The following is a 72,089-nucleotide window of genomic DNA, read 5'->3' on the forward strand; positions in this document are numbered from 1 at the left end:
GGCAGAGGAACCAGAGATCAAATTGCCAACATCCGCTGGATCATGGAAAAAGCATGAGAGTTTCAGAAAAACATCTATTTCTGCTTTATTGACTATGCCAAAGCCTTTGACTGTGTGGGTCACAATAAACTCTGGAAAATTCTGAAAGAGATGGGAATACCAGACCACCTGATCTGCCTCTTGAGAAATCTGTATGCAGGTCAGGAAGCAACAGTTAGAACTGGACATGGAACAACAGATTGGTTCCAAATAGGAAAAGGAGTACGTCAAGGCTATATATTGTCACCCTGCTTATTTAACTTCTATGCAGAGTACATCATGAGAAATGCTGGACTGGAAGAAACACAAGCTGGAATCAAGATTGTCGGGAGAAATATCAATAACCTCAGATATGCAGATGACACCACCCTTATGGCAGAAAGTGAAGAGGAACTCAAAAGCCTCTTGATGAAAGTGAAAGTGGAGAGTGAAAAAGTTGGAAAAAGTTTTCTTCAGAAAATGAAGATCATGGCATCTGGTCCCATCACTTCATGGGAAATAGATGGGGAAACAATGAAAACAGTGTCAGACTTTATTTTTCTGGGCTCCAAAATCACTGTAGTTGGTCACTGCAGCCATGAAATTAAAATACGCTTACTCCTTGGAAGGAAAGTTATGATCAACCTAGATAGCATATTCAAAAGCAGAGACATTACTTTGCCAACAAAGGTCCATCTAGTTAAGGCTATGGTTTTTCCAGTGGTCATGTATGGATGTGAGAGTTGGACTGTGAAGAAAGCTGAGCGCCGAAGAATTGATGCTTTTGAACTGTGGTGTTGGAGAAGACTCTTGAGAGTCCCTTGGACTGCAAGGAGATCCAACCAGTCCATTCTGAAGGAGATCAGCCCTGGGATTTCTTTGCAGGGAATGATGCTGAAGCTGAAACTCCAGTACTTTGGCCACCTCATGTCAAGAGTTGACTCATTGGAAAAGACTCTGATGCTGGGAGGGATGGCGGACAGGAGGAGAAGGGGACGCCAAAGGATGAGATGGTTGGATGGCATCACTGACTCGATGGACTTGAGTCTGAGTGAACTCCAGGAGTTGGTGATGGACAGGGAGGCCTGGCGTGCTGCGATTCACGGGTTCTCAAAGAGTCGGACACGACTGAGTGACTGAACTGAACTGAACCAACTAATCCAGCAGTTGATTTTACAAGCATTTGTCCTCTCAAGTCTGCCATATAGCTGAGCTCACTGCATCAGTTCCAGGCAAAACAATCAAAAGTTTTACAATAATAAAATGGAAGGGTGGCTACTGTTCTTTTTTAAAAATAATTTTGATGTAAAACATTCATATATCAGTTTTACTTTATGCCTGATAGTGCTCAAATAAAACTACTAGCTATTTAATTTAAAAGAATAAAGACAGAGGTAGTTAGAGATAGGGAGAAGAAGGAGGACAGTGGGAAAGAGAGAGAGAGTGAGAAGGAATGAAAGAGGGAGGGGGAGGGAAAGGAAGAGAGAGAGAAAGACAGACAGAAGGGAAGAGAAGGAGGGAGGAAAGGAGAAAGTTTCCTTATTTTCTTAACTTTCAACATGAACTAAAAAGGTATTGAACAGTGTTCTGAAATTTTCTAAATAATCTAAACCAAATCAATACAATGTTTCTTCAGAGAAGCTGAAAACCTTTGGGTTGTATTTTTTTTTAACCAAATAAAGCTTAGTTATAATAAATTGCATAAGTAAAATGGTATGACAGGGACACTAAAAAGAGGTCCTTCCTGTTCAAAGTCATTTCCCTTACTGATATCTGAATGTTTATTAACAATCCTCTCTTTAGTAAGCTTTTCAACATTCTGTCTCTCTCTTTTTTAATGAAAAACTGTCCTAGAAGGGATACTAAAGTTCATAAAATTTTAGTAAGAAAGACTCTACTGGTCAAGTTAGCTACATGACAACATTGTTAGAAATGAACCTGCTTTGGGGTTATGTTTCCTAGGTAATGTATCTCAAGAGTGTCACCACTATAGATCACTGGGTTGCTGCTGCTGCTAAGTCACTTCAGTTGTGTCCGACTCGTGTGACCCCATAGATGGCAGCCCACCAGGCTCCCCAGTCCCTGGGATTCTCCAGGCAAGAACACTGGAGTGGGTTGCCAGTTCCTTCTCCAATGCATAAAAGTGAAAAGTGAAAGTGAAGTCACTCAGTCATGTCTGACTCTTAGCGACCCCATGGACTGCAGCCTACCAGGCTCCTCCATCCATGGGATTTTCCAGGAAAGAGTACTAGAGTGGGGTGCCATTGCCTTCTCCGATCACTGGGTTGGGCCTTCTAAATTTATAACTGAGAAAACATATATATAAAGAGGCTTGTTTAAAGTCACATCAGTTCAGTTCAGTTCAGGCACTCAGTTGTGTCCAACTCTTTGTGACCCCATGGACTGCAGCAGGCCAGACTTCCCTATTCATCAACAACTCCCAGAGCTTGTTCAAACTCAAACTCCTGTGCATCAAGTCAGTGATGCCATCCAACCATCTCATCCTCTGTCATCCCCTGCTCCTTCTGCCTTCACTCTTTCCCAGAATTAGGGTCTTTTCCAATGAGTCAGTTCTTTGCATTAGGTGGCCAAAATATTGGAGTTTCAGTTCAGCATCAGTCCTTCCAATGAATATTCAGGACTGATTTCCTTTAGGATTGACTGGTTAGATCTCCTTGCAACCAAGGGACTCTCAAGGGTCTTTTGCAACACCGCAGTTCAAAAGCATCAATTTGGCACTTAACTTTCTTTATGGTCTGACTCATAGCTTTGACTAGATGGATCTTTGTTGGCGAAGTAATGACTCTGCTTTTTATTTATTTTTTTATTTAAAATATCTTGTTTTATTATCTATTAAGGAAAATTTCTTTTTTCTTTTTTTTGGACTGGTAGCTTGTTTTTTTTTTTTTTTTTTTAACTTTACAATATTGTATTGGTTTTGCCATATATCAACATGAATCCGCCACAGGTATACACGTGTTCTCCATCCAGAGGATGGGGGTGGGAGGGTGTTGGGAGGGTGGTGGGCATGTGGTGGCGGGAGGTGGGTGTGTGGTGGGCGGGAGGTGGGAGGGTGGTGGGAGGGTGGTGGGCGTGTGCTGGGAGGGTGGTGGGAGGGAGGTGAGAGGGTAGTGGGAGGGTGGTGGGCATGCGGTGGGCGGGAGGTGGGAGGGTGTTGGGCGTGTGCTGGGGAGGGTGGTGGGCGTGTGGTGGCGGGAGGTGGGTGTGTGGTGGGTGGGAGGTGGGAGGGTGGTGGGAGGGTGGTGGGCGTGTGCTGGGAGGGTGGTGGGAGGGAAGTGGGAGGGTAGTGGGAGGGTGGTGGGCGGAAGGTGGGAGGGTGGTGGGCGTGTGCTGGGAGGGTGGTGGGCGGGTGGTGGGGGGATGCTGAGAGGGTGGTGGGAGGGTGGTGGGAGGATGGTGGGAAGATGAATGTGAGGGTGGATCAGAGGGTCGTGGGAGAGGTGGTGGTTGCCGTGGGGTTCCTCTCAAGTTGCAATGGGGATCTCAGGGACTGGCTTGTATTGCCTCAGAGAAGTCACGTCTCTTTTCGAGTTTCGAGGGCCCGTCGGGATTCCTCTCGAGTCACTGCCGGTGAATAGGGCCGTGTCTAGAGTTCAGAACCCTCCTCCATCCTCCCTCCCCGTACCATCCCTCTGGGTCGTCCCAGTGCACCAGCCCCAAGCATCCTGTATCCTGCATTGAACCTGGACTGGCAATTTGTTTCTTTTATGATATTATACATGTTTCAATGCCATTCTCCCAAATCATCCCACCCTCTCCCTCTCCCACAGAGTCCAAAAGACTGTTCTATACATCTGTGTCTCTTTTGCTGTCTCACATACAGGGTTATCATTACCATCTTTCTAAATTCCATATATATGCGTTAGTATACTGTATTGGTGTTTTTCTTTCTGGCTTACTTCAGTCTGTATAATAGGCTCCAGTTTCATCCACCTCATTAGAACTGATTCAAATGTATTCTTTTTAATGGCTGAGTAATACTCCATTGTGTATATGTGCCACAGCTTTCTTATCCATTCATCTGCTGATGGACATCTAGGTTGCTTCCATGTCCTGGCTATTATAAACAGTGCTGCGATGAACATTGGGGTACATGTGTCTCTTTCCCTTCTGGTTTCCTCAGTGTGGATGCCCAGCAGTGGGATTGCTGGGTCATAAGGCAGTTCTATTTCCAGTTTTTTAAGGAATCTTCACACTGTTCTCCATAGTGGCTGTACTAGTTTGCATTCCCACCAACAGTGTAAGAGGGTTCCCTTTTCTCCACACCCTCTCCAGCATTTATTGCTTGTAGACTTTTGGATCGCAGCCATTCTGACTGGCGTGAAATGGTACCTCACTGTGGTTTTGATTTGCATTTCTCTGATAATGAGTGATGTTGAGCATCTTTTCATGTGTTTGTTAGCCATCTGTATGTCTTCTTTGGAGAAATGTCTATTTAGTTCTTTGGCCCATTTTTTGATTGGGTGGTTTATTTTTCTGGAATTGAGCTGAAGGAGTTGCTTGTATATTTTTGAGATTAGTTGTTTGTCAGTTGCTTCATTTGCTATTATTTTCTCCCATTCTGAAGGCTGTCTTTTCACCTTGCTTATAGTTTCCTTTGTTGTGCAGAAGCTTTTAAGTTTAATTAGGTCCCATTTGTTTATTTTTGCTTTTATTTCCAATATTCTGTGAGGTGGGTCATAGAGGATCCTGCTGTGATGTATGTCGGAGAGTGTTTTGCCTATGTTCTCCTCTAGGAGTTTTATAGTTTCTGGTCTTACATTTAGATCTTTAACCCATTTTGAGTTTATTTTTGTGTGTGGTGTTAGAAGGTGTACTAGTTTCATTCTTTTACAAGTGGTTGACCAGTTTTCCCAGCACCACTTGTTAAAGAGATTGTCTTTAATCCATTGTATATTCTTGCCTCCTTTGTCAAGGATAAGGTGTCCATAGATGGGTGGATTTATCCTTGCATTCCTATACACTAATAATGAGAAAATAGAAAGATAAATTAAGGAAATAATTCCATTCACCATTGCAATGAAAAGAATAAAATACTTAGGAATATATCTACCTAAAGAAACTAAAGACCTATATAGAGAAAACTATAAAACACTGCTGAAAGAAATCAAAGAGGACACTAATAGATGGAGAAATATACCATGTTCATGGATTGGAAGAATCAATATAGTGAAAGTGAGTATACCACCCAAAGCAATTTATAGATTCAATGCAATCCCTATCAAGCTACCAACGGTATTCTTCACAGAGCTGGAACAAATAATTTTACAATTTGTATAAATACAAAAAAACCTCGAATAGCCAACACAATCTTGAGAAAGAATGGAACTGGAGAAATCAACCTGCCTGACTTCAGGCTCTACTACAAAGCCACAGTCATCAAGACAGAATGGTACTGTTACAAAGACAGAAATATAGATCAATGGAACAAAATAGAAAACCCAGAGATAAATCCATGCACATATGGACTCTGCTTTTTAATATGCTATCTAGGTTGGTCATAGGTTTTCTTCCAAGGAACAAGTGTTTATTGATTTCATGGCTGCAGGCACCATCTGCAGAGATTTTGGAACCCAAGAAAAGAAAGTCTGTCACTGTTTCCATTGTTTCCCCATCTATTTCCCATGAAGTGATGGGACCGGATGCCATGATCTCTGTTTTTTGAATGTTAAGTTTTAAGCCAACTTTTTCACTCTCTTCTTTGCCTTTCATCAAGAGACTCTTTAGCCCTTCTTCACTTTCTGCCGTAAGGGTGGTGTCATCTGCATGGTGGTGGTGGTGGTTTAGTCACTAAGTCATGTCTCATTCTTGTGACCCCAGGGACTGTAGCCCTCCAGGCTCCTCTGTCCATAGGATTCTCCAGGCAAGAATAATGGAGTGGGTTGCCACTTCCTTCTCCAGTCATCTGCATGCTGCTGCTGCTAAGTCACTTCAGTCGTGTCCGACTCTGTGCGACCCCATAGACGGCAGCCCACCAGGCTCCCCCTTCCCTGGGATTCTCCAGGCAAGAACACTGGAGTGGGTTGCCATTTCCTTCTCCAATGCATGAAAGGGAAAAGTGAACGTAAAGTCACTCAGTCATGTCTGACTCTTAGCGACTCCATGAACTACAGCCCACCAGGCTCCTCCATCCATGGGATTTTCCAGGAAAGAGTACTGGAGTGGGGTGCCATTGCCTTCTCCAAGTCATCTGCATATCTGAGGTTATTGACATTCCTCCTGGAAATCTTGATTCCAGCTTGTGCTTCATCCAGCCCAACATTTCACATGATGTACTCTGCATGTAAGTTAAGTAACCAGAGTGACAATATACAGCCTTGACATACTCCTTTCCCTATTTGGAACCAGTCTGTTGTTCCATGTCCAGTACTGTTGCTTCCTGTCCTGCATACAGATTTTTCAGGAGACAGGTAAGGTGGTCTAGTATTCCCATCTCTTGAAGAATTTTCCAACAGTTTGCTGTGATTCACACAGTCAAAGGCTTTGGCATAATTAATAAAGCAGAAGTAGATGTTTTTCTGGAACTTTTTCCATGATCCAACAGATGTTGACAATTTGATCTCTGGATCCTCTGCCTTTTCTAAATCCAGCTTGAACATCTGGAAGTTCACGGTTCATGTACTTTTGAAGCCTGGCTTGGAGAATTTTGAGCATTACTTTACTAGTGTGTGAGATGAGTGCAATTGTGCTGTAGTTTGAGCATTCTTTGGCATTACCTTTCTTTGGAATTGGAATTAAAACTGACCTTTTCCAGTTCTGTGGTCACTGCTGAGTTTTCCAAATTTGCTGGCATATTTATTGCAGTACTTTTACAGCATCATCTTTTAGGATTTGAAATAGCTCAACTGGAATTCCATCACCTCCAGTAGCTTTTTTCATAGTGATGCTTCCTAAGTCCCACTTGACTTCACACTCCAGGATGTCTGGCTCTAGGTGAGTGATCATACCATCGTGATTATCTGGGTCGCAAAGATCTTTTTTGTACAGTTCTTGTGTGTATTCTTGCCATCTCTTCTTAATATCTTTTGCTTCTGTTAGGTCCATACCATTTCTGTCTTTTACTGAGCCCATCTTTGCATGAAATGTTCCCTTGGTATCTCTATTTTTTTCAAAGAGATCTCTAGTCTTTACCATTCTATTGGTTTCCTCTGTTTCTTTGCACTGATCACTGAGGAAGGCTTTCATATCTCTCCTTGAAACTCTTTGGAACTCTGCAATCAGATGGGTATATCTTTCCTTTTCTCCTTTGCCTTTTGCTTCTCTTCTTTTCTCAGCTATTTGTAAGGCCTCCTCAGACAACCATTTTGCCCTTTCACATTTCTTTTTCTTAAGGATGGTCTTGCTCACTATCTCCTGTACAATGTTAAGAACCCCCATCCATAATTCTACAGGCAGTCTACCTATCAGATCTAATCCCTTGAATCTATTTGTCACTTCCACTGTATAACTGTAAGGGATTTGATTTAGCTCATACCTGAATCGTCCAGTGGTTTTCCCTACTTTCTTCAATGTAAGTCTGAATTTGGCAATAAGGAGTTCATGATCTGAGCCACAGTCTGCACCCAGGCTAGATTTTCTGACTATATAGAGCTTCTTCATCTTTGGCTGCAAAAAATATAAACAATCTGATTTTGGTATTGACCATCTGGTGATGTCCATGTGTAGAGTGTTCTCCTGTGTTGTTGGAAGAGGGAGTTTACTATGACCAGTGTGTTCTCTTAGCAAAACTCTGCTAGCCTTTGCCCTGCTTCATTTTGTACTCCAAGGCCGAATTGCCTGTTACTCCAGGTATCTCTTGACTTCCTACTTTTGCATGCCAGTCCCCTATGATGAAAAGGACATTGTTTTGGGGTGTTAGTTCTATAAGGTCTTGTAGGTCTTCATAGAACCATTCAACTTAGTTTCTTTGGCATCCGTGGTTGGGGCATAGGCTTGGATTACTGTGATATTGAATGGCTTGCCTTGGAAACGAACAGAGATCATCCTGTCATTTTTGAGATTGCATCCTAGTACTGCATTTCAGGCTCTTTTGTTGACTATGATGGCTACTCCATTTCTTCTAAGGGATTTTGCCCACAGTAGTAGATATAATAATCATCTGAATTAAATTCTCCCATTCTAGTCCATTTTAGTTCACTGATTCTTAAAATGTCAATGTTCACTCTTACCATCTCCTGTTTGACCACTTCCCATTTACCTTGATTAAAAGTTATGACCAACCTAGATAGCATATTGAAAAGCAGAGACATTACTTTGCCAACAAAGGTCCATCTAGTCAAGGCTATGGTTTTTCCTGTGGCCATGTATGGATGTGAGAGTTGGACTGTGAAGAAAGCTGACCGCCGAAGAATTGATGCTTTTGAACTGTGGTCTTGGAGAAGACTCTTGAGAGTCCCTTGGACTGCAAGGAGATCCAACCAGTCCATTCTGAAGATCAGCCCTGGGTGTTCTTTGGAAGGAATGATGCTAAAGCTGAAACTCCAGTACTTTGGCCACCTCATGTGAAGAGTTGACTCATTGGAAAAAACTCTGATGCTGGGAGGGACTAGGGGCAGGAGGAGAAGGGGACGACAGAGGATGAGATGGCTGGATGGCATCGCTGACTCGATGGACATGAGTCTGAGTGAACTCCAGGAGTTGGTGATGGACAGGGAGGCCTGGCATGCTGCAATTCATGGGGTCGCAAAGAGTCAGACACAACTGAGTGACTGAACTGAACTGAACTAAACTGATGGGCCTAACATTCCTGGTTCCTATGCAATATTGCAATATTGTTCTTTACAGCATCAGACTTTACTTCCATCACCAGTCACATCCACAACTGGGCACTGTTTTTTGCTTTGGCTCTGTCTCTTTGTTCTTTCTGAGTTATTTCTCTGCTCTTCCCCAGTAACTATTGGGCACTTATCAACCTGGGGAGTTCATCTTTTAGTGTAATATCTTTGTCTTTTAATACTGTTCATTGGATTCTCAAGGCAAGAATATTGAAGTGATTTGCCATTCCCTCCAGTGGACCACCTTTTGTCAGAACTCTATACCATGACCTGCCTATCTTGGGTGGCCCTACACAGCATGGCTTATAGTTTTATTGAGTTGAAGAAGGCTGTGGTCCATGTGATCAGTTTGATTTAGTTATTAGGATGGAGTAGAACAAGATGGTGGAATAGAAAGACACGCAGTCATCTTCTCCTGTGAGAACTCCAAAATTGCAACTTGCTGCTGAACAACCATCAGCAGGAGAATGTTGAATCCCACCAGAAATTGATACCCGATGTCCAAGGTCAAGGAAATGCCCTAGAAAGACAATAGGAGGGGCAAAATCGCCTTTAGAATCAAAGCCCACACCTGCCAGAGGCTCTTAGAGGGCTCAAACAAAACCTTGTTCACAGAGGGACCCAGAGTCCACACACAGACAGAGTCAGACCTGCCTTTGAGTGTTTGAGTATCTCCTGTGAGGCATGGGTCAGCGGTGGCCTGCCACATGGACAGGGGCTCTGGGTTCAGCAGATGTGGGTCACATATCATGTGGCACAAGTCTGCTTGGAGGAAGTCGCTATTACCCCCACCATAGAGCCACCAAGCAGACGGCCCACAAACTGAAAAATAATTATACCAAATAAATTCTCACACTGTTAAGAAAGTTCTAGGACCCACAATAGATTTCCCAACCTGGGGATCTGGCAAAGGGACTGAGAACGCCCAGGGAATTTTACTTTGGAGGCCAGTGGGATTTGATTACAGAACTTACACAGGACTGGGGAAATAGACTCTTGGCGGGCACAAACACAACCTTGTGTGCACCAGGACCCAGGAGAAAGGAGCAGTGTCCCCACAAGAGACTGACCCAGACTTGCCTAGTGTCTGTAACGAACTTAGCACTCAGTAAATGCCAATACCCTATCCCTGATGTTTTACTTCAAAACACTGAATACCCAATATGTTCCATCCAGTAAGATAGTGGTTAAGACATGAGAAAATAGACAATAGATACACTATGAACCTTTAAGGAAGACAATCTCAAAACTTTTGTCAGTTTCTTATAGGCCTTCTAAGGCTTGACCTTGGTGGCTGTTCTTATCCTGTTTTGCTCCTGATAGCAAGAACTTTGCCAAGTCAGCTCAGAGAAAATCCCCCATGCTCCATATCTGATCAAACTGCTCATCCCCCACCCATGATACCTGATCATCCTGACTGCCTTCAGTAAGAATTCTATTCAATTGATTGGGCTAGAATTCCCACTTATTCCTGATGTTTCCTCCTAGTAATTTTCGATCCAACTCCCACCCTACACCTTGACTATAAATCCTCATTCAACCATGCTCAATTAAGAATGGAAATCAGTTCTATTCTGAGGTCTCTTTTCCCATGTTGCAATAGTTCCTGGATAAAAATCTGTCCTTATTGCTTTAACTACTATTCAGCAGCTTTTTTTTTTCTTTCTAACACAAGTAACAGGTAAACATAGAAATTAGCCATAATAATATAAAAATATAACCCTTATGGCAGAAAGTGAAGAGGAACTAAAAAGCCTCTTGAGGAAAGTGAAAGTGGAGAGTGAAAAAGTTGGCTTAAAGCTCAACATTCAGAAAACGAAGATCATGGCATCTGGTCCCACCACTTCATGGGAAATAGATGGGGAAACAGTGGAAACAGTGTCAGACTTTATTTTTCTGGGCTCCAAAATCACTGCAGATGGTGACTGCAGCCATGAAATTAAAAGACGCTTACTCCTTGGAAGGAAAGTTATGACCAACCTAGATAGCATATTCAAAAGCAGAGACATTACTTTGCCAACAAAGGTCCGTCTAGTCAAGGCTATGGTTTTTCCTGTGGTCATATATGGATGTGAGAGTTGGACTGTGAAGAAGGCTGAGCGCCGAAGAATTGATGCTTTTGAACTGTGGTGTTGGAGAAGACTCTTGAGAGCCCCTTGGACTGCAAGGAGATCCAACCAGTCCATTCTGAAGGAGATCAGCCCTGGGATTTCTTTGGAAGGAATGATGCTAAAGCTGAAACTCCAGTACTTTGGCCACCTCATGTGACGAGTTGACTCCTTGGAAAAGACTCTGATGCTGGGAGGGATTGGGTGCAGGAGGAGAAGAGGACGACAGAGGATGAGATGACTGGATGGCATCACTGACTCGATGGACGTGAGTCTGAGTGAACTCCGGGAGTTGGTGCTGGATAGGGAGGCCTGGCGTGCTGCGATTCATGGGGTCGCAAAGAGTCGGACATGACTGAGAGACTGATCTGATCTGATAAGTGCTGAGAGGAAAGAATGACACTTTTAACACACTGTAATACATGAGGGAGTGAGATGTTAAGGAGACTACAGTCCAGACTGGAAAAATGGAGAGACTGCCCTTCCTTAACACGCTTGCATTATACAGGAAAGCAGTTGTGCAAACATAGATAATAAACTCATATTCCCATGATTTTCAGGCCAAATTCTTTGAAACCTCACTTTGGGTATTAAAAAGGCTTAGAAACAATATTGGCTACATTGGCACACAACAAGAAAGACTTTAAAATCTAAAATTAAGGGTCTCAAGTGTAATTCAGGATCCCTTCTTTAAGTGAATTTAAAACAAATCCCCACCTCCCAATCCAAATTGTTTCCACATTAACACTTGTGGTTGCCAGTTTAGAGACTCTCATAATAGATATAAATAACAAATTAAGTTACAGAAAATTTGGCTTTCATTTTCAAACTCAGAATTGTCATCACTTGTATGTTTTTCCTCCAATTTGAATGTGAACAGCAATCTTGCATTTTGTTTATTGAAAACACAACAATTAACCACAAGAATAAGATTTATTTTTTCAAAAACAAATAATTAAAGTTCAACCACTAAAGAATAAAGCTCTCCTTTAAAAAAAATTATTGGAAGAAAGGACACATTGGCATTGAGAGGATATTAATTTTAGGCACCTACCAGTAGTTAATGCTTACAATTAGTGTTTTGGTCTGAGGAGATAATCATCCTAAAGTTCCAATATTTTAAAGGAATTAGTGAGAAGCATAAAGGTAGAGGGGCTTCACCAGTAGCTCAGCTGGTAAAGAACCCACCTGCCAATGCAAAAAATGCAAGGTTCTGCATGAAACATAGGTTCAATCCCTGGATGGGAAGATCCCCTGGAGAAGGAAATGGCAACCCACTCCAGTATTCTTGCCTGGAGAATTCCATGGACAGAGCAGCCTGGTAGGCTACAGTTCATGGAGACGCAAAGAGTCAGACACAACTGAGCATGCACACACATGGGCGTGGGCGAGCACGCGCGCACGCACACACACACACACACACATAAAGTTCGGGAGAAACAGAAACTGCATAATGACCTGAGTAATCTGATCTCATACTTTGGTTGTTATATGATTTGAATTGGCTTACAACATAGCCAACTCACTAACTTGCTCTTGAAATCCCACAAGATAAATTTAATTCCTCAAAAAAAGAAAGTTGGAAACAGACAAGATGTTTTAAACACACCATACCTTATTTGACCCAGTTGGTATGTTCCTCAGAAATTACTTTAATTTTCATTAGTTTTCTTCTTGATAATTCAATTCACAAACTACTATGTGAATTCTGAGTTTAAAAATTTTTTTTAAATTGTAAATAATTGCTCAGCCTTGCTTTAAATACTGAAATGTGATTAGTATTTTCTAATTCTTATTTTTCAGTTCAACTTTTAAGATAAACCATACTCACAAATCATTAGCAACCTTTTAACCTTTACTTTTACCATCCTGGAGTTTATTGATTCTATATCATTGTGTTTTACATTGCTACTAATCACCTAAAATGCAGACATTATAGCAAAGTTTCTTATGTAAGGATTAGAAATCTGGGTGGAAAACGACGTTACAAAGAAGATAAGGAACCCATTGATACTGGATCAGTCAGAGAAATCAGAATATAAAGACTTTGAAGGTGAGATATGACGTAAGTAAATAACAATAAAAATGATTTTGAAATAAATGACAAAAATCATGGTACAGAAAATGTTATAGAAATTTGGATATAATGGAGATTACCATGTGATAGAATAATCAGAGAAAATATCTCAGAGAAGGTAGTCACACTGGTCAATGAAGAAATCTCAGGAGAGTATTCACACAAATAAGGAGACCATATCATTTGTCATCTCCTGCCTATATCAAACGGAGAAGGCAGTGGCACCCCACTCCAGTTCTCTTTCCTGGAAAATCCCATGGATGGAGGAGCCTGGTGGGCTACAGTCCATGGGGTCGCTAAGAGTCGGGCACAACTGAACGACTTCACTTTCACTTTTCACTTTCATGCATTGGAGAAGGAAATGGCAACCCATTCCTGTGTTCTTGCCTGGAGAATCCCAGGGACGGGGGAGCCTGGTGGGCTGCCGTCTATGGGGTCGCACAGAGTCGGACACAACTGACGTGACTTAGCAGCAGCAGCCTATATCAAAAAAGGGCCTCATTCAGCTTGGAAGTTAAGTGAGGACAGGAGGAAGAGGTGTGGTAGTTTGAGGACACAGAAGATATGAAGTATTTTTTGACAAAAGAGATAAATCAGACTAGGGATATATAGTATGATTACACAGAACCATTAAGCACATTCTTGAGGATCATGACCATGAGTTTAAAGTGTTATCAGTTAGGGTATCAAGCCACATTTAGCTGCACATATGCAAGTGGAAAGGTGGGGAGGGTTAGGTTTAAACAGGAATATAGTTTTGCCAGGATGGGAAATACACTACCAGGTGATGGTGTAGGTGACCAGTTCAGTTCAGTCGCTCAGTCGTGTCCGACTCTTTGTGACCCCTTGGGCTGCAGCATGCCAGGCCTCCCTGTCCATTGCCAACTCCCAGAGTTTACTCAAACTCATGTCCATTGAGTCAGTGATGCCATCCAACCATCTCATCCTCTGTCACCCCCTTCTCCTCCCGCCTTCAATCTTTTCCAGCATCAGGGTCTTTTCCAATGAGTCTGTTCTTTGCATCAGGTGGCCAGACTATTCAAGTTTCAGCTTCGGCACCATTCTAATGAATATTCAGGACTGATTTCCTTTAGGATGGACTGGTTGGCTCTCCTTGCAGTCCAAGGGACTCTCAAGAATCTTCTCCAACAACACAGTTCAAAAGCATCAATTCTTTGGCACTTCTCTCTCTTTATAGTCCAACTCTAACATCCATGCATGACTACTGGAAAAAACATCGCCTTGACGAGTCAGACCTTTGTTTGCAAAGTAATGTCTCTGCTTTTTAATATGCTATCTAGGTTTGTCATAACTTTTCTTCCAAGGAGCAAGTGTCTTTTAATTTCATGGCTGCAATCACTATCTGCAGTGATTTTGGAGCCCAGAAAAATAAAGTCAGCCACTGACTAGACAGACTTTTGTCAGCAAAGTAATAACTCTGCTTTTTAATATGCTGTCTAGGTTGGTCATAACTTTTCTTCCAAGGAGCAAGCATCTTTTCATTTCATGGCTGCACTCACCACCTTCAGTGATTTTGGAGCCCAAGAAAACAAAGTCTGTCAGTGTTTCCATTGTTTCCCCATCTATTTACCATGGGACCAAATGCCATGATCTTAGTTTTCTGAATGTTGAGTTTGAAGCCAACTTTTTCACTCTTCTCTTTCACTTTCATCAAGAGGTTCTTCAGTTCCTCTTCACTTTCTGACATAAGGGTGGTTTCATCTGTGTATTTGAGGTTATTGATATTTCTCCTGGCAATCTTGATTCCAGCTTCATCCAGCCCGGCATTTTGCATGATATACTCTGCATATACATTAAATAAGCAGGGTGACAATATACAGCCTTAACATATTTCATTCTCAATTTAGAACTAGTATGTTGTTCCCTGTCTGGTTCTAATTGTTGCTTCTTGACCTGCATATAGATTCAGGAGGCAGGTGAGGTGGTCTGGTATTCTCATCTCTTGAAGAATTTTCCACAGTTTGTTGTGATCTACACAGTCAAAGGCTTTGGCGTAATCAGTAAAGCAGAAGTAGATATTTTTCTGGAATTCTCTTGCTTTTTAAATGATCCAACAGATGTTGACAATTTGATGTCAAGTTCCTCTACAATTTCTAAATCTAGCTTGAACATCTGGAAGTTCATGGTTCACTTACTGTTGAAACCTAACTTGAAGAATTTTTGAGCATTACTTTGCTAGCATGTGAGATGAGTGCAATTGTGCAGTAGTTTGAGCATTCTTTGGCATTGCCCTTCTTTGGGATTGGAATGAAAACTGACTTTTCAGTCCTGTGGCCACAGGCTAGTTTTCCAAATTTGCTGACATATTGAGTGCAGCACTTTCATAGCATCATCTTTTAGGATTTGTTTATTTATTTTTATTTTTAAACTTTACATAATTGTATTAGTTTTGCCAAATATCAAAATGAATCTGCCACAGGTATACATGTGTTCCCCATCCTGAACCCTCCTCCCTCCTCCCTCCCCATACCATCCCTCTGGGTCGTCCCAGTGCACTAGCCCCAAGCATCCAGTATCGTGTATCGAACCTGGACTGGCAACTCGTTTCCTTACATGATATTTTACATGTTTCAATGTCATTCTCCCAAATCTTCCCACCCTCTCCCTCTCCCACAGAGTCCATAAGACTGTTCTATACATCAGTGTCTCTTTTGCTGTCTCGTACAGCGGGTTATTGTTACCATCTTTCTAAATTCCATATATATGCGTTAGTATACTGTATTTATGTTTTTCCTTCTGGCTTACTTCACTCTGTATAATAGGCTCCAGTTTCATCCACCTCATTAGAACTGATTCAAATGTATTCTTTTTAATGGCTGAGTAGTACTCCATTGTGTATATGTACCACAGCTTTCTTATCCATTCATCTGCTGATGGACATCTAGGTTGCTTCCATGTCCTGGCTATTATAAACAGTGCTGCGATGAACATTGGGGTACATGTGTCTCTTTCCCTTCTGGTTTCCTCAGTGTGGATGCCCAGCAGTGGGATTGCTGGATCATAAGGCAGTTCTATTTCCAGTTTTTTAAGGAATCTTCACACTGTTCTCCATAGTGGCTGTACTAGTTTGCATTCCCACCAACAGTGTAAGAGGGTTCCCTTTTCTCCACACCCTCTCCAGCATTTATTGCTTGTAGACTTTTGGATCGCAGCCATTCTGACTGGTGTGAAATGGTACCTCATAGTGGTTTTGATTTGCATTTCTCTGATAATGAGTGATGTTGAGCATCTTTTCATGTGTTTGTTAGCCATCTGTATGTCTTCTTTGGAGAAATGTCTATTTAGTTCTTTGGCCCATTTTTTGATTGGGTGGTTTATTTTTCTGGAGTTGAGCTGAAGGAGTTGCTTGTGTATTTTTGAGATTAGTTGTTTGTCAGTTGCTTCATTTGCTATTATTTTCTCCCATTCTGAAGTCTGTCTTTTCACCTTGCTAATAGTTTCCTTTGATGTGCAGAAGCTTTTAAGGTTAATTAGGTCCCATTTGTTTATTTTTGCTTTTATTTCCAATATTCTGGGAGGTGGGTCATAGAGGATCCTGCTATGATGTATGTCAGAGAGTGTTTTGCCTATGTTCTCCTCTAGGAGTTTTATAGTTTCTGGTCTTACGTTGAGATCTTTAATCCATTTTGAGTTTATTTTTGTGTATGGTGTTAGAAAGTGGTCTAGTTTCATTCTTTTACAAGTGGTTGACCAGTTTTCCCAGCACCACTTGTTAAAGAGATTGTCTTTAATCCATTGTATATTCTTGCCTCCTTTGTCAAAGATAAGGTGTCCATATGTGGGTGGACTTATCTCTGGGCTTTCTATTTTATTCCATTGATCTATATTTCTGTCTTTGTAACAGTACCATACTGTCTTGATAACTGTGGCTTTGTAGTAGAGCCTGAAGTCAGGTAGGTTGATTCCTCCAGTTCCATTCTTCTTTCTCAAGATCGCTTTGGCTATTCGAGGTTTTTTGTATTTCCATACAAATTGTGAAATTATTTGTTCTAGCTCTGTGAAGAATACTGTTGGTAGCTTGATAGGGATTGCGTTGAATCTATAAATTGCTTTGGGTAGTATACTCATTTTCACTATATTGATTCTTCCAATCCATGAACATGGTATATTTCTCCATCTATTAGTGTCCTCTTTGATTTCTTTCACCAGTGTTTTATAGTTTTCTATATATAGGTCTTTAGTTTCTTTAGGTAGATATATTCCTAAGTATTTTATTCTTTCCGTTGCAATGGTGAATGGAATTGTTTCCTTAATTTCTCTTTCTGTTTTCTCATTATTAGTGTATAGGAATGCAAGGGATTTCTGTGTGTTGATTTTATATCCTGCAACTTTACTATAGTCATTGATTATTTATAGTAATTTTCTGGTGGAATCTTTAGGGTTTTCTATGTAGAGGATCATGTCATCTGCAAACAGTGAGAGTTTTACTTCTTCTTTTCCAATTTGGATTCCTTTTATTTCTTTTTCTGCTCTGATTGCTGTGGCCAAAACTTCCAAAACTATGTTGAATAGCAATGGTGAAAGTGGGCACCCTTGTCTTGTTCCTGACTTTAGAGGAAATGCTTTCAATTTTTCACCATTGAGGATAATGTTTGCTGTGGGTTTGTCATATATAGCTTTTATTATGTTGAGGTATGTTCCTTCTATTCCTGCTTTCTGGAGAGTTTTTATCATAAATGGATGTTGAATTTTGTCAAAGGCTTTCTCTGCATCTATTGAGATAATCATATGGTTTTTATTTTCCAATTTGTTAATGTGGTGTATTACATTGATTGATTTGTGGATATTGAAGAATCCTTGCATCCCTGGGATAAAGCCCACTTGATCATGGTGTATGATCTTTTTAATGTGTTGTTGGATTCTGATTGCTAGAATTTTGTTAAGGATTTTTGCATCTATGTTCATCAGTGATATTGGCCTGTAGTTTTCTTTTTTTGTGGGATCTTTGTCAGGTTTTGGTATTAGGGTGATGGTGGCCTCATAGAATGAGTTTGGAAGTTTACCTTCCTCTGCAATTTTGTGGAAGAGTTTGAGCAGGATAGGTGTCATCTCTTCTCTAAATTTTTGGTAGAATTCAGCTGTGAAGCCATCTGGACCGGGGCTTTTGTTTGCTGGAAGATTTTTGATTACAGTTTCAATTTCCATGCTTGTGATGGGTCTGTTAAGATTTTCTATTTCTTCCTGGTCGAGTTTTGGAAAGTTGTACTTTTCTAAGAATTTGTCCATTTCTTCCACGTTGTCCATTTTATTGGCATATAATTGTTGATAGTAGTCTCTTATGATCCTTTGTATTTCTGTGTTGTCTGTTGTGATCTCTCCATTTTCATTTCTAATTTTGTTGATTTGATTTTTCTCCCTTTGTTTCTTGATGAGTCTGGCTAATGGTTTGTCAATTTTATTTATCCTTTCAAAGAATCAGCTTTTGGTTTTGTTGATTTTTGCTATGGTCTCTTTTGTTTCTTTTGCATTTATTTCTGCTCTAATTTTTAAGATTTCTTTCCTTCTACTAACCCTGGGGTTCTTCATTTCTTCCTTTTCTAGTTGCTTTAGGTGTAGAGTTAGGTTATTTATTTGACTTTTTTCTTGTTTCTTGAGGTGTGCCTGTATTGCTATGAACTTTCCCCTTAGGACTGCTTTTACCGTGTCCCACGGGTTTTGGGTAGTTGTGTTTTCATTTTCATTCGTTTCTATGCAAATTTTGATTTCTTCTTTGATTTCTTCTGTGATTTGTTGGTTATTCAGCAGCGTGTTGTTCAGCCTCCATATGTTGGAATTTTTAATAGTTTTTCTCCTGTAATTGAGATCTAATCTTACTGCATTGTGGTCAGAAAAAATGCTTGGAATGATTTATATTTTTTTGAATTTACCAAAGCTAGCTTTATGGCCCAGGATGTGATCTATCCTGGAGAAGGTTCCATGTGCGCTTGAGAAAAAGGTGAAATTCATTGTTTTGGGATGAAATGTCCTATAGATATCTATTAGGTCTAACTGGTCTATTGTATCGTTTAAAGTTTGTGTTTCCTTGTTAATTTTCTGTTTAGTTGATCTATCCATAGGTGTAAGTGGGGTATTAAAGTCTCCCACTATTATTGTGTTATTGTTAATTTCTCCTTTCATACTTGTTAGCATTTGTCTTATGTACTGTGGTGCTCCCGTGTTGGGTGCATATATATTTATAATTGTTATATCTTCTTCTTGGATTGATCCTTTGATCATTATGTAGTGACCTTCTTTGTCTCTTTGCACAGCCTTTGTTTTAAAGTCTATTTTATCTGATATGAGTATTGCTACTCCTGCTTTCTTTTGGTCCCTATTTGCATGGAAAATCTTTTTCCAGCCCTTAACTTTCAGTCTGTATGTGTCCCCTGTTTTGAGGTGGGTCTCTTGTAGACAACATATGTAGGGGTCTTGTTTTTGTATCCATTCAGCCAGTCTTTGTCTTTTGGTTGGGGCATTCAACCCATTTACGTTTAAGGTAATTACTGATGAGTATGATCCCATTGCCATTTACTTTATTGTTTTGGGTTCGAATTTATACACTGTTTTTGTGTTTCCTGTCTAGAGAATATCCTTTAGTATTTGTTGGAGAGCTGGTTTGGTGGTGCAGAATTCTCTCAGCTTTTGCTTGTCTGAAAAGCTTTTGATTTCTCCTTCATACTTGAATGAGATCCTTGCTGGGTACAATCATCTGGGCTGTAGGTTATTTTCTTTCATCATTTTAAGTATGTCTTGCCATTCCCTCCTGGCTTGAAGAGTTTCTATTGAAAGATCAGCTGTTATCCTTATGGGAATTCCCTTGTGTGTTATTTGTTGTTTTTCCCTTGCTGCTTTTAATATTTGTTCTTTGTGTTTGATCTTTGTTAATTTGATTAATATGTGTCTTGGGGTGTTTCGCCTTGGGTTTATCCTGTTTGGGACTCTCTGGGTTTCTTGGACTTGGGTGATTATTTCCTTCCCCATTTTAGGGAAGTTTTCCACTATTATCTCCTCAAGTATTTTCTCATGGTCTTTCTTTTTGTCTTCTTCTTCTGGAACCCCTATGATTCGAATGTTGTAGCGTTTAATATTGTCCTGGAGGTCTCTGAGATTGTCCTCATTTCTTTTAATTCGTTTTTCTTTTATCCTCTCTGATTCATTTATTTCTACCATTCTATCTTCTAATTCACTAATCCTATCTTCTGCCTCTGTTATTCTACTATTTGTTGCCTCCAGAGTGTTTTTAATTTCATTTATTGCATTATTCATTATATATTGACTCTTTTTTATTTCTTCTAGGTCCTTGTTAAACCTTTCTTGCATCTTCTCAATCCTTGTCTCCAGGCTATTTATCTGTGATTCCATTTTAGTTTCAAGATTTTGGATCAATTTCACTATCATTATTCGGAATTCTTTATCAGGTAGATTCCCTATCTCTTCCTCTTTTGTTTGGTTTGGTGGGCATTTATCCTCTTCCTTTATCTGCTGAGTATTCCTCTGTCTCTTCATCTTGTTTAAATTGCTGAGTTTGGGGTGTCCTTTCTATATTCTGGCAGTTTGTGGAGTTCTCTTTATTGTGGCATTTCCTCGCTGTGTGTGGGTTTGTACAGGTGGCTTGTCAAGGTTTCCTGGTTAGGGAAGCTTGTGTCGGTGTTCTGGTGGGTGGAGCTGTATTTCTTCTCTCTGGAGTGCAATGAAATGTCCAGTAATGAGTTATGAGATGTCTATAGTTTTGGGGTGACTTTGGGCAGCCTGTATTTTGAAGCTCAGGGCTGTGTTCCTTTGTTGCTGGAGAATTTGCTTGGTATGTCTTGCCCTGGAACTTATTGGCCCTTGTGTGGTGCTTGGTTTCAGTGTTGGTATGGAGGCATTTGATGAGCTCCTGTCAATTAATGTTCCTTGGAGTCAGGAGTTCCCTGGAGTCAGGGTTTGGACTTAAGTCTCCTGCTTCCGGTTATCGGTCTTATTTTTACAGTAGTTTCAAAACTTCTCCTTCTATACAGCACCATTGATAAAACATCTACATTAAAGATGAAAAGTTTCTCTACGGTGAGGGTCACTCAGAGAGGTTCACAGGGTTACATGGAGAAGAGAAGAGGGAGGAGGGAGTTAGAGGTGACCCAAATGAGATGAGGTGAATCAATAGTGGAGAGAGTGGGCTAGCCAGTAGTCACTTCCTTATGTGCACTCCACAACTGGACCACTCAGAGATGTTCACGGAGTTATACAGAGAAGAGAAGGAGGAGGAAGGTGACAGAGGTGGCCAGAAGGATAAAAGGGGGGAATGAAAAGGAGGGAGACAGATCCAGCCAGTAATCAGTTCCCTAAGTGTTCTCCACCGTCTGGAACACACAGAAATTCACAGAGTTGGGTAGAGTAGAGAGGGGTTAGGGAGGAGACACAGGCGACCTGGGGGAGAAAAAGCAGAGTCCAAAGGGAGAGAGAGCAGTCAAACCAGTAATCTCACTCCCTAATGAAAAATGGGTCCTGAAGATTGGGTTCTTAAAGGTACAAAGTTGGTAACAAATACATAAAAGCAAAAATTAAAAATCTAGAGTAGAGTTTGGAATTTCAAAAATACGATGTTAAAGAAAAGAAGAAGGAAAAGAAAGAGAGAAAAAACGAACAAACAAAAACAAACAAGGTCGCGAAAATTATAAAGAAAGTACAGGTACAAAATTGATAACTAATACCAAAAAGCAAAAATTAAAAATCTAGAGTAGAGTTTGGAATTTCAAAAATACAATGTTAAAAAAAAAAAAGAAGAAGAAGAAAAATAAAGAGAGAAAACAAACAAAAACAAACAATGTCACAAAAATTATAAAGAAAATACAGGTACAAAATTGATGTCATTCAGATATACAATGTTATGTAAAAGAAGAAGAGAAAGAAACAGAGAAGAAGAAAAAAAGAAGTCACAGAAATTATATTAAAAAAAACTATAGGTATAAAATTGATAACAAATACCAAAAAGTGAAAATAAAAAATCTAGAGTAGAGTTTGGAATTTCAAAAATACAATGTTAAAGAAAAGAAGGAAAAAAAAAAAAAAACAAGATCAAAAAATTATAAAATATATATATATATGAAGTTTGCTGAAGAAGAAAAAAATAGGGTCTTTTTTTTTTTTTGCAAAGTAATAGGTTATAAAAGTGAAAATTAAAGGAACAATAGAGGACTTAAAAATTTTTTTTAATTAAAAAAAAAAGAAAGAAAGAATGATCGTAAAAATAATAAAAATATATCTAGGACTTTCTTGGTTTTGTTGTGGGTGTTGTGGGTTCAGTTCATTTTTGGCTAGTTCCTTGGTCAGACTTATATTTCTCAAGATCTATAGGCCCCTTCCTATGTAGCCCGTAGTAACCACAGGGTTTTGATCTATTGCCTGTAGCTTCCAAGGCGTTTCCCTCTGTTATATCTTCTTCTGTTTGCTAGTCTCTTCAGTATCTGGTTTCCGCCCTGACACAAAGGGGACAGTGGAGGACACTTTTTTTTTTTTTTTTAGGCTTACTTGTTCAGTCGCGCTCTGGGGAGGGAGGGAGGGATGCTGCAAACAAATAACACTGGCCTGGGCTCGCAGTGCCTCAGCCACCCTGGGTCTGCCCCCGCTCACGGCGCATGTAGCCACCCTGCCCACACTGCTCGGGCTCTAGGTTGTTCCGCTGGGAACAATCCGAGGCCGGCCCTGGGTTGCATGCACCTCCCAGGTCCAAGCCGCTCAGGTTCAGGCACTCGGGTAGTCCTCAGAGGCGCAGACTCAGTTGGGCCTGCGTTTTGTGCTCTTCCCAGGTCCGAGCAGCTCAGGTGATGAGGTGTTTGGCGAGCGCCAATGCTGCGACTTATCACCTCCCTGCCACTCGGTTATCTGGGTGTAAAACCGGCGCACCTTCTCAGGCAGATGTTGACTGTCCAGACCCCCAAGAAGTTTTAGTTAGCAAAGAAGCCTGCTTACAGTTTTATAGATAATGTCTCTCTGGGGCTGCGATTGCCCCCTTCCAGCTCTGGCTGCCTGTCACCGGAGGGGGAAGGTCTACAGCCGGCTATCTCTGTTCAGTCCTTTGTTCCGTGCGCGGGCCTGGCGGTCTTAGGTTAGGGCTGGCTTTTCGCGTGGTAGATATCCCACAGTCTGGTTTGCTAGCCCAAATTATTTCGCTCAGATAGCGCTCAGGGTATTCAGGCCAGATTCTTACTCTCAGCGATGCAGCCCGCGCCGCGCCTCCCTGCCCAGCCCCCGCTTGCTAATGGCGGATGCAGGCGTCTGCGCTGCTTCTCCTCTGGGGGAGTTACCGTAGGGCTCGCAATCTGCGAGTTTTAATTGTTTACTTATTTTTTATCCCTGTTATGTTACCCTCTGTGCTTCCAAAGCTCGGCACAGATTCGGCAGTGAGAAGGTTTCCTGGTGTTTGGAAACTTCTCTCTTTTTAAGATTCCCTTCCCGGGACGGAACTCCGTCCCTCCCTCTTTTGTCTCTTTTTTTTGTCTTTAATATTTTTTCCTACCTCCTTTCGAAGAGTTGGGTTGCTTTTCTGGGTGCCTGATGTCCTCTGCCGGCATTCGGAAGTTGTTTTGTGGATTTTACTCGACGTTTAAATGCTCTTTTGATGAATTTGTGGGGGAGAAAGTGTTCTCCCCGTCCTACTCCTGCGCCATCTTGGCTCCTCCCCTCTCATCTTTTAGGATTTGAAGTAACTCAACTGGAATTCCATCACCTCCACTAGCTTTGTTCATAGTGATGCTTCCTAAGGCCTACTTGACTTCTCATTTCAGGATGTCTGGCTCTAGGTGAGTGATCACACCATTGTGGTTATTTGGGTCATGAAGATCTTTTTTGTATAGTTCTTCTGTGTATTCTTGCCACCTCTTAATATCTTCTGCTTCTGTTAGGTCCATATTACTTCTGTCCTTTATCATGCTCATCTTTGCATGAAATGTCCCCTTGGTATCTCTAATTTTCTTGAAGAGATCTCTAATCTTTCCCATTCTGTTGTTTTCCTCTATTTCTTTGCATTGATCACTGAGGAAGGCTTTTTCCTCTCTCCTTGCTATTCTTTGGAACTCTGCATTCAGATGGGTATATCTCTCCTTTTCTCCTTTGCCTTTTGCTTCTCTCCTTTTCTCAGCTATTTGTAAGGCCTCCTTAGGTAACCACTTTGCCCTTTTGCATTTCTTTTTCTTGGGGATGGTCTTGATTCCTGCCTCCTATACAATGTCATGAACCTCTGTCCATAGTTCTTCAGGCACTCTATCTAACAGATCTAATCCCTTGACTCAATTTGTCACTTCCACTGTATAATCGTAAGGGATTCGATTTAGGTCATACCTGAATGGTCTAGTGGTTTTTCCTACTTTCTTCAATTTCAGTCTGAATTTGGCAATAAGGAGTTCATGATCTGAGCCACAGTCAGCTCCTGGTCTTGTTTTTGCTGCTTTTCCATCTTTGGCTGCAAAGAATATAATGAATCTGATTTCAGTATTGACCATCTGGTGATGTCCATGTATAGTCTTCTCTTGTGTTGTTGGAAGAGGGTGTTTGCTATGTCTTGTTCAAAACTTGGGGAAGGTGGTAAGATCAGTTAATTTCATGGGCATGAGCCCATCAGTGTACTTCCTCTGCTGTGAGATGTGTTCATTTCACAATGGTATGGAGAATGTCATGACAGATGATATAGCCTTCTCTGAGTGCACAAATGGTGTTACTGGCAGAAACATTACAGAAAGGGAAGGTAGATCCATATCCAGAATATGTCTCTGTTCCAGTGAGGACAAATATCTGCCAACTTTATAAGGAAAAGTTTCAACATAGCCTCCTAACAGGTGGTTAACTGCCCAACCCTCTCTGTCAAGAATGGTATAGTGGTTGAGATCCAAGGTTGAACATCTCAAGGGACAGGAAATGGAATCTGTCAGATTCTAAAAGACTAACCACCCACCCACTAGAGATCCCACCAGTTGATGGGAAGAGCATCCAAGAATTTGAGGGCTTTGTTTTAAAATCTTTACATTAGCTTATTACTTAACAAAATAACATGAACATCTTTCTGAAATATATATATATCCAGTCCTTCCCTGGACACTCAAGTTGAGATTTTATATATATATATATATATATATATATATATATATATATATATATATTTGGAAACCCTAATATAGTGAACATTTTTACATATGCATATTCGTACACTTCTGGTCACCTGACATGAACAGCTGACTCATTGGATAGGTCCTTGGTGCTGGGAAAGATTGAGAGCAGAAGGAGAAGAAGGTGTCAGAGGTGTCAGAGATGACAGGATGGCATCACTGATGCAGTGGACATGAACTTGGGAAAACTTCGGGAGATGGTGAGGGACAGGGAGGCCTGGTGTGCTGCAGTCCATGGGGTTGCAAAGAGAGAGACACAACTGGGAGACTGAACAATATTCGTATGCTTATTTTTTATCCCACAAGGAGGATAAGAGGTCGAAACTGCATATTCAAAAATTTAATATTAACAAGTTATTTGCAAAAAAAAAAAACTGTAGTAATTCATAGTCCTAACAGTATAGACTGTGCTTTTAACAATAGCCTCCTCAATACTAAATGCCACCTTTTAAAAAAAAATTATAATTGATGAGAAAGCAAAATGGTACCTCCTTTAATGGTATCTCCTTTTAATTCATGGTTTCTAGACTGTAATAATAATAACATAATCAATAAATCATGTCTGACTCTTGCAGCCCTATAGACTGTAGCCTGTCAGGCTCTGCTGTCCATGGAATTCTCCAGGCAAGAAAACTGGAGTGGGTTTCCACTTCCTTCTCCAGGGGATCTTTCCCACCCAGGGATCAAACCCAGTTCTCCTGTATTGCAGACTAATTCTTTACCACCATGCCCCTGGAGAAGCTCTTTATATACTATAAATGGTACTAAACATATTTTATATGTTCCTTGGTAATATGTCTTCCCTCTTTTATTCCTTGTCAATCTTGCTAGAAGTTTACCAATTTTATTGATCCTTTCAAATTACATATTTGGCTTTATTGTTTTGCTATATTGCTTTTTGTGTTTATTTTTTGATTTCTGTTCTTATTTTCTTTTCTTATTTCTGTTTGTTTTTGGTTTATTTTACTCTTCTTACTCTAGTTTCCTAACATGAAAGCTTGGATTATTGATATGAGGCCTTACCTCTTTTTTAATGAAAGCATTCAATGCTATAAAATTTCCTCTAAGCATTATTTAGCTGTTTTCAAAGTTTTGTATGTTGCATTTTCATGTTCATTTCCTCAAAATATTGTAACCTATGCCCTTTTCATTGAGAGTGCAGAATCTTAACCCCTGGAACAACAGGGAAGCCCCTGTAATATACCTTTAGATTTCTTCTTTGACCTGTGATTATTTCAAAGTGTTATTTATTTATAAGTTTTATTATAATTTTTATAATAATTTATATTATTATAATTTATAATAATAACAAATTATAATATTTATTTATTTATAAGACTTTCCTATAATCTTTCCACTAGTGATTGCTACTTTAATTCCACTATAATGTGAGGGCATATTTTGTGCACTGTAATTTTTTTTTTAATTTATTAAGATTGTATGATCCAGAATATAGGGTGTCTTGGTGAATGTTCTACGTGTACCTGAAAAAAAAAAGTGTATTGTGATGTTGTTGGACAGAGTATCTTAAAATATCAATTAGATCCAACTGGATGCTGGTATTGTTTAGTTTTTCTACATCCTTGTTGATTTTGTATTTCTATCAATTATTCAGAGGAACATTGAAGTCTCCAACTATAATTGTGGATTTGTGTATTTTTCCTTTCGGTTTTGCCCATTTTTGCTCTGTTTTAGGCTATATACACATTTAGAATCATTATGCTTTCTTCATTGGAAGGACTCGTGCTGAAACTGAAGCTCCAGTATTTTGGCCAACTGATGCAAAGAGCCAACTCATTGGAAATTACCCTGATACTAGGAATGATTGAAGGCAGGAGGAAAAGTCGATGACGGAGGATGAGATGGTTGTATGGCATCATCAACTCAATGGATATGAGTTTGTGCAAACTCCAGGAGATAGGGAAGGACAGGGAAGCCTGGCATGCTGCAGTCCATGGGGTTGCAAAGTATCAGACATGACTGAACAACTGAATGATGACAACAATGCTTTCTTCATATATTAAAATTTTATCATTCTGTAATATTCCTTTTTATCCTTGGTAATTTTCTTGTCCCTGAAGTCTGCTTCTCTGTTATCAATAACAACATGTGAGCTTTCTCATATCACTACTGGTGTGGAAGTCAGCTTCTGAAGTACTTCCCAGTGACCCTACAATATGATATTTATTCCCTTGTGTAATTTCCTCCATTTGTGTGTGGGTGGGGCATAGAACTTTCTTTAAAAAATAGAATATGGCAAAGGAGATGGAATGTCATGAGATTAGGTTATAAAAGACTGACTTTTCTGTCTGTTGTTCTTTCTTCACTCCTACTCTTCCAAGTTTCATTCCAGATTATTTCCCCTCTGAAGAATTTATTTTCACACTTCTTTTTTTTTCTCCTTTATTTTTACACTTCTTTTAAGGCTGGTGGCTCTTGTCTTAGTTTTCCCTCATCTGAGAATATTTTTATTTTACCTTCATTTCTGAAGTAATTTTTTGCTGTGTATAGAATTCTGGATTGAGGGTTATTTTCTTTTAGCACATTTCAAATGGCCCACTTCTTTGTGGCCTCGTAGGCTTCTGATAAGAAATTCACAAACATTCACATCATTATTTCTCTATAGGTAATACATCATTTTTTTCCTCTGGCTGTTTCCAATAACTTTTTCCTCATCTTTCATCAGCTCAGTTATGTTTTGGGGCATGGATTTCTTTGGACTTATGCTTGAGGTTAACTAAAATACTTGAATCTATAGGTTTATGCCATTTGCCAAACTTGAGAATTTTTCCTTTGTTTGCAAACTTTTTTCAACACTGCACTCTTCCTCTTTTGGGGACTCACATGATGTGAATGTTCAACATTTTATCATTGTTCTATAGGTCCCTGAGACTCTATTCCTTTTAAAAAATATTTTTCCTCTCTGTTCTTCTGATTACATAATTGCTATTGACCTATCTTCAATTTCACTGACTCTTTCTTCTGTTGCTAATAAGAGCTCTTCTTGTTTTTGATGACTCTCTTTTTCTTTTCTAGTATTTCCAATTGGTTTTTTCCTACATATTTTGTATTTCTTCACTTAAACTTTCTACTTTGTCTTTCATTGTAAAAGTGTTTACAGTTTGTTTGCAGCATTTTTATAATAGGATGCTTAAAGTATTTGTCAGACCATTCCAACACGTTTGTTATCTGTTTTGATATCTATTGATTGTCTTTATTTATGCAAATTGAAATGTGGATGGTGGTCTGTTGATAAATTTGCTTCTCAAAATCTGTAGTATAGTCTTTAGGTTCAGATTCATATAAGGACAGTTCCAGGGTGAGCCCAGGAATCAGCTTATGGATTCGTTTTCCAAAGCACCTCCTTTTCCAGGGTTTTGTCACTACTTATCAAATTTCCTGAGTTTCCCTGTTCACACTTCTCACTAGAAAGGTGGAATTTTAGTTATTCAACCCTTTCACACACTTCTGCGATGGTACTGACATCTAGTGAAGTGGAAAAAAGATGGAGAGAGGGCAAAAAATGATGGTGGTGGAGGGATGGTTAGTGGAAAGGGAGTTGTTTCCACCTTCTTGGATTAGAGATCTTTAGTCTTTCCCATTCTATTGTTTTCCTCTATTTCTTTGCATTGATCACTGAGGAAGGCTTTCTTATCTCCCCTTGCTATTCTTTGGAACTCAGCATTCAGATGGGTATATCTTTCCTTTTCTCCATTACCTTTTGCTTCTCTCCTTTTCTCAGCTATTTCTTAAGGCCTCCTCAGACAACCATTTTCCCTTTCTCATTTCTTTCTCTTGGGGATGATCTTGATCACTGCCTCCTGTACAATGTCTCCATAGTTCTTCAGGTACTCTATCTATCAGATCTAGTCCCTTGAATGATTTGTCACTTCAACTGTATAATCATAAGGGATTTCACTTAGGTCATACCTGAATGGTTTAGTGGTTTTCCTTACTTTCTTCAATTTAAGTCTGAATTTTGCAATAAGGAGTTCATTATCTCAGCCACAGTCAGCTCCCAGTCTTGTTTATTCTGACTATATAGAGTTTCTCCATCTTTGACTGCAAAGAATATAATCAGTCTGATTTTGATATTGACCATCTGGTGATGTCCATGTGTAGAGTCTTCTCTTGTATTGTCGGAAGAGGTTATTTGTTAAGACCAGTGTGTTCTCTTGGCAAAGCTCTGCTAGCCTTTGCCCTGCTTCATTTTGTACTCTAGGCCAAACTTGCCTGTTACTCCAGGTATCTCTTGACTTCTTACTTTTGCATCTCAGCCCCTTATGATGACAGGACATCTTTTTTTGTGTGTTAGTTCTAGAAGGTCTTGTAGGTCTTCATCAGTTCAGTTCAGTTCAGTTCAGTCACTCAGTCATGTCCGACTCTTTGCGACCCCATGAATCGCAGCACGCCAGGCCTCCCTGTCCATCACCAACTCCCAGAGTTCACTCAGACTCAGTTCCATCAAGTCGGTGATGCCATCCAGCCATCTCATCCTCTGTCGTCCCCTTCTCCTCCTGCCCCCAATCCCTCTCAGCATCAGAGTCTTTTCCAATGAGTCAACTCTTCGCATGAGATGGCCAAAGTACTGGAGTTTCAGCTTTAGCATCATTCCTTCCAAAGAAATCCCAGGGCTGATCTCTTTTAGAATGGACTGGTTGGATCGCCTTGCAGTCCAAAGGACTCAAGATATTCTCCTCACCGCTGCCCCTCCTGACCTGACCTTGGCATCAGGACATATCAAATACTTGTCTTTAGACTTCAGTTACCTTGTCCATAGAAAAAAAGGTGTCAGATTTGGAACAACAAGACTCATCCTGAATACATAGTCAAAAGCTTACTTCAGAGGTTTTACCCTAAGATTTTGATTCAATAAGTGATGCCTGCATAATTGCATTTTAACAAATACTCAAAGTGATGTAATGTGTGTTCTTTACCAACTACAATTTAGAAAATGTAGTCAAATATTCCAATTTCCTTTTGGTTTTATCCTAAGCCTGTTTATTAGAAAACAAACAAAAGCAGGGCTAAACTTTAAAAAATAATACACAGAGCCTCTAACCACCATTGTCCTTGGAACTTGGTTCACAAAGCTAATGAACCTCCTGAACTCAATTCTTGGGGTTGATAGAAATCATCTTGTATTTTAAAGACTTTTTACGACCATTAGGCATTGTGAGGATATCAAACATAGTATGCCTGGGAATTGCAAAAAAAATTATTAGGTTGAACCATAGGAATTTGTTAATATTCAATAATTTTTTACCTATAAAAATAATAATTTCCCATAATTCAACTTAGAACATTTTCCTTTAGTTTGCCACTTCCCATAATTTAGTAGGTATAATCTCATTCAGTATTTCTTTCCTTTTTCCTAGACTGGTGAGTAAGACTGTTTATCAGAGGGCTTGATGGATAGGAAATTATTTTGCTGTTTTAAGGTCATTATTTGTCAAAGTTGAGAAGGGTATGTTTGTAGTGGGGTTAAGATCAATTTTAGTTATTTTCTTTGTGAAGTTGTTTGCTAGTTTCACCTAATCCATGGGCTCTTCTGACAGAGCAGAAAAAAATAAATAAATCTATGGGGTTTAGTTGGTCCCTGCTATATCAGTCAAGTAGTTCCTTAAGGGTTTGAACACTGAGTCATTTTACTGGTTAGCCAGAAGTTTGGTTAGCAATACACTAAAGCAGACAGGATGAACAAAGTCACAGTATTTGGAAGGAGTGGGGAAATGATCCATTTTTTCATTTTGTAAATATTTATTGAGGTTTTGCACGGCACCACTAGGCACTATGAAGACTTCAAATATAAATAAGATCCCATCTTTGTTCTCTAGAGGCTAACAATTTAGTGGAAAAACAGACATATGTACAAGTATACATTACAAGGTATGTGTGATAAGGGCTAAAATTTTGGTAGCATTTCTAATGAAAAAAATGTGTCTACTCATTCAAGCAGCATCCATGGAGTTGGAATATATTTGTTCTTATTTTTCTTTTTAATAAAACCCAATAAAAGTTGTGATATCTTTAAAAGAGATCAAAGGAGATTTGTTTCTTACACAGATTATGAGGCAAATATTTTCAATTTAAATCTCTAAAGATAACATTGCATTAGTTTGACTCATTATTCAGAAATTGTAGTTTATGCTTGGGAATTTATACTGATGACAAATAAAACATCACAGACTTTCTCAGCTGAGCTTTTGGTTACCAGAAAGATAGTTTTAATTGAATATTCAGCTTGAATAGTCTATTTGAATGAATAATAAAAGAATATATATGGATACTCTTATTGCCTCTATTATGTTACTTTTGGGGAAAAGGAATGGGTGTAGACTTAGTGTTGTTTTACTTCTATTATTTGGCTTATTTGTTTTTGTCTTAGCACCTGTTTTGAGAGTTAAGCCATCATTTGTAAGGAGCTATATAACTGTCATGCTAAAATCTGTTACAGTACCAGTGACAGCAAAGCCCACAATATATGGATACTTTGGGGGCGGCACCCAGAGCAGCAGGCTTCCTTGGTGGCTCAGATGGTGAGGAGTCTCCCTGAAATGCAGAAGACCCAGGTTCTCTACCCTGGAGAAGGAAATGGCTACACACTCCTATATTCTTGTCTGGAGAATTCCATAAACAGAGAAGCCTGGTGGGCTACAGTCTATGAGGTCACAAAGAGTGGGACACAACTGAGTGACTAACACTTTTTCACCCCATGCAGCTCGTGGAACTTCCCCGACCAAAGACTGAACCATAGCCCCTGCAGTGGAAGCATGGAGTCTTAGCAACTGGACCATCCAAAAAGTCCCTACAGATGCTTCGGGGACTTTGGGATTTAACCAGAGGATCTCAACAGGTTTTAATAGGCATGAAGTGGTCAATCCTCACATTAGCTCTGAAACATGAATATTACACAGGGTTGGTGTTATGAACCAGAGAGGCATGAGGAGATATATGTTTAAACAGTCATTTGGGGAACATCAAGCTGAGACTGAACATGAAGCTGAGGACTGCCCCTCTCCTGTGAGCAGAGCAGGTGTTAGTGCCAACGCCCTCCACCTTTGTTTTGCCTAAAAACCACTGATGCAATTTGTCTAAAAGCACAGTTATCAGGCCAGAATTTCTTAAGTGCTCAGGGGTCAGTTGTGCTGGACTCTTTTGCTACCCCATGGACTGTAGCCCACCAAGCTCCTCTGTTTATGGAATTTTCCAAGCAAGAATACTAAAGTGGGTTGCCATTTCCTATTCCAGGGGATCTTTCCAACCCAGGGATCGAGCCCATATCCCTTGCATCTGCTGCACAGGTGCACTGGCGGGCAGATTCTTTACACTGTGCCACCTGGGAAGCCCCAGAACTTCTAAAACCTGGGTATTTTTTAAGTACAGATTCTGTTTCAGTAGGCCTGGAATCAGATTATATTTTAAGAATGAAACATCAGCACTAGCAACACTCAAGTTGAGTAAGTCATAGAAGGGCATTCCTTGTTAAAACACAGATTGCTGGGCTTCCCTACAGAGAGCCTGGTTCAGTAGATGTGGAATAGAATCCAGCAATTTATATTCCTAACAAGTTCCCAGGCTGTTGCTGATGCTCTTTATTTGAGGCCCACACTTTGAATAACAATGATCTTGATTGCTCTCCAGAACTACTGGGATCTAAGCGTTCTTGTTTTTAACGTGCTTCCCAAATGCTTACAGTGAAGATAAAATTTTGAGAACCATAAAGCCAACAGAGACTGACTTGGCTAAAGAGACTGACCCTGGATCAGGCAGCAGATATGCATAGCCCCCAAAATCAGGTGTTACTTCAGTCAATTTCAGAAGGAACAGTACAAGAAGTGGAACAGTGAATGATGATAGGTGAGCACGAACACAAAGGAGCCAGGCTGACCTTGACTCCACTTCCAAAGTTCTAGCACTTCAAAGCGTACATGACCTGGCTCAGTAGTGGTGGGCAGTGGGATGGGAAGCCAAAGGACAAAGCCAGATCTGAGGACTTAGCAGAAAAATGAGTTGTAGGGTGACAAGCTAAGGAATCTGGAACACAAGAGTATAAAGTAGTTCAGAGCAAGCTGCTTGGGACAGACATTCAATTTTAAGTTATACTGGCTGGCCTTACACCTTACCTGGAAGAGCTGAGACAGGTCGATGTAGACTTTCAAAACTTGGTATCCATTTCTTTTGGAGATGGAAATGGCAACCCACTCTAGTATTCTTGCCTGGAAAATCCCATGGATAGGGGAGAGAGTCCATGGGGTCACAAAAGAGTTGAACACTACTGAGTGACTAAACAGTAAATCTATTTCGCTAGACACTAATGCCTGCACACCCTTCCTTCTGCTTTAACTTGAAAATCCTTAGAGTTTACTAAACATTCTTCCATTCTCTATTTAATCAGTCTTCCTTCTTCACCCATCAAGCTACCTATCATTTTCATAACTTTCGTTTCTATTTGTCCCAACATTTTTTCTGATGTTTAGAACACAATTGCTAATGATATTTTTCAAAAAATAATTCTATCCTGGACATTAAAGTTCCCAAATTGCTCTTAGATATTTTACGTGGCTAAAATTAGAATTATTTCCCAAACTAAAGTCTAAAGACAACCTATAGCATCACACTGTTAAAATGCAGATTCTTAGGCATCACCTATCAGATTGCATCTCCTGGGGCAGATTCCCTTGAACATGCATTTTTAAGGGGTTTTCCTTGAAATATCTATGCACACAAAAGGTTGAGAATTACTGTAATGATTGCTTTTTCTGCTCTTTCTCCCCTCTGGGTGGGCCTCAGCTGTTATAAATTTAGTAACTTCAGTTATTCCTTTTAGATGAATGATTGAAAATAGATTCTTAGAGACACAAAATCTATATCATTCCTGGGTATCTTGAAACTACTTAAAAATAGGGGGAAGTAACATTAAAAAACCCAATTGATTTTTCTATGTAAAATATACAATGTAAAGATTGTTTCAGACCAGATCTTCATAATATCTGCCCAAATAGAATTATATTACTGGGACATAACATTGAGCAGAGTTCCCTGTGCTATACAGTAGGGCCTTGTTGGTTATCCATTTTAAATACAGCAATGTGGACTTGTCCATCCCAAACTCCTTATCTCTTTCCCCACACCCCACCCCTGGAACCATAAGTTCATTCTCTCTGAGTCTCTTTCTGTTTTGTAAGTTTATTTGCATCATTTCTTTGTAGATTTCACATATAAGTGATGCCATACAATATTTCTCCTTCTCTGTCTGACTTGCCTTCTCAGTATGACAATCTCTAGGTCCATCAATTTGGCTGGCAATGGCCTTATTTCATTCATTCTTAATGGCTAAGTAATATTCCATTGTATGTATGTAACACATCTTTCTTATCCATCTTTCTCTGTCCATAGGCATTTGTCTTGCTCCCGTGTCTTGGCTGTTGTAAACAGTGCTGCAATGAATGTTGGGAAGCATGTATTTCTTTGGATCATGTTGTTCTCCAGCTATATGCCCAGGAGTGGGATTGTAGGGTCATATGATAGCTCTATTTTTAGTTTTTTAAGGAATATTCATACTATTCTCCATAGTGGCTGTACCAATTCACATTTTCACCAGTAGTGTAGGGCAGTTCCCTTCTCTCCACACCCTCTCCAGCATTTACTGTTTGTGCATTTTTTGATGATAGCAATTCTGGCTGGTGTGAGAGACATTTCATGTAGTTTGGATTTACATTTCCCGAATAATTAGCAATGTTGAGCATCTTTTCATGTGCCTCTTGGCCAGCCATATGTCTTCTTTGGAGAAATGTCTCTTTAGATCTTCTACCCATTTGTTGATTGGGTTGTTTGTTGAATGCTGCTAAGTGTCATGAGCTGTTTGTAACTTTTGGAAACTAATCCCTGTCAGTCACAAATATTTGCAAATATTTTCTCCTAATCTGTGGGTTGTCTTTTCATTTTGTTTATTGTTTCCTTTGCTGTGCAAAAGCTCTGTAGTTTAAGTAGGTCCCATTTGTTTATTTTTATTTCCATTATTCTGGGACATGGATCGAAAAAGATATTGATGTAGTTTGTGCCAGAGAGTGTTCTGCCTAGGTTTTCCTCTAGGAGTTTTATAGTCTTTGGGCTCACATTTAGGTCTTTAGTTATGTCACAGCCTGAATGGGAGGAGAGTTTGGGGGAGAATAGATACCTGTATCTATCTGTATGGCTGAGTCCCTTTGCTGCCTACCTGAAATTATCACAACATTGTTAACTGGCTTTATCCCAATACAAAATAAAAAGCTTTTTATAAAAAGAAAAAAAAACAAATTATATTATTAGGTATATCAAGTGAAAAACTACCTCCGTTAATTTGAGGTAACTATCAACACTGATACCTAAGAACACAAAACAATGAATAAAAGTATCCACAAGGCTAACACTGTCCTCTCCTTTGTGACCCAGAACACCACATTCAGTCATTTATTTATTTATTTTTCCTTAGGTTGGAAGGATAAGCCCATCACAGTAGCTTCTGGGCACATTTACAGCATTTTAGAAGAGACATTCTACAGTTTCTGTATAAATTCTGAGCAGCTTAAAATGAATACTAGCTCTGTTATTTAAAAGGATTTCTGGTTTGTTTCAAGTTGAAAGTGATTTAATAGGAGGCCCACAGAGAAAATGTCTCAGTAATCAAATTATAACAAGTAAGGATTAAAAGTATTAAGAAGTTTAAGCAAACTCTTCAGTGGCCTTGTTTTTTCCCCTGGTAGGGGGTGGGGCTGGGGTGAGGGTCACTTGAAGTTGGCTGTGGGAATAAGCACAACAAAATTATGAGAAGGAAAAACACAAAAACTGCAAAAATTTTTGGGTTCATTATGCATATCCAGCAACAATGTTTTTCAAACACTTGGGTTTGGCCAAACTTAGCTGCCTTTTTCCCAAGGACATTTTGTCTCAGTCTACTATTTTCTTTCTGAATATATCAAGTCAACTATATTTTACAGGTAAATTTTATTTACATTTTAGGATTTATTTGTACTTAATTCATCAAAGTATTTTGCTGTGTGAGCCACTGGATTTTAGGAAAGCCTTGTGATCTTTCTAATAGAGTTTTAGACCATTTTTTTTTTTTCCTTTCTTAGAAACAGGAAGTCACTTTAGCCAAAAGCAAACAAGGTTAAACTCCAGAGTGTTCAATTTGGGCTTGACATTTTAGAAACCACAGATCCAAATGGGTCTTGAGTTAGGCAAAACATTCTTTCTCATCTTTATTAGGTGAGAAGAAAACATTTAGAGTAAAAGCAAAACTGATTAAAGTGGGACTGCATTGCTTTAGTCTTCTATAAGCAAAAATAAATCCACACATTCTTTTTCTAATAAAAAAACACATTTATTTTTAAAAAGTTATATCTAGTAATTTTTGATATGCTTTTTAGTATATACTACATAAACATATATTACATACAGTAAATGTATGGATATATATCAACATATATAGTTATAAATTTATAAATATATTAATAAAGTTTTTATTAGTTAAGAATTTATCTACTACTCTTGTAAAGTGACTAAATTGTATTCTGTAAGATATAACAAAGGAAAAGAGCATTATGGTTGAAATCATAGACTCCTAGCAGATGAGTGTCCCAAATATATCAATACAAAGATTGCTAATTAGCTTGCTTTTAAACCTCTTCAGGAAAAGAGTTCAAATCCTCTTGCAGTCATGCGATAAGATGGAGAGTAAACTGATTACTGTTTTCTAGAAAGACAAGATAGGCAATCTTGGCCTAGTTTTTAATCTTTCCAAACCTCTAATAACAACAGAGAAGCTAGAATAACAAAATAAAATTTTATGACCAACACCCACTGCAAAAGTTGATGAAAGAGCATCTCTGCAGCTCCCAGACTTGGATCTGCCATCAGGCCCTTGTGGTATTAGCAACTGCATGCAAGAGAGTGGAGGGAAGAAAAATAGGACTTCTGATGAATATGAAATCCAGGAACAAATTCCTAAGAGGGGTTCACCCCAAAAAAGAGTCCTCATTTTTGTGTAAAAAGCTCAGTGAGCCATTTCAAAAATAGCAGACATGCCTAGGATGTTCCTTCAGAGGCTGTGATTCACGGGGGAGTTCAAGGGATCACAGAGTGGGCTGATTGTACAGAGGTGTCTCCATACTAAGAACTTTCCTAATTGACCAACCTGAGGCCCCCTTTCAAACAACTGCCTGACCTAAGGAAAGCTGGGTAGACACACTGATGCACAAAAAAAAGAAGTTCCAGAACAAAAGTATGGAGGAGAAGGCCCAAGGCATGAGGCTAAGAAATCTTGCTGGACTATTCCATTTTTTTGAGTAATAGGAAACACTTATCACTTAAAACCAGCAAGAGGAATGAACTGTGGACAGAACCCATGTAAAGCTTTTCTAAGGAAAAGGAATAATGAGCAAAATAATACTCATGTTGACAAAAAAAGGCATGCCAGAAAACATTCCACAAAATTGATAAAATATTCCCTAACATTTCAAAACAAGCTAAAAGAATTTCAGAAAATAATAGAAACTATGAAAGAATACCAGAAGAATTAGAAACACTCAGAAATGAGCTGATGAGGAGAAAAAGAATATTTGAAAAGAGGAAAAGAACTCAAGAAAGATTTAGAAACAAAAGTAAAGATCATTTCAGAAATGATGACTAAATTAGAAGGAATGTAGGAAAAAATAAATGGATTTGGATAATGGATAATGCCTTTGGATATATTTGAAAAATAGGAAAGAAGAAAGTAAAAGAAGATATAAAATTTAAAAATAAAGCAATGAAACAAATTAAAAGAAATTTACATAGGGAAAAATGCAAGCAAAATTCACCACCTATGTAACAGAAGTCCTCAGTGAAGACAGATAAAGCAAGAGAATAGAATCAATACTGAAATGTATAATTCAGGAAAAGTTTTCCGAAATAAATACCATCTTTATATACATATTGAAAAGGCAAACCCATACCCAGAAAAGTTTAACCAAAAGAGACTACATATTATTATAGTAAAACTAATTTTTTTTAAAGTCTTTTGAGTATCTAGAGAAAAAAGACAGTTCTTTATAAGGATGAGAAAACCTGATTGTTCTCATGCTTTTTAACAGGAGCACTTAATGACAGAAGACAATGAAATATCTTAACATATTTGAGATACTCAAGGAAAGAATGTGTGAACTAATTTTTTATATGCAAGATGACCTTCAGAATGAAAATGCTGAACTTTCTAAGAACATACAAGGATTCTGGAAATATTATCCCACGGCACCCTTCCTGAGTAATCTACTAGAGAAGAAACTTCATATAGTGAAAATGACTAGACAGGCCTGGCATGAAGACCGGCGGTGAGAATCCAATACATATTTACCTGTGACACTAAAATTAAATAACAAATACAAGAAAAAACATTGTACCTCAGAAACTAAAACTAAAGAACAGATACAAGGAAAACGTTGTAGTACATAATGGCTACATGTTCCTATGATGTGTACAAAGCACAATTATTAAGAAGTACAGGGAGACAGAAAAGATTACAGAAAATAAAATAAACTTGCTAATTACCTTACATAGCTTCTATAAACAGAGGTATCACAGAGTTAGAGTATCACTAAACCTTCATGAAATAATGCATATAGACAACAAACATTAATGGCAGTTAACACCATAAAAAGAAAAATAACCAGACAACATGTGCTTCCTGATAAAAGTACACATGACCATCAATGACATATGTTTGTGTCTGATAAAAAAGAAAAATCAAACCTGAATTTGAAAGTCTTAAATCCCTTTATTTGATAAAAATAAAGAAGATGGGGTCAGGCGGGGGCAGGAACAACATGTTAAATAACCACACAAGCATACATTGAGCAAAATCCAGACTGTGGAAAATTCTCCAAGGCAAATTCAAGTGGGTGCACAGATCAAAAGGGACTTAAGATACAAGTCAAACAACTGCAGTGTAGAAACTCTGCTGAATCTTGATTTGAACAATCTTCAAAAATAATTATGAAGCAACTGAGGAAATCTGAACACTCTTTGGACATATAATGGTATTTTTAAATTAATGGGGGATTTTAAATATGTTGTAGTTCTGTTTCTTAGAAAATAATAAACAACTGACTATGAAAATTTCTTCCTTATCTATCACATAATCACATTATTTAACCTACCAATATGCTAACATAAAATTATAACATAGCACCATGGGACCATTGACATATTACAATTAAGTAGTAATTTAGAAGTCTTGTGGTTAAAATAACAAACTGAAATAGAAAGTTTGTCAGATGAGATCTGGTCTAATAAATGATTGCTTAACCCAATATCTAGTCACTTTAAGGATGTTCCATGATGCACCTTTTGAGTTCACTAATTAATCTATTATGGAACAACAGAGGATGAGATCATTAGATGGCATCACCAACTCGATGGGCATGAGTTTGAGCAGGCTCTGGCATTTGGTGATGGACAGGGAAGCCTGGCATGCTACAGTCCATGGGATCACAAAGAGTTGGTCATGACTGAGCTACTGAACTGAACTGAACTGAACTGAATTAATCTATTCCATAGACATAATTGGTCCTCTATTAAATTATTTTTGTGCACGTGTCTAAAATGAGCCCTCTTTGGCTTACCTTTGAATCCATTTCCTTTACTTGGCTTCCTTAAAAATGGTCATATCAAGACAGACATGGATTTGACTACTTTTTGTCAGTGATCACTAGATGGATTTGAGAAAGGGCTTCAAAGAGTATATGTAAAGTTTAAGTGAGATGGTACTTAAAATGTTGGCATTGGAGAATTCCCTGGTGGCCCAGTGCTCAGGTCTTGGTGCTTTCACTGCCGGGGCCCACATTCAATCTCTGGTGGGGCAACTAGGATGCTGCAAGCTGCATGGTGCAAAAAAAAAAAAAAAAAAGTATTGATAGCTGTATCTGCAGGATCCTTACTCTCAGAAAAAGAAATTCATGGTAGCTAGTTTTAGATGAAGAAGGTTATTGAAAAAATCAAGTTAGGCAGTTTACAAATCTCAGGGAGAATCAAAGAATGGAGTTTGAATATTACAGAGCCAGGAAGAGCATCAAAGAAAAATGCACAAACCTCCATCAGCTATTCTCGTGTACCCACGACAGCTAGCCAGATATCATCTTGTTTCTTAACACCTAAGACACCAGGGGTCTGTTGCCAGAAACTCCAGAAACTGACTCTAGTTTGCCTTTAGAGCCAAGTGCTCCCATTATCAGGATTGTCAACTGATCTGATCTTTTCAACAAAAGCATTACTGCTCACTTCTGTACTAGCTGAGAGTATCTGCTTAGTACAACAGTTCTACACAAGTAGAACCTTTGCTGCAAAGGATTTTGAGAAATATATCTTTAGCCTTCTAGATTCTGCTGTACAAAAGTTATGCTAAAAGGGAGTCGATGTTTACTATTAATAAGCAAACTAAAATAAATGTCCTCCAGTTTTCTAAAATACCTAAGTTCAATCAATGTGTTCCTTCTTTAATTTAAGGTCTGCTGACTCCTCTGACCCTCCCCAAAGGGGCTATTCTTTCTGAATATCTTTATCTTTACTAGGCTTCTTCAGTCTTTCTAAATCCTCTCTTTAAATGTTATTAAGTTTGTCCCTATATCCTGTATCTCAGTCGTGTCTGACTCTTTGCAACTCCATGGACTGTAACATGCCAGGCTCTTCTGTCCATGGAATTTTCCAGGCAAGAATACTGGAGTGGGTTGCCATGCCCTCTTCCAAGGGATCTTTCAACCCAGGAATTGAACTCACATTTCCTTCATTGCAGGTGGATTCTTTACCACCAAGTCACTGGAGAAACCCATAAAAGAGCATATGTATTACCAGATTATTTTTTCAAAAATAATAACCCCCAAATGACTGTTTTGCTAAAACTCAAGGCCAAGTTTCAAAATTCATATTCTTTAAAGTGAAAGGTCCACTGTCCTCATCTCAGCTCAGTGTTCACTGCTCATGGCTATTTTTGCAGCTTAAGAAACAAAACATATTTATTCATGTCCTCACCCTTTATTGAAGGTCTCCTTAATTTTTTCCAACACCTTATATACACATAAGTATAACTCATCTCAATGAAAGGTGAAGGACTTTTGGTCTACTAAGGAAAGTGAGTTAATAAATGCATCATTCGTCTACGTTTGCCTACCTGACTTGGAAATTACATATTTCTCTTTGCAATCAAAATGGGAAAGGAAACAGTAGAAAAATAAAATCTATTGAGGACCATGAATTATAGGATAGAAAAGTGTGGAAGGAGATGATGGCAGGAGTGAAGGAACTGCTTGAAAGCAAGGATGAGTGGTTTGAATAGGACACAGAAGATAATGAAGAGCAAATGGTTTAATAATGCCAGGAGAACAAAATGATCTTGGCTATAAAATTCTGAAACATCCTGCATTATAAGAAGTGGTTAGAAAACTTTTGGCTCCATTGCCCTAAAACAGGTATGTCTCAAAATTTTCCAGTTTTGATAACTATAGGCTGCTTTAAGTGGACAAATAACCACTTTTGTACAAATATTCATGAAAAGTATTAATAAATATTAATATTTGCTCAGAACAGTAGCAATTAGTTGATGGACTGAAACTAGCCAACATCATAAAGAAATAATCATTAAAATCAAGGGAGGGAAGGAAACTACAAAATTATGAGGTACAGTCATTGGCCCTGAGAACTCCCAGAGCCACCCTCATCGATGGTAACCACTTTTGATAGGCTAGAAAAAGACTGGCCATTTTCAGGCTTCCTTCATGCTCTAAGATTATTGGGCCAATGTTGTAAACAATGACAAGTCTCTTTCAAATTGACCCAGAGGGGTCTGGAAACCAAAGTTCAAATCTCTGGAGACTATTTCCATCCTTATGATGAACTACAGGCTCTGTTTGTGTTTACCATATGGGTTTAGTCTTCAGTCAATGAAAAGATAAGCAGCCTCAGAAAACATATGGTATATATTCCACGATAATTCAGAGAAGTTATGCAATGTATCTTCCATAGAATCTACACTGTAACAGAGAATAAAAATCTGAATTATAGTTGCATGAAACCTGCCAGCATCAGATTGTTTTACTTTGCCATTCTTAACAGGCAAAAAATTGCAAACCATTGAGTAGAATTAGTATATTGTACATTTTTCTCCTTTAAGACTAGAGAAATACATTCTTTTTTTCAGTTCAGTTCAATTGCTCAGTCATGTCTGACTCTTTGTGACCCCATGGACTGTAGCACAACAGGCTTCCTTGTCCATCTCCAACTCCAGGAGCTTACTCAAACTCATGTCCATCGAGTCGGCGATGCCATCCAACCATCTCATCCTCTATCATCCCCTTCTCCTGCCTTCAATTTTTCCCAACATCAGGGTCTTTGCCAAGGAGTCAGTTCTTCACATCAGGTGGCCAAATTATTGGAGTTTCAGCTTTAGCATCAGTCCTTCCAATGAATATTCAGGACTGATTTGCTTTAGGATGGACTGATTGGATCTCCTTGCAGTCCAAGGGACTCCCAAGAGTCTTCTCCAACACCACAGTTCAAAAGCATCAATTTTTCAGCACTCAGTTTTCATTATAGTCCAACTCTCACACCCATACATGACTACTGGAAAAACCCTTGCTTTGACTAGATGGACCTTTGTTGGCACAGGAATGTCTCTACTTTATAATATGCTGTCTATGTTGGTCATAGCTTTTCTTCCAAGGAGAAGCATCTTTTAATTTCATGGCTGCAGTCACCATCTGCACTGATTTTGGAGCCCCCTCCCCCCAAATTAACTATTCTTCTGTTAGTAATAATATAAAACCAATGTACACTCTTTTGTATACTGCAGATGGTGACTGCAGCCACAAAATTAAAAGAAGCTTGCTCCTTAGAAGAAATGCTATGACAAGCCTAAACAGCATAGTAAAAAAACAGAGACATCACTTGGCTGACAAAGGTCCGTAGAATTGATGCTTTCAGATGTGGTGCTGGAGAAGACTCTTGAGAGTCCCTTGGGCAGCAAGATCAAACCAGTCAATCCTAAAGGAAATCAATCCTGAATATTCAGTGGAAGAACTGATGCTAAAGCTGAAGCTCCAATAGTTTGGCCACCTGACGTGAAGAGTTGACTCTTTGGAAAACACCCTGACCCTGGGAAAGAGTGAAGGCAGGAGGAGAAGGGGACGACAGAGGATGAGACGGTTGGATGGCACCACTGACTCAATGGACATGAGTTTAAGCCACTGCTACATAGTGAAGGACAGGAAGCCTGGCATGCTGCAGTTCATGGGGTCACAGAGTGGGACATGACTTAACGACTAAACAAAAACACTCTTTTGTACTTATATAAGCTACCTTCTTCATAGCATGAAATAAAGTTTAAACAATTTTTGTTCCTTATGTCCTGAAGTAACGTATGCGATAATGATTCTATCAACTGATGTTGATGTATTCTTTTTATTTAAAATCCATCAGTATACAAATACCTTTAATAATATTTTCAATTATCCTTTAAGTCCTAAATCACAAGCATAATTTTAAATCATAATATTTTCCTCTGAATATAAAAAAGAAAATGTCAGTTTACAAGGCATGTCTAGGTAGTAGACTGATGAAAGTATGTTTGGCACCCAAAGAGGGTGAAATGATTGCTTTAATTTACAGTGTAGGGGAACCACACTATTTTGCAGCAAGCATTTTTTTTAACTTTTCTCCTTGTCTTTATTTTTAGTCCCTATGATGTTTTGTTCCCAGATGGAAGAATGTAGCTGAACAAGGGCTGCTGCTAATTATTGAGAAAACATCCACATGAAGTCCAGATGTTAATGTGTCATTTTTTTTCTTTTTATCAGCAAATAGATTTCTTTCTGTGTTATGCTGAGATTAGATTAGACCCTTTCTACACTTTACCTTAGTCATTTGTAGCCCTTACTTTATTTAGTTTTCCAATCAGTCATTTATCATTCAACTACACTCTGTAAAAAGCTTATATCCAAATGAAATGACTTTATTTATGTTTCTTGTTTTGTTAAGAACAATCTAATCTAGGTTTCCATAAAAAAGGGCCTTTTAAATAAGACGTTTTATTTGAAATTTATAAAATAAAATGTTGAAACTAAGCACAAAGTGAATGTCTGGAGAAAAAACAATAAAGACTACATTTTGCTAGATGTTAACACCACATAATTTCTTTCATAATGGTTATTGATAATAGAAGAGCAAGACTAACCCTAAATGAATTATGAGGATTTTTAAAGTCACTCTGCTGAAAGAAAACATGAAACAAAAACAGTCAATCTCTCATGGTTTGCTAATTGATCAATACATGATCACTTTATAAAAATGTGTGTTTAGCTTAATTTAAAATTTATTTACTGACTCTATACTCCAGAGCAATATAGTTGTATAAATAGAGGCAATTACCACAATGTTTTCTAAGGCTAATCCCCTATTGTATTCTGAATCTTCTAGAAATATTAGCATTATAAGCTACATACTCAACACCAGAAAATTTACATTTCAGTCTACAACTCTCTTGGGCTTCCCTCAAAGCTCAGTCGATAAAGAAATCCATCTGCAATGCAGGAGACCCCAGTTCGATTCCTGGGTCCGGGAGATCCGCTGGAGAAGGAATAGGCTACCCACTCCAGTATTCTTGGGCTTCCTTGGTGGCTCAAATTGTAAAGGATCTGCCTGCAATGCAGGAGACCTGGGTTTGATCCCTGGGTTGGGAAGATGCCCTGGAGAAGGGAAAGGCTACCCACTCTAGTATTCTGGCCTGGAGAATTCCATGGACTCTATAGACTATGGGCTCTCAAAGAGTCGGACACAACTGAGTGACTTTCACTCACTTCACTACAACTCTCATACAGGAAAAAAAAATGAGATTACAACAAAACCAAACTTTATAATTTGAAAAAAATCAATTCACTTAAAATTGTTATGATAACTGCTACAATCATTTTTATTCTTGGAAACAAATTTTGCTAAAGTATGTCTCAGTTACTCAGTAGATACATAAATTTCTTTCCATTTGTAGACAAAACTGGGTGAAAAAAATCTATGAGACCGTAATTTTAAACTGTGTTTCTTCTTAAACTAAAGTTATAACTTTACAAACCTTCCCACCAGCAAAGGAGACAAAGAGACGGTTCATTGTCTGATTTGGCTCAAGTAAGGGGAGCCATTATGTTGGCCTTCAGCTGAGTTGGTAGAAAACCAATTTCAACTGGGTCAGATTAAAAATTTGAGCATAATACAGATACATCTGATTGTTTTGTGCAAGAATTCATGGTATGGAAAGATTCTGAGAGATATTTAAAGGTAAATTGGCTTCACATCATTTTTTAATTTTCTAACAAATTTAAATTGATTTTGTCATGCCAGGCAATTTTAAACATATTTGTTCATGAATGTTTGCTTAAAGGAAATGAATCATTCAGTCACTAAGGGAAAACTTTTGTCATTAAAATAAGTCACTGTCTGCAGACTTCTTCATACACAGGTTGTGCATGTGGTTTACTAATTAATAAGTTAAACACTATGGAGGAAAAAGGTTTAACATCCTTTATAGACTTTTACATCAGATAACATTAGAATCCCTATGGCTCAGATGGTGAAGAATCCACCTGCAATGCAGGAGACTTGGGTTCTATCCCTGGGTCAGGAAGATCCCCTGGAGAAGGAAAAGGCAATCCACTCCAGTATTCTTGCCTAGAGAATTCCATGGACAGAGGAGCCTCGTGGGCCGTAGTCTATGGGGTTGCAAAGGAGTCGGACACGACTTAGCAACTAAACAACAACAACAAAATTTTTTTTTTTATTTAGCCTAATAGTATATGGTGAAAAAAGGGGGAGAATTATGACTAGATATTATAAAGTATGAGCAGGGTTTTAAATACTTTAAAGTGAAATCTTTTTTTTTTAATTTAAATTTATTTATTTTAATTGGAGGCTAATTACTTTACAATATTGTATTGGTTTTGGGGGTTCAGGATGGGGAACATGTGTATACCCGTGGCGGATTCATGTTGATGTGAAATCTTTATAGGCCTTCCCTGGTAGCTCAGCTGATAAAGAAGCTGCCTACAATGCAGGAGACCTGGCTCGATTCCTCAGTCAGGAAGATCCCCTGGAGAAGGGATAGGCTACCCACTCCAGTATTCTTGGCCTTCCCTGGTGGCTCAGCTGGTAAAGAATTCGCCTGCAATGCAGGAGGCCTGGGTTCGATCACTTTATGAAGTTATAGATCTTTTAAAATATTTCCCCAAATGGTCACATTTGGTGTTTTGCTTCACATTTTGGGAGCTTGATCTTCGATCTGTATCCCAACAACATGGAATTATTTTAAATATTAGATATCCTTACAATGCCAAATCTATGCATAAAATTTAGGAAGATACAGCATATCTGGGGGAGGCTAGTAAAGCTTGGGTTCACAGTCCTCCCTAATGATGGGGCCCCTAAAAGATATTATTAATATAGACATAATAGAAATTATGAATATGTTTCAATTCACAGGATCATGATTGTTTCTTATATTTATGGAGCATTAACAATCTAAAAATAAATATTATTTTTAGTGGATTGAAAGCATCTTGCTAAAATTACCATTTCCTTGATTACCCTGTTTTATATTAATAGAACCATAAACCAAAAAAGTCTTTCAAAAGTGATTAGTATGCCTACCTGATTCCAGGTAGGATTGCATGCAGATTTTCTAGTGACTGTAGTTGATGGGAAAAAAAGTAGAAAACATACATCAAATTAGTTATGATCATTTCTAGTCCCAGAAATTTCATTGTCAGGAAATACTTTGTACATGTCATTATGAGTCTTCTTATCCACACTAACCCCAAAACATTAAACTCTGGACAGTAGGGTTGGTCTTAGGATGAATCATTTCAATTGACTGTACAGTCATTTACAGGCCAAGTTTTTAATGCCAACACAAAAGCATTGAAACATTTTTATGTAGGAAAAAAAGTAGTATTTATTTCCCCAAAATGTCCACTGCGTTTGTTAGACCATTTTTATAAGAACAGAAAAATGAATCACTTAGAGTATAAATATTAATCTACACAAATAAAGTAAAATATCAGCAATGTGGCCTTGTGGGAAGAGCGGTGGTCCAAGATTTCCAGATGACTCTGACTAATAAGTCATAACACTTTAGGCAAATGATTTGGCCTCTCACTTACTATTTTTAAACAGTGAAATTGGAATAATAATGGCTGTCTGAGAAAATTCATTGCATAAGTAATACAAACTGCAAAAGTCATAAAAACATAAAATCCACCATTTTACTCAATAGGAGGATATGGCCTTAAGTTAACTACCTAATCTCCACAATAGATATGGTATTCTGAGAAGTCACAAAATTTAACTAAAGCATCTAGAATTTCTCCCTCCAGATAAATGGAGCCTAGCAGCACATCAGAAATTCAGAAAAACAGAAGATACTATAATCATAATGGCTGAGAGATTAAACACTCTATTGGTACAAAAAGTAAGCACAATATGAAAATAAATATACAGATTTTCATAAAGAAGATAAAGATAATGTACCTGTCACTTTTTACACTTTTATTTTAAAAGCTTTATCAAATTTTAGTTTTCCCCCTTCTGAAAGAGGTACTAAAAACAAATTTTCCAAAGGCCAAGAGAAAACTACTTTCAATAGGGCAGAAAGCAATCCTTACTACACATAAAGTTGGGATGGTTTGAGATGAAGAAGAGGAAGATTTAACACACTGTCTTAATGTAACAGTTCATTCTGAAGAGGATATAACCAATCAGTCTATACCATAAAATGAAAGAGTTTTAAAACGTTAGCAGAGATACTTGTAAAATTTAGCACAATAGGGATTATTTAATAATGTTTCACTATTTGGATAAGCATTAAAACAGACTGTTATGACAAGGCATATAACTAGGATCTCTAAGAAAAGAAAATAGTTCATTTGGAATTGCTTGGCCCTACCTTTGCTAAAACGTGGGGTACTTGAACATTGACCTTTGAGATCACTTCCAGTACTTGCATTTTATAGTTTAGTCTTAGGAAAAGAAACGGACATTCTCAGATTGACTGTGGTTTACAATTTCTTATTTTATTACACTTATTGTACTTCTAACACACCATTTTTGCAAAGTTAATAGCAATATTTTAAAGGAAGATGAGAAGTTCTGTACTCAATAATGAGCTTAATGCCAACTAATCACTTTAACCAGAGCAGTTTTGACACAGGTTAGCTATAAAGTGATTGAATTTCTAACTTAGTTTAATACACACAATAAATACTAGTGGGTTTTCATTTCTAAAGGTAAGCATAATTGCACATGTCTGGCCAGATATAATTAAGTCTGAAAAGCTGAAACATTTTAGCCAATACTCAGAGAAAGAAATGTAATAGTATGTGTTCATTATTAAATGTTACATACCCTATAAAATGCCACAGAAGACATTTCATTTTTTAAAGATTATTGGTTATATTCAAAATGACCTTCTGGGCCATTAGGTAAAATTTGTTTCCTCAGAGAGCTGAAAGTGATACAGCCCCCATGATCTAACTGCTGATCTCTTGGTTCCCACAGATTTCAGAACTAGAATTTGGCCTGCTGAGTTTTGGCAAGCCTTATATTGGTATCAAGCAAACTCTCTTCCAAAAAAGTGTTGGATAGCCCTACCATAACTCTGAATTGTACTGAAATCCAAATGTGAATTTCCTGGAACACATATGGGAACATGTAGTCAACAGATTTCTGAAACTGCATACCAGCACTTTGCTTTTTTGCCTCTACAAGTGCTTGCCTATCTTGGAAGAAAATCTATTAAAATCTTTTCCAATGGATTCAGAGAAAAAATACTGCAAGTAAAATGTCCACTTTGCTAGCTAGTCAGCTTCAAAGTATGATATCCTGTGTGTGTGTGTGTGTGTGTGTGTCTAGTTGCTCAGTCGTGTCCAACTCTTGCAACCCCATGGGCTGTAGCCCACCAGACTCCTCTGTCCATGGGATTCTCCAGGCCAGAATACTGGAGTGAGCTGCCATTCCCTTCTCCAGGCGATCTTCCCAACTCAGGGTTCAAACCCACATCTTGTGCATTGCAGGCAGATTCTTTACCCACCAAGCCATCAGGGAACTTCCAGATAAAGCTGAGTGAATATGAACTGTTTATTATGTACATATAAGGGAATACTTTCGCTATAGCAAAAGTGTGTGTGTGTTAGTTGCTCAGTCATGTCAACTCTTTGTGACCCCACGGACTGTAGCCCACCAGGCTGCTCTGTCCATGGGATTCTCCAGGTAAGAATACTTGAGTGAGCTGCCATTCCCTTCTCCAGGGGATCTTCCTGACCCAAGGATTGAACCCAGGCCTCCCTCATTGCAGGCAGATTCTTTACCATCTGAGCCACCAGAGAAGCCCTAGCAAAAGAGTAGAGTGACAATAACAAAACCACAATCATTATCATTATCTTCTATGCAAACTTCCTTAAATTCAGCTTTTTCCTCAATTAGGACAACATGGAATCTTAAGACTCAAATTTGCTGCTTCTCCTTTTGTCCAATTAGAGTTTTTGATAAAGGCTGTTTTACATCGCATTTTCTTAAACTACCTGACTAAAACATTGGTTTCCAGATATTTAAAACACTCGTTTTACTTATTTCCCATCACTTGCCACCTCTTATTTCTAAAGAAATTCTCTTGAGTTTTATCTGAACATGTTCTCCACTTTTCAGATTTCAGGCACCACAAGGTCAAGGGGACAGCCCAGCCACTTTCTACTATGTCAAACCAATAGTCTGAGAAAGTGAAGTTAACTTGAGGGATGCTTAATCCACAAGTAACCAATGAGTTTATGATGGATTCCAAGTATTTTACACTCTGGAACCTCTCAGGTAATCCTAGGATTCTTTAATTATCAAGACAAATTCTGAAATAGCACCTAATATACAGTAAAAAGAGGGAAGGACAGGGGGAGTTACACATGGAAATAAATTTTCTGGAATCTGAAGAACTGCTAAATAATAATAGAAATGACACCTCTCCTCAGAATAACAATTATTTAAAAATAAGATCATATATTTTCCTAAATGAAATTTGTCATACATCATCTAAAAAACATAAATGAATGTTAAAACATTCTAGCTACTAGACTGGTATGTAGAATTGATATTGATAGAGATGAGCCTCAAAGCAAAGAATTCAGGACTGACAGGCCTCTGATGAGCAAGCTAGGCAAATTTACATGAATTCAGGACGGTTGATACAAAATCACTGTTTTCTCTTACCACTTCTAACCCAAAGTGTGTTTTTTTTTAATGTGTTTTGATCACAAAATGACCACCTGATAAAATGTCTTCTGATCTGAAGTAATAGAGTGTACTATTATTTTAGATCTGTTTGAACCACGTTTATGGTAATGGCTATGAAATGGATGGAGAGAGAGAGACTGTCAACATGCAGAAGGTCCCAAGTAAAGCTTCAGGCGTGTGCCCAGCTCAGATTCTTGACAGATGTGTCCAAGTCTGGGAGACTCTGGGTAAGCCAGAAAAATGCCTCCTTGGACACAGTCCATTCTATTGGATGAGAGAGCCAAGTTCAGACTTTCACAGTAAAAACAATGAGCTGGTCAATGAAGTTGATACAAACTGTGATAGATAGTGAGTACAATAAAAAGTCCACTAAATCAGATTTGCCTTCGGACTCATCCTGTTTTATGGAAATAGAGACTACAAGTTGTGGGTGGGGGATGAGCTGTTTAAAAAAAAAAAAAAAACACTTTGTAAGATATTGAGGTTCAAGCCAATCTTTGAGTATATACCCACTTGGAAAAAAATAGTATTAAGACAATAGAAAGATCTACTCCTCAACGGTCCCACAGAATTGTAGGGTATAGGATTTCAGCTGTACCCTAGCTCTGGGGGGAATGGGATACAGCACATAGCTCACATGCCTGCAGTGGTTGTTTTTCCCAAAGCAATAATATTGGGGATGGAGAGGGTAGAGACCATGGCTACTTAAGGAAGCTGAGAAGATGTTAGAGAGCATATGTATGTTTGCCAGAAAAATTCTCAGATATAAGTAAGGAAAACTTTGAATATAGTTAAGTTTCAAAATGTACTGTTGAAGCCTGGCTTGGAAAACTGTGAGCATTACTTTGCTAGTGTGTGAGATGAGTGCAATTGTGCGGTAGTTTGAGCATTCTTTGGCATTGCCTTTCTTTGGGACTGGAATGAAAACTGACTTTTTTCACTCCCGTGGCCACTGCTGAGTTGTCTAAATTTGCTGGCATGTTGAGTGCAGCACTTTCACAGCATCATCTTTCAGAATTTGAAATAGCTCAACTGGAATTCCATCACCTCCACTAGCTTTGTTCATAGTGATGCTTTCTAAAGCCCACATAACTTCACATTCCAGGATGTCTGGCTCTAGGTGAGTGGTCATACCATTGTGGTTATCTGGGTCATTATGATCTTTTTTGTATAGTTTTTCTGTGTGTTCTTGCCACCTTTTCTTAATATCTTCTGCTTCTGTTAAGTCCATACCGTTTCTGTCCTTTATTGTGCCCATCTTTGCATGAAATGTCCCCTTGGTATCTCTAATTTTCTTGGAGAGATCTCTAGTCTTTCCCATTCTGTTGTTTTTCTCTATTTCTTTGCACTAATCACCTAGGCAGGCTTTCTTATTTCTCCTTTCTGTTCTTTGGAACTCTACATTCAGATGGGTATATCCTTCCTTTCCTCCTTTATCTTTCTAGAACTGAGAATTTTCAGATGTTCAACCTAGATTCAGAAAAGGCAGAGAAGTCAGAGATCAAATTGCCAACATCCTTTGGATCATAGTAAAAGCAAGAGAATTCCAGAAAAAAATCTACCTCTGCTTTATTGACTATGCCAAAGCCTTTGGCTGTGCGGATCACAGCAAACTGTGGAAGATTCTTAAAGAGATGGGAATACCAGACCACCTTACTTGCCTCCTGAGAAATCTGTATGCAGGTCAAGAAACAACAGTTAGAACCAGACATGGAACAATGAACTGATTCCAAAGTGGGAAAGGAGTAAGTCAAGGCTGTATATTGTCACCCTGCTATTTAATGTCTATGCAGAGTACATCATGTGAAATGCTTGGCTGGATGAAGCACAAGCTGGAATCAAGATTGCTGGGAGAAATATCAATAACCTCAGATATGCAGATGACACCACCTTTATGGCAGAAAGTAAAGAGGGACTAAAGAGCCTCTTGAAGAAGATGAAAGAGGAGAGTGAAAAAGCTAGCTTAAAACTCAACATTCAAAAAATGAAGATCATGGCATCCAGTCCCATCACTTCACAACAAATAGATGGGGAAACAATGGAAACAGTGAGAGACTTTATTTTCTTGGGCTCCAGAATCACTGCAGATGGTGAGTGCAGCCATGAAATGAAAAGACATTCATTTTGTTTGCTTCTTGGAAAAAAAAAACTATGACCAACCTGGACAGCATATTAAAAAGCAGAGACATTACTTTGCTGAGAAAGTCCATCTTATCAAAGCTATGGTTTTTCCAGTAGTGATGCATGGATGTGAGAATTGGACCATAAAGAAAGCTGAGTGCCAAAGAATTGATGCCTTTGAACTGTGGTGTTGGAGAGACTCTTGAAAGTCCCTTGTATGCAAGGAGATCCAACCAGTCCATCCTAAAGGAAATCAGTTCTGAATGTTCATTGGAAGGACTGATGTTGGAGCTGAATCTCCAATAGTTTGGCCACCTGATGCGAAGAACTGACTCACTGGAAAAGACCTTGATGCTGGGAAAGAGTGAAGCCAGGAGGAGAAGGGGATGACAGAGGATAAGATGATTGGATGGCATCACCAACTCGATGGACATGAGTTTGAGTAAGCTCTGGGAATTGGTGATGGACAGGGAAACCTGGTGTACTGCAGTCCATGGCGTTGCTAAGAGTTGGAAATGACTGAGCAACTGAACTGAACTGACTGAAGGCTCAAAACAGCAGATGAAAATGAGAGCTAAGGAATACTGTTCATTCCTAATAATCCATCTCCATACACCATCCTTCAGGTTGCTGTGGCCTGGTACAATATGGGCTGCATATTTGTCATACATATCATCTAGGGCTTATAAGTAGTTCAGGTTACATGAAAGTGAAAAGTGTTAGTTGCTCAGTTGTGTCCAACTCTTTGCGACCCCATTGAATGTAGCCTACCAGGCTCCTCTGTTCATGGGATTTCCCAGGCAGAATACTGGAGTGACTTGCCATTTCCTTCTCCAGGAGATTTTCCTGACTCAGGGATCAAACCCAGATCTCCTGCATTGCAGGTGAATGTTTTTCCATTTGAAGCACCAGGCAAGCCAGGTTACAAGAACTCAGGAAAAATCTGATTCTTTGCGATTTCCAACTGAAGCAAGCACTTTGTTAGAAGCTCATAAAATTTATTACTTGATAAACTAGCTTCATTTTGAAGCAGAGGATTAAATCAGAAAATTGCCTAAAATATCAAATGCTCTTACATTAATCACTACTTCCTTCTTATTAAAACAGTTTCCTTGGTTTTTATAAACTTGATTTTTGTCCCAATTTCTGACCCTTCCATATTGGACTTCTCAATTCTCTTTCTTCAGCCTTAAGTGCTCATGAGCTCCAAAGTTCCATCATTTATTTTCATATCTTTCTCTGTACGCTTTCCCTGGAAGACCTCATCTCAAATAAAGTTCAATTTACAATGTAAATGCTGACAATTTTCTTATGTAGTTGGTAGAGTTAAGAAACAAATCATTAAATAAATCAGGGAAAACGTGAGGATTGGCCACCTAGAGAGTAGAGGTAAAAGTAGAAAAAAGTTCGGGTAGAAAATAAAATTAAATTTGCTCATACCACGGTCTTTACACTACCTTTCAGATAACTGGTCTACTCAAAAGACAATTTACATGAACGTGTTAACACTCGTAACCAAGGAGAGGTGTTTGTATTCTTTTTACCCATATAATCAGCCCCAGTTTGTGTTTGGAGAAACAATCCCCAAATCTCATACATTTTGTTTAGCCAGGAAAAATCCTTGAAGGATGAGGGAATCTCAGACATTGTTCTGTTTTATTTCACTGGTTCAATTGTACACTTAAAAAAAATATGATCCAACATTAGTATATTCAGAAAAAAGAAAACACCAGGGTCAGGACACTTGGGGGGTAAAAGAGAAAGTCAAGGTTTAATATGCCAAATTCAGGTCCCAGAGCAAGGCCCTCCTTCTGATCATCCAGTGGGTTAGAAGATTATTTACTTTTAAATCAACAGGTATTTATCTCATAAAATCCAAATATTATACTCTTTAACAACCACATTGACTGCCCTTAAGATACTAAAGATAAAATAGGAGGAAAAAACTCTCTTGTCCCAGAGGCAATGATTTGAACTGGCTTGACCATGTCTGTGTGCATGTGTGCAGCATAGCAGAGAGGAAGATAAAGTGCAATGTGGTCTTTTTTATTTTGAAAAACATTCTCTAGATGAACTGAAGACATCGACTATACAGATGTCAACATCTGGCCTCTTCCAGCAACCGCTGCTCTAGAAGACAGTTCAAATCCTTCCCAAATCAGTGGAAAGATTTCGTTCTCACCAAGGCTTCCCAGGTGGTGTTAGTGTTAAAGAAACCACCTACCAATGCAGGAGACATAAGAGATGTGGGTTCCCTAGGTTGGGAAGGTTCCCTGCAGAAGGGCATGGCAACCCATTCCAGTATTATTGCCTGAAGAATCCCTGTAGACAAAGAAGCCTGGTAGGATACAGTCCATAGGGTTGCAAAGAGTTGGACATGACTGAAGCAACTGAGCACACAGGCACACAAGGCCTACAGTAAGGAAACCTTCAGATCAGATTAGTCGCTCAGTCGTGTCCGACTCTTTGCGACCCCATGAATCACAGCACGCCAGGCCTCCCTGTCCATCACCAACTCCCGGAGTTCACTCAGACTCACGTCCATCAAGTCAGTGATGCCATGCAGCCATCTCATCCTCTGTCGTCCCCTTCTCCTCCTGCCCCCAGTCCCTCCCAGCATCAGAGTCTTTTCCAATGGGTCAACTCTTCGCATGAGGTGGCCAAAGTACTGGAGTTTCAGCTTTAGTATCATTCCTTCCAAAGAAATCCCAGGGCTGATCTCCTTCAGAATGGACTGGTTGGATCTCCTTGCAGTCCAAGGGACTCTCAAGAGTCTTCTCCAGCACCACAGTTCAAAAGCATCAATTCTTCAGCGCTTAGCTTTCTTTATAGTGCAACTCTCACATCCATACATGACTACTGGAAAAACCATAGCTTTGACTAGACCTTTGTTGGCAAAATAATGTCTCTGTTTTTTAATATGCTGTCTAGGTTGGTCATAACTTTTCTTCCAAGGAGCAAATGTCTTTTAATTTCATGGCTTCAGTCATCATCTGCAGTGATTTTGCAGCCCAAGAAAATAAAGTCTGTCAGTGTTTCCATTGTTTCCCCATCTATTTGCCATTAAGTTATGGGACCAGATACTATGATCATTTTTTGAATACTAATGTGTATTTTATGTTTTATTTGAATATATATGTGTATGTGTATATATATATATGTAGTCTTCCCTGGTAGCTCAGCAATAGAAAAGCAGATTCAATCCCTGGGTCGGGAAAATTCCCTGGAGAAGGAAATAGCAACCCACTCCAGTATTCTTGCCTGGGAAATCCCATGGACAGCAGAGACTCAAGGGCTACAGTTCATGGCGTCTCAAAGAGTCAGACACAACTTAGTGAGCAAACAACAGCAATGTGTGTGTGTGTGTCTGTGTGTCTGTGTGTGTGTGTGTGTATAAGCAATCATATAATACTGAATTAAATTTTAAATATTTAATTTAATTAGGCAAATCATTTTTTTATATTGAACACAGGCTCATGTGACTCAGGGTTTTAAAATGCCAAACTGAGTTTTACTTATATTTCCCTTAATTACTTATTTGAAAGTTAAAATTTAATATGTGCTGCATACCGGATATGTTCAAGAAACTGTGCTAATAATTCAGAGGTGGGAGAAAGCACAGGGAGAAATAAGATGTGGTCCCTGGATGAAAGAGCTCACCAGCTATTCCAGATCACACAGGTCACCAAACCTAAAGCCAGGTATCCCATGATAAGTGAGATAACAGAGGCCACAGAATACTGTGGGAAAACAGATAGAGGGGATCCTGGGATTTGAAGACAAGTCTTTCCCAAGTTAGGAAGGACATTGCAGGCAGGACAAGTGTGGTCAAAGGTAGGGAGGCATGGAAAAAACATATCAAAATTAAAATACTTCTTGTTGTCTTTGGCAGGAAAGGAAACAATTTGAGGGATCAGCAGAGGGGCATTTTCAGAATTGTTTGTATTCCATTTACTCCAGGGAATTTCTATACCTGTGAAAATTATTTGACACACATTAAACCTGAAAAGGAAGAACTCTAAATGACTAATACATCTATTTTAAAATGGCAACTTAACTGGATAGCAGAGAAACACAAATTAAAATATTTACTTTACTTGCCAAATTAGAAGATAAAGATAATACTCTGATTTGGCAAGAGTGTGCATTTTTTAAATATTTCTTTGGCTTTATCCTAAGGAAATAATCATTAACCTTCAAGAAGAAATAATAACAAAAAGAATCATAGGGACATTATTTAGCAAATCAAGTTCAACAATATATTAAAAGGATCATGCAGCAGGATCAAGTGGGATTTATCCCAAGGATGCAAGGATAGCTCAATATTCACAAATCAATCAATATGATACACCACATTAACAAACTGAAGAATAAAAGTCATATATGATCATCTCAAAACACACAGACAAAGCTTTTGACAAAATTCAAAGTCCATTTATGGTTAAAAATTTCAAGAAAGTCAGAATAGAGGGACACAGCTCAATATAATAAAGGCCATGTATGACAAGACCACAACTAACATCATACTCAACAGTGAAAAGCTAAAAGCATTTACTGTAAGGAACAAGACAAGAATAAGTTTGCCCACTCTTAGCATTTTTATCTGCCATTGTATTATAACTCCAGTCACAGCAAATAAATAAATAAATGGAATCCAAATTAGAAAGAAAGAAGCAAAACTGTCACTATTTGCAAATGACATGATACTATATACAGAAAATCCTAAGGATACCAACAAAAAACTATTAGAACTCATTGATGAATTCAGTAAAGTTGCAAGACACAAAATTAGTATGTAGAAATCTGTTGCAGTTTTATACAATAACAACAAACCATTAGAAAGAAAAATAAAGAAAAAAAAAACATTTAAAATTGCACCAAGAAAAAAAAAATCTAGGAAAAAATCTAACCAAGGAGTTGAAAGATCTATAACTTGGAAAACTACTAAGACATTGATGAAAGAAGTTGAATATGACACAAACAAATGGAAAGATATACTGTGTTCATGGACTGGAAGAATTAATTTTGTTAAAGTTACCATACTAATCAAGAAATCTATAGTTTCAATGAAATTTCTAACTAAATAACAATAGCATTTTTCACTGAACTAGAATAAGTACATTGAACATTTGTAAGAAAACAGAACTGATTCAAATGTATTCTTTTTGAATGGCATTGAAACATGTATAATATCATGTATGAAACGAGTCACCAGTCCAGGGTCGATGCACGATACTGGATGCTTGGGGCTGGTTCACTGGGACGACCCAGAGCGATGGTATGGGGAGGGAGGAGGGAGGAGGGTTTAGGATGGGGAACACAGGTATACCTGTGGCAGATTCATTTCAATATTTGGCATAACTAATACAATATTGTAAAGTTTAAAAAATTAAATTAAATTAAAAAAATAAATAAATAAAAATAATCATTAAAAAAAAAAGAAGAAAGAAAACAGAAAAGATTCCAAAGAGCCAAAACAATCTTAAGAAACAACAAAATTCGTAGTATCATACTCTTTGTTTTCAAACTATACTACAAAGCTACAATATCAAAAAAGTATAGTTATGACATAAAAACAGACACATACGTCAATGAAACTGAGTAGAGTGTCCAGAAATAAACCCACATTTATGTGGTCAATTAATCTACAATGAATGAGGCAAGAATATACAGTGGGGAAAAGACCACCTCTTCAATAAATGGTGCTGGGAGAATTGGACAGCTATATGCAAAAAAATCAAACAGAACTATTTTCTCACACCTTATACAAAAATAAACTCAAACTGGATTAAAAACTTAAATGTAATACCAAAAACCATAAAAATCCTAGAAGAAAAAAACAGGCAATATGTCCTTTACATCAGCCTTGGCAATATTTTTTTGGATTTGACTCTAAAAGCAAAAACTGTACATTTGTTGGATCATGGAGAAAGCAGGGAATTCCAGGAAAATATCTACTCCTGTTTCACTGACTACGTTAAAGCTCTTGACTCTGTGGATCACAACAAACTATGGAAAATCCTTAAGAGATGAAAGTACCAGACCACCTTATTTGTCTCCTGAGAAACTTATATGTGGATTAAGAATAAACAGTTAGAACTGGACATGAAACAATGGACTGGTTCAAAATTTGGAAAGGAGTACAAAATGGCTGTATACTGTCACCCTGCTTATTTAACTTACATGTGGACTACATCATGCAAAATGCCAAGCTGGATAAATCACAAGTTAGAATGAAAATTACTGGGAGAAATATCAACAACTACAGATGTGCAGATGATACAATTCTAATGGCAGAAAGTTAAGAGAAACTAAGGATCCTCTTGATGAGGGTGAAAGAGGCGATTATATAAATGTGGGTCTTAATTTTTCACCTGAAGTCATTCTGTAGGGTATTTATCAGTAGTTTTATATTAATCTGTTCATTTCTGTACACTTAAAACAGACTCCATCAAGTGCCACACTGGACATCAATATGGCACTTTTGATCAGGTAGCAAATTTCTCTGCACCCTTTCTGTTTCTATTTAGAATAAAATAGATGTAGAAGGTAGGGGAAAAGTCAGGTTCAAAAACAAAAAAATACATTGAAATGATAATGACTACATTATAATAACTCATTCTCTTTTCTTATTTTTAGTTTACAAAGATCTTCTTATACTTAAAACTGCCCTTTGAGATGAAAGAAATTCCTATAACCACTAGATGTCATTGTGATGTAATTCAAATATTGATGGATAATCACATATCTGATAAAAGTAAAGATTTAAGCAATTTTTCTGAAGGAGAAAACATGAACTGTCACTATCTGTTTTAGAATTCTTTTTTTTTTTTTTTTTTGCTTTGTGACTTTTTAAAAACATTTTTATTATAGTTGACTTACAGTGTTGCATAGTTTCTGCTGTACAGCAAAGTGTATCAGTTATACACATACATATATATACTCTTTTCTATATTATTTTCCCATACACATCATTACGTAGTATTAAGAAGAGTTCCTTGTGCCATATACACAGTCAATCCTTATTAGTTATCTATTTTATAATGAAATGTCATTATCTTGAAAATAGTGACAAAACATTTCCTTCATCAGGGAAAAACTAAAGTTCTTTATTCTCTGTTGAAAAGAATGCTCCAAACCTTGGGAACACAGTTAAATGTGGTTATTTGACATCATTTTAGTTTGACTGCCTCAGAAGGTGCTGTTCATTCTACACATATGCTTTAATTCTGAAACTTTCAGCTGCTATTTTTGTTGTTACCTCGCAAACTTTAAGTGGAAAAATTAAATGTGTGAAAGCAGTTCAAGGTAAAATTTCAGGTGAAGAGGAAAGGGAGAAAGATAAAGAGGTCCTTATCTCTTAAGCCCTATTTTCTCAGTGAGTTAGAGTGAAGGTAGGGTGATTTTTTTTTTTTTTTTCCCCAGATTGACAAGAAGAGGTGTGTAGCTGGTTGATAAAGAGAGATGAAGATTTAACATATTTTTTTGTACTTAATGGAAGAGTTTTATGGACTACGTTATATGTTATAGATCTTATCCTTTAAACTCATATGTTGAATCCCTAACCCCTAATGTGACTATATTTGGAGACAAGGCCTTGAAGAGGTAAGTAGAATAAATGAGTTAATAAAGGTGGAGTCCTAATCCAATGGAATTAGTGTGCTTATAAGAAGAAGTGGAGACTTGGGACACGTATACAGAGATGAAAGGCCATGTGAGGACACAGTGAGAAGCTGGTTATCAATGAGCCAAGGAGGCCTGTCAACTCAGTCAGTTCAGTTGCTCAGTTGTGTCCAACTCTTTGCGACCCCATGGACTGCAGCAGGCCAGGCCTCCCTCTCCATCACCAACTCCCAGAGTTTACTCAAACTCCTGTCCATTGAGTCAGTGATACCATCCAAGCATCTCATCCTCTGTCAACCTCTTCTCCTCCCGCCTTCAACCTTTCCCAGCATCAGGGTCTTTTCCAGTGAGTCATTTCTTCACATCAGGTGGCCAAATTATTAGAGTTTCAGCTACAGCATCAGTTCTTCAAATGAATATTCAGGACTGATTTCCTTTAGGATACACTGGTTTCCTTGCAGTCCAAGGGACTCTCAAGAGTCTTCTCCAACACCACAGTTCAAAAGCATCAATTCTTTGGTGCTCAGCTTTCTTTATAGTCCAATTCTCACATCCATACATGACTACTGGAAAAACCATAACTTTGACTAGACAGACCTTTGTAGGCAAAATAATGTCTCTACTTTATATTATGCTGTTTAAGTTGATCACTTTTCTTCCAAGGAACAAGCAACTTTTAATTTCATGGCTGCAAGCACCATCTTCAGTGATTTTGGAGCCAAAGAAAATAGACTGTCACTGTTTCCATTGTTTTCCCATCTATTTGCCATGAAGTGATGGGACCGAATGCCATGATCTTAGTTTTCTGAATGTTGAGTTTAAAGCCAACTTTTTCACTCTCCTCTTTCATCAAGAGACTCTTTAGTTCTTCTTCACTTTCTGCCATAAAGGTGGTATCATTTGCATATCTAAGGTTATTGCTATTTCTCCTAGCGATCTTGATTCCAGCTTGTGCTTCATCCACCCCAGCATTTCCATGATGTACTCTACATATAAGTTAAGTAAGTAAGGTGACAATATACAGCCTTGACGAATTCCTTTCCAGATTTGGAACCAGTCTGTTGCTCCATTTCCAGTTTTAACTGTTGCTTCCTGTCCTGCAAACAGATTTCACAGGAGGCAGGTCAGGTGGTTTGATATTCTCATCTGTTTAAGAATTTTCCACAGTTTGTTGTGATCCACACAGTCAAAGGCTTTGGCATAGTCAATAAAGCAGAAGTAGATGTCGTTCTAGAATTCTCTTGCTTTTTCGATGATCCAACAGATGTTGGCAATTTGATTTCTGGTTCCTCTGCCCTTTCTAAATTCATTTGAGCACCTGGAAGTTCACGGTTCACATAAGCGTGGCTTGGAGAATTTTGAGCATTACTTTCCTAGCCTGTAATAGGAGTGCAATTGTATGGTTGTTTGAGCATTCTTCAGCACTGCCTTTCTTTGGGATTGGATTGAAAACTAACCTTTTCCAGTTCTGTGGCCACTGGTGAGCTTTCTAAATTTGCTGGCATATTGAGTGCAGCATTTTCATAGCATCATCTTTTAGGATTTGAAATAGCTCAACAGGAATTCCAACACCTTCACTAGCTTTGTTCATAGTGAAGCTTCATAAAGCCCACTTGACTTTGCATTCCAGGATGTCTGGCTCTAGGTGAGTGATCACACCATCGTAATTATCTGGGTCATAAAGATGTTTTTTGTATAGTTTTTTGGTGTATTGTTGCCACCTCTTCTTAATATCTTCTGCTTCTGTTAGGCCCATACCATTTCTATCCTTTATTGTGGCCATCTTTGCATATTAAAAAGCAGGGACATTACTTTGCCAACAAAGGTCCGTCTAGTCAAGGCTATGGTTTTTCCAGTGGTCATGTATGGATGTGAGAGTTGGACTGTGAAGAAAGCTGAGTGCTGAAGAATTGATGCTTTTGAACTGTGGTGTTGGAGAAGACTCTTGAGAGTCCCTTGGACTGCAAGGACATCCAACCAGTCCATCCTAAAGGAGATCAGTCCTGGGTGTTCATTGGTAGGACTGAAGTTGAAGCTGAAACTTCAGTGCTTTGGCCACCTGATGGGAAGAGCTGACTCATTGGAAAAGACCCTGATGCTGGGAAAGATTGAGGGCAGGAGGAGAAAGGGATGACAGAGGATGAGATGGTTGGATGGCATCACCGATTCAATGGACATGGGTTTGAGTGTACTCTGGGAGTTGGTGATGGACAGGGAGGCCTGGTGTGCTGCGGTTCATGGGGTCACAAAGAGTTGGACACGACTGAGCGACTGAACTGAACTTGCATGAAATGTTTCCTTGGTATCTCTGATTTTCTTGAAGAGATCTCTAGTCTTTCCCATTCTATTCTTTTCCTCTATTTCTTTGCATTGATCACTGAGGAAGGCTTTATTTTCTCTCCTTGCTATTCTTTGGAACTCTACATTCAAATGGGTATATCTTTCTTTTCTTCTTTACCTTTCACTTCTCTTCTTTTCCAAGCTATTTGTAAGGCCTCCTCAGACAGCCATTTTGCCTTTTTGCATTTCCTTTTCTTGGGGGTGGTCTTGGTCCCTGCCTCCTGTACAATGTTCGAACCTTCATCCATAGTTCATTAGGCACTCTGTGTATCAGATCTAATCCCATGAATCTATTTGTCATTTCCACTGCATAAACTTAAGGGATTTGATTTAGGTCATACCTGAATGATCCAGTTTTTTCCCTACTTTCTTCAATAAGTCTGAATTTTGCAATAAGGAGTTCATGATTTGAGCCACAGTCAGCTTCCTGTCTTGATTTTGCTGACTGTATAGAGCTTCTCCATATTTGGCTGCAAAGAATATAATCAGTCTGATTTTGGTATTGACCATCTGGTGATGTCCACATGTGGAGCCTTCTCTTGTGTTGTTGGAAGAGGGTGCTTGCTATGACCAGTGCATTCTTTTGGCAAAACTCTATTAGCCTTTGCCCTGCTTCACTCCATACTACAAAGCCAAATTTGCCTGTTACTCCAGGTGTTTCTTGACTTCCTACTTTTGCATTCCAGTCCCCTATAATGAAAAGGACATCTTTTTTGGGTGTTAGTTCTAAAAGGTCTTGTAGGTCTTCATAGAACCGTTCAACTTTAGCTTCTTCAGCCTTACTGGTTGGGGCATAGACTTGAATTACCGTGATATTGAATGGTTTGCCTTGGAAACAAACAGAGATCATTCTGTCGTTTTTGAGATTGCATTCAAGTACTGCATTTTGGACTCTTTTGTTGACCATGATGGCTACTCCATTTCTTCTAAGGGATTCCTGCCCACAGTAGTAGATATAATGGTCATCTGAGTTAAATTCACCCATTCCAGTCCATTTTAGTTCACTGATTCCTAGAATGTCAACGTTCATTCTTGCCATCTCCTGTTTGACCACTTTCAATTTGCCTTGATTCATGGACCTGACATTCCAGGTTCCTATGCAATATTGCTCTTTACAGCATCGGACCTTGCTTCTATTACCAGTCACATCCACAGCTTGGTATTGTTTTTGCTTTGGCTCCATCCCTTCATTCTTTCTGGAGTTATTTCTTCACTCATCTCCAGTAGCATATTGGGCACCTACTGATCTGCAGAGTTCCTCTTTCAGTATCCTATCATTCTGCCGTTTCATACTGTTCATGGGGTTCTCAAGGCAAGAATACTGAAGTGGTTTGCCATTCCTTTCTCCAGTGGATCACATTCTGTCAGACCTCTGCACCATGACCCACCCATCTTGGGTGGCCCCGCAGGGCATGGCTTAGTTTCATTGAGCTAGACAAGGCTGTGGTCTGTGTGATTAGATTGACTTAGTTTTCTGTGATTTTGGTTTCAGTGTGTCTGCCCTCTGATGCCCTCTCACAACACCTACCATCTTACTTGGGTTTCTCTTACCTTGGATGTGGGGTATCTCTTCACAGCTGCTCCAGCAAAGCACAGCCGCTGCTCCTTACCTTGGACGAGGGGTATCTCCTCACCGCCGCCCCTCCTGACCTTGAACATGGAGTAGCTCCTCTCGGCCCTCCTGCACCAGTGCAGCCACTGCTCCTTGAACGTGAGGTTGCTCCTCTCTGCCACCACCCATGCTCAGTAAATCTTTAATCCAATTTTCTGTTGATGGGTGGGGCTGCGTTCCCTCCCTGTATTTACCTGGGGCCAAACTATGGTGGAATGGGTTTCCCTGGTGGCTCAGAGGTTAAAGCGTCTGCCTACAATGCGGGAGACCCGGGTTCGATCCCTGGGTCGGGAAGAGCCCATGGACAGAGAAGCCTGGTAGGCTACAATCCACGGGGTCACAATGAGTCAGACACGACTGAGTGACTTCACCTTCAAACAATAGTGGAAGTAATGAAGATAATGGCGACCTCCTTCAAAAGGTCCCATGCTCACACTGGTACACTCAGTGCCCCCGACCCTGCAGGAGGCCACTGCTGACCCATGCCTCCACTGGAGACTCCTGGACACTCACAGGCAATTCTGGGTTAGTCTCCTGTGGGGTCACTGCTCCTTTCTCCTGGGTCCTGGTGTGCACAAGTTTCAGTGGCTGCGCACGCTGGAGCTGTGGCTGCATTGTGCTAGAGGGGTAGCTGCATGGTGCTGGAGTGACTGTGAGGAGATACCCCATGTTTAAGGGCAGAGAAGCCCCAGAAAGAAGGTAGGCACTGGAGTGGTGGCTGCATGGCGCTGGAGCGACTTTGAGGAGATATACCATGTCCATGGGCAAAGAAGTCCCAGAAAGATGGTAGGAGGGGTGAAATCGCATTTAGAATCAAACCCCATACCCCCAGAGATGCTCAGAGGGTTCAAAGAAACCTTGTGCACAATAGGACCCAGAGACCCCACAAAGACTGAGACAGAACTGGATTTGAGCGTCTCCAGTGGAGGTATGGGTCAGCAGTGGACTGCCACAGGGGCAGGGGTTCTGGGTGCAACAGACCTGGGTATGGCATAAGCCCTCTTGGAGGAGGTCACCATTAACCCCACCATAAAGCCACCAGAACTTACACAGGACTGGGAAACAGACTCCTGGAGAGCACAAACAGAAAGGCCTGAGGAAAAACCAAATTTTCTGATGCCTTGATCTTGGATTTCCAGGCTCCAGAACTGTAAGAAGATAAATATCTATTGTTTAAGTCTCTCATATTATGGCATTCTTTTTAAGGCAGTCCTAGCAAATTAATGCAAAGAGATATAAATACACAGTTAGGTAAACCTCACTTATATATATTCTCTTCCCCTTCCTTACTAGGAAAATGTGATTTCATTAAGAGCAGCCATGTGTCCAGCTTCTATATTCATTCCCTCTCTTTGGCCACAATTGGAGGTTCTGGACAAAAACAAAGAAGTTTGCTGAGGCATTTCTGAAACTGTTTTGCTTTCCTAATATAGGCATTGTCACTTTTCTCCTTATTACTTCTTTTGTTTTGTCCTCCCTGTTTTTTGTATATGAGGCTGAAAATAGTAAATGGCTTTTGGCCTTGAAACAATCCTGAGATAACCATGAGGATTAAAGCCAAATGATAAGGCTAGTGGAGCAGGAAGACAGAAGGAGCTCAGAATACTAATGACACAGGAGTTACTATACCAGCCCTGGACTGTCAATCTCTGGACTTATTATTCTTATTAAAAGAATAAACATCTTATTTAAACCATTATATTTGGGTATCCATTGCATGCATTCAATCACAGTCCTGGACCGATAGAGATGCTACATTTATAGACAGATTTACCGAATACTGAAGTTTTGTTGGGAAGTTACTGTAGAAACACTGAAGAATAAGTAAATTGAGGCAATTGACCAGAGACTGATGGAAGTCCAATTAGAGTATAAAACATGGGGAAAGTAGAAAAGAAGATATATAAGGATGACACTGTTTAATTGGGAAAATTAGAAGAAAAAAGAATCTCTAAATAAAGTTGAATACTGTAAATGACTAGAAAAATAAAAGTGGTGATCAGAAAAATATAGCGTTTAAGATTTCATAATGGAATAGTTCCAGGTAGCAACAAGTTTCATGATCTAGCCAGAGGTAAGAGTGGCTCAAGGAGAGGAAAGTAAAGCTCTCTAAAGTTGAGATCAAGGATACTGCCATCTAGTAAAACATAGCCAGTGATGACAAGGGGGCAATATAGAAGTATATGAGTGTAAAAGGAAAACTACAAGTCATATTCTAAAAATGCTAATAATCATATGTAAATGTCATCAACAGGTAACAATGTGGAAGAGAAGAGGATAGTATAGCTAGATCACATGAATTTTAAGAGAATAAACATTCATTCAGAACAGGAAAGCAACAGGGGGATAAGCAAAAATATTTTCTCCCTAGTCTCTTCACATGTGAAAGCAGTTTACAGCTATCTCCCCAATTCTCCCTTAAGCAGATAGACATGAAATGTTTACTAAACAAATAAAGGAGGATTACCTACTCAGTCATTCCTTCATATTCATTCCTTCATGCAGAAGCTATCTGAATACCAGGAAGGAGCTAATGATAGGTTCCTAACTCACTTCCCTAGGAAAGAGAGCCGGTTGCCATTTTTAAAATGTTTGAGACTTGGAAATATGAACCTAGGCTCTGATGTGTGTCCCTATTTTAATACATTTTCACATAATAAATACCTTTTCCTCTGAAGGGCCCATTTGATTGTGAATCTTTTCCTTTGGTGAAAATAACAATACTTTCCAGTTAGGCCTCACAATAGAACTTTCCTTCAAAGTTGCTTCCTGATGAGCACATAGAATGCCAGAATATCCATTTCTAAAGTCAATCTCCTCTTTCTTAATTGACCTTCCAGTGAATCTTTGCAAAGGATTTAGTCTAGATTTTGTAGCCTCTACCACAACAAAGAACTGGCTTCCCTGGTGGCTCAGCTGGTAAAGAATCCACCTGCAATGTGGGAGACCTGAGTTCAATCCCTGGGTTGGGAAAATCCCTTGGAGAAGGGAATGGCTACACACTCTGGTATTCTGACCTGGAGACTGTATATCCCTGGGGTCACAAACAGTCGGACACGACTGAGCAACTTTCAAAACAAACAAACAAAGAACTGGAGAGACATATATTCATCTTTACCAAGACAAATTAAGCTATACCAGCAAAAGCTTTGATTTCCAGTTACTACACTGAATGATTTAACCCTAATTATGTAAAGTTTATCTTTCAGTGCCTACCTAACATTTCTCTCCTGAAATAAAGCTAGAGAAGATACCAGATGCAAAGATACTTCTCTATTTGCTCACTCTAGTTTACTGAATCCTTAATCTGGCTTTAACCTACCTCTTTCATCTCTGCTCATACTACTTTCCTGTATGCTAAGTCTCTTCAGTCATGTCTGACTCTTTGCGATCCAATGGACTGTAGCCAGCCAGGCTTATCTGTCCTTGGGATTCTCCAGGCAAGAATACTGAAGTGGGCTGCCATGCCCTTCTTCAGGGGATCTTCCCAAACCAGGGAGCAAACCCAGGTTATCCACATTGCAGGCAGATTCTTTACTATCTGAGCCACCAGGGAAGATCTAGTTGGTAAATAAAGAACAGTACACTGACCTTCTTTATTTCCCTTGCACAGCCAAATTCTTTTTAATTTTGTCTTCTACCTGGAGTGCTCCACCATCAGCACTCCACCATCCAATCCTTCCCAGGTTTGGTTCCTTTTTATTACACAGATCTCAGCTTAAATATCCTTGCCAGGGAGACTTCCCTGACCACCTAAAGAAGCAAGTTTGTGCTTCTTTAGCACCATCAATAGTAGTTCCCTTTGGTAGGCTGAATAATGGCCCTCCAAAGTTGCCTACATCCTCAAAGTAGGCAAATATGCTACCGTATAAGGCAAAAGACTACATGTCATTCAGTTAAGAATCTAAGATGATTAGCCTGAACTAAAAAGTGGGATGCAAAGTCAAGTGGGCCTTAGAAAGCACTACTATGAACAAAGCTAGTGGAGGTGATGGAATTCCAGTTGAGCTATTTCAAATCCTAAAAGATGATGCTGTGAAAGTGCTGCACTCAATATGCCAGAATATTTGGAAAACACAGCAATGGCCACAGGACTGGAAAATGTCAGTTTTCATTTCAATCCCAAAGAAAGGCAATGCCAAAGAATGTTCAAACTACCACACAAATGCACTCATCTCACATGCTATCAAAGTAATACTTAAAATTCTGCAAGACAGGCTTCAACAGTACATGAACTGAAAACTTCTAAATGTTCAAGTTGGATTTAGAAAAGGCAGAGAAATCAGAGATCAAATTGCCAATATTCTTGTATCATAGAAAAAAAACAAAAGAATACCATAAAAACATCTATTTCTGCTTTATTGACTATACCAAAGCCTTTGGCTGTGTGGATCACAACAAACTGTGGAAAATTCTTCAAGAGATGGGAATACCAGACCACCTTACTTGCCTCCTGAGAAATCTGTACGCAGGCCAAGAAGCAACAGTTAGAACCAGACATGAAACAATGGACTGGTTCCAAATTGGGAGAGGAGTAAGACAAGGCTGTATATTGTCATCCTGCTTATTTAACTTATATGCAGAGTACATCATGTGAAATGTCGGGCTGGATGAATCTCAAGTTGGAATCAAGATTGCCAAGAGGAATATCAATAACCTCAGATATGCAGATGACACCACCCTTATGGCAGAAAGTGAAGAACTAAAGAGCTTCTTGATAAATGTGAAAGAGAGTGAAAAAGCTGGATTAAAACTCAACATTCAAAAAATTAAGATCATGGCATCTGGTCCCATCACTTCTTGGCAAATAGATGGGAATACAATGGAAACACTGACAGTCTTTTATTTTCTTGGGCTCCAAAATCACTGCAGATGGTGACTGCAGCCATGAAATTAAAAGACACTTGCTCCTTGGAAGAAAAGTTACGACCAAACTAGACAGCATATTAAAAAGCAGAGACATTACTTTGCTGACAAAGGTCGTCTAGTCAAGGCTATGGTTTTTCCAGTAATCATGTATAGATGTGAGAGTTGGACTATGAAGAAAGCTGAGCACCCAAGAATTGATTCTTTGAAACTGTGGTGCTGGAGAAGACTCTTGAGAGTCCTTTGGACTGCAAGGAGATCAAACCAGTCCATCCTAAAGGAAACCAGTCCTGAATATTAATTGGAAGGATTGATGCTGAAGCTGAAGCTCCAATACTTTGGCCACCTGATGCAAAGAACTGACTCATTGGAAAAGACCCTGATGCTGGGAAAGATTGAAGGCAGTAGAAGGTGATGACTGAGGATGAGATGGTTGGATGGCATCACCAAGTGGATGGACATGAGTTTGAGCAAGCTCTGGGGGTTGGTGATGGACAGGGAAGTCTGGTGTGCTGCAGTCCATGGAGTTGCAAAGAGTTGGACAGGACAGAGTGACTGAACTCCAAACAAGTGGGTCTAATACAATCACAAGAATACTATATGATTCTATAAGCAGGAGGATCGTGACCAGAGAGAGGAAATATGATGATGGGAAAAGTTAGAGTTTTGCACTTTGAAAATGGAGAATGGGCCCATAAGTCAAAGAATGCAGGAGGAATATAGAAGCTGGAAAAAAGCAAGAGAATGGATTCTCCCCTAAATTCCCAGAGAATGCATAGCTCAGCTGACACCCTGATTTTGGCTCAGTGAAATCTGTATCAGACAGTAACCTCCATAACTACAGGATAATAAATTTGAGTTAAGTTGTTGTTGTTGTTTAGTTGCTAAAGTTATGTCCAACTCTTTTGCGACTCCATGGACTGTAGCCCACCAGGCTCCTCTGTCCATGGGACTTCTCAGGCAAGAACACTGGAGTGGGTTGCCATTTCCTTCTTCAGGAGACCCTCAACCCAGGGATCAAACCTGCATCTCCTGTATTGCAGGTGGAGTCTTTACCATTGAGCCAGAAAGGAAGCCCTTTAAGTCACTAAGCTTTTGATAATTTGTTATAGTGACAATAGAAAACTAATACTCTGACACCTTTCTTATTTTATTGATTTATATATCATGGGTATCTCCTCACTAGAATGTAAACTCTCTAAGGACAAAAGCCTTGTGTTTTATACTCATTTCTATTCATACAGCTGTGCATGAAACACAGTAAGCACTCAATAAAATTGAATTGAGCGAATAACACAAAATTTGCATTTTGTCTGCCAAAGAATTTTATTCTTTCCCTAGACTTCAAACTTTATGCTTTCTGACTGGGAAAGGAAAAAGAAATGCTTGGCAGAGATAAAAGTGCATTGGCCATTTAAATCTCAGTATCAGAGGATTGTCATGGTAAGTGATTCCTGTACTAACAATATGCTCCTTCTCATTTTGATTTAGCTGTCTTATAAAAAGGACAAGATGTTGCAATCCTTTTCCAAGGCACATGCTGTTGGGTTTTGAGTCTTCAGATCTCCATGTAGTCTATTAACTGGAGAGCTGACATAATTATCTTTAGAGCTATAAATGGTGGAGGAGCTGCCATCACCTTATCTGGAGTTTATTTGGAATTGAAAAATTATTTCATCATTGGTTATTTTTCTAGGGATATGTGAAAAATTCCTGGAAATACTGATTTTAAAATACACCTCAATATTTGTAGGTTTTAGCACATAAATATAGCAAACATTTTGCTTCTATTTTTAGACTAAGACATTATTTATGAACTTTCATGAGATGGATTCTGTAGACCATGTCAAAAACAACATTTCTAAGTTTCTTTAACCACTGACATAATTTCCCCTGGGCCTATATATATCCAGAGTTGGGCTGGTGGAATACAGAGTTCAGAAGACCGAGACAGAGTTAAGAGCTTTCAGTTTAAAAGTTATCTTTTGTTGAAAATTCTCACTAGTTCTATTCTCATGGATTTCACTTATTTTTAATCAAAATCTTATTGTCAGTGGTTGATCTCAGTCTTGTCTATATCCAGTGTTTCTAATCCAATGGTTATATCCTGATTTAGTAAGAAATAATGAGAAACAAACAACAACAAAAAGCCTTAACCTTAGATTGTCAATGAGAAATTCAAAAAAGAACATAAAAAGGCTATTTGGAAACATTCAACTTATGTTAGAAATGCTATTCTGCCCCCCAAAAGCCTAAGTTTAGTCAATAAATTCTGTCGACTCTGGATTTAACCATGAGAATCAATAAGAGACATATTTGGGAGATTTAAGCACAATATTATAGTTGCACTTTAAAAAAAAAAAAGAGAATTACAGATTCTATCAATGACTATGAATTTCTATCAATGACTGTGAATATTAATTCTTTCAGATTTATCACTCCAGTTTATTATTTTAAATTTGGTAAAGTCTTCTATGACCAGATCTAGTTATTTCTCCTTTTATAGTTTATCTGAATAAAGGTATTAAATGAAACATATAGGAAAATATTTTACACCAGTTTTTCTTAATATCTGTTCCAATTCATGAATTCTAATATAATCACTCCCCTTAAACCCAGTTCAGTCACTTAAATCCAGGGCCATAAGGATCTTACAAAATCTCACTTAGGAACCTTCTTGACAATTTTGACTCAGATTAAGTACTTCAAACTCCACCTGCCATCCATCATCTCATAACATTTTATACTCATGATCTCTCCAATATTCATTACTTTGGCTTCATACTAGAATATTTTTCCCCTCATTCTATCCATTTTGAATTTATGAATTCTGGCTGGTTTCTCTTTCTCTCTCTCTCTCACTCCTTCTCTTCCTTTCACCTTTTATTAAATTAATACAAAAAATTAAACAATACAATTTTTACCAAAAACTAACAAACAAACAGAAACAACAGTACTAGTGCATAGTGCTATTGCATCTCTGGATTTCAGTCTCAAGAATTCAGCAGGATAAACCTGCAGCTGATTCACCTAGATGATCCCAAAAGATGTTCCTCTTCAAGTTAG

This window comes from Bos taurus, chromosome 9, assembly GCF_002263795.3.
Source record: "Bos taurus isolate L1 Dominette 01449 registration number 42190680 breed Hereford chromosome 9, ARS-UCD2.0, whole genome shotgun sequence".
Lineage (NCBI taxonomy): Eukaryota > Metazoa > Chordata > Mammalia > Artiodactyla > Bovidae > Bos > Bos taurus.